This window comes from Hippopotamus amphibius, chromosome 1, assembly GCF_030028045.1.
Source record: "Hippopotamus amphibius kiboko isolate mHipAmp2 chromosome 1, mHipAmp2.hap2, whole genome shotgun sequence".
Taxonomy (NCBI): Eukaryota; Metazoa; Chordata; class Mammalia; order Artiodactyla; family Hippopotamidae; genus Hippopotamus; species Hippopotamus amphibius.
Window position 1 is genome coordinate 146,875,509 of NC_080186.1, and position 72,089 is coordinate 146,947,597.

The window sequence follows — 72,089 nt, forward strand, 5'->3', positions numbered from 1 at the left end:
TCTTTTTTCCAGTTATGTTTTTTTTTAATTTTTTTTTATTTTCGGTTTTTAATTTTGTTTTTTTTTAACTCCAGGGTCCTTAGCCAAAGGCAAGGCTTATGTTCTCTTAGCTTTCAAGAATAATAGAGATTAGGCACAGCCTATATAGTACGTAATAATATGGATGAACTCTTGGAAAATTTTAACAAGGAAAGGTACTTTTATTCGCAGAAATTACAATTCTTATAAACACATTTTTTACAGGATATTTAATTTTCTACTGACAATAACCATACAAATTTAAAATGTGTTTATAAGACTAGTGCTTGGGTTTAGATGAAGATGAAGTCTTAAACAGATTTTAAATCAAGTCTCCTGGGCATCCAGGTGCAGAACAAAGACACAGGGAGCCCACTTACCTGGTGTTAGGAACTGGCCACGTTAGACTGAGAGACTATACAGAGTAAACCCACATCTTGGTGGCCCTATCTTATGGTTTTGTTTTGCTTCCAGCAAAACAGTGACATCAATTTTCTGCTACATCACTTAAATGCATTTCATCGTCAAAATTCTCATGCCCTATTTTTGTTTTTTAGTACAAAAAAAATTTTCTTTCCCAGTCTTTATAACATCCAGATTATGCAGTAAAACTGAAACATTTCTGTTGAGGCTACACTTGAATCTACCTTGAATTCATCACATCTCCCCCAGCACCAAACTTCTTGATCTTATTCCCTTTTTCTATTTATTAAACCAATATATTTCCCCATTAATGAAACTACACAATTTTCCCTGCCAGCACCCATTGTCTATATGTCCAGTATTATCAATTCAGCTCCCAAGAAGTCTCATATAAAACTTTAACAACAACAAAAACCCTAAATATTTGAAGAACCTTAGATACCATCCAAATAAATCTTTTTTCTACCATCTTACGTTGAGTCTGCAGTCTTCTGGCCTTGAAGATAGGTATATCCTTAGCTGTTCTAAACCTTCTTGACAAACACAGTCATTCGAAAAACAAATTCCAAAGAAATCTAACTGGATTTGAATTCTTATCAGATTGCATTCCTGCTCAAAAATTTTCAACACGTACCTCACTGAATAAAGATTTAAAGCCACTCTACTTAGCATGGCATTCAAGCTCTCTGGGATCCAACCCTAGATTTCCCTTCTATCCTCATTTTCCACTGCTTCTATTCCTGCCCTCCCCCCGTCACCCCACCCAGCCCCGCCTCATTGCAGGAAATTACTTAGGCAGTTGGACTGGTTCCTGCTCTGAAAATCAAAATTTTAAAAATCACTTGAACAAAAAGCCCAGGTAAATATCTCAGGTTAATTATTCTCTAACAAGAGTTTCCATTTTATATAGGGTTTCATCCATTAACTAAGGAGCATCTTGGGAGAACCCATGACCTGTGCAGCTTTATGACAACCATATGCATAAAGATAACTGATAGTTTGAGAACATTTCAGCACTCCTTTGGGAAAAAGAGTCAAGTCTGAGGTCCATTAGCAGCTAAAAAGGAGAAAGTAAAAGATAAAAAGACTGAAGTGGGAAACCATTCATAGATTGGTTTAAATGGCATGCATGGATATTTTATTTGCTACTGGCAATAACCAGAAGACTAACTTCTGTTTATTGCCTATGTACTCTTTCTAGGCACTACACTTCTAAGCCCCGTGAACTGGCATTGTTGTTTCTTTGTTTTACAAATGGAGAAATTCAGGCTTTAAGAGGGCAAACCACTGTATCAATGCTTCACAGCAGCTAAGTGGCAGAGCTGGGACTTGAACCTGAATTCTGTTGCCTCCAAAGCCTGTGAGACTTAAAATCATTAGTTTTTTACCTTGCACTTGTCACAGAGCCACTGGCAAACCACACGCATGAAGACAGCCGAATCCAGGTGGTGCTCCAATCTCACAGAGTCTGATGTCTGTTGCAAGCGTGGATTTCTAAAGCACTTTTTCTGACAAAAGTTTAAAATAACTTCGCTCAAGATTTCCCAAAATTCTCTCCCACACCTCTCAAGTCCTTAGTTCTGAGGAAGCATCCTTGCAGTGGACCAGAAAGCCTCTTCTCACAGTGTAAGTTTCCTTTAGCAGAGGAAGAAGCTAAATAAATGTGCCTTCCCTTTCCTGGTTTCTCTCTTCTCGCCTCTCTCTCTCTCTCCTGGGAAACTACCTTAATTTAATTAATCTGTGTTCCTCTAGTCCAGGCTTGGTTTTGCTTGTTAAGCCTAATCACTTTCAGCTGGGCCAGTAATCAGTGGCCTCTCCCTGAAAACAACTTTATTGATTTTAAAAGTAATACACATACTTGTAGAAATTTGGAAACTATGGGGCAGTACAAAGAAGAAAATAAAAATCACCTTATTATAACCACTGTTACATTTTGTAGAATATACTTCTAATTGTTTTTTCTATGCAAGGGTGATGGATATTTATAAAATAACTTTTCTCATGGAAAATTTCAAAAATATACAAAAGTAGGCAGACTAGTGTAAAGACTCCAATGCACCCCATCACTCTTTACAATTAATAATTCATGGCTAAACTTATTTCACTCATACTCCTACCCAGTTTCCCCCTTCCTCCAGGTTATTTTGCAGCCACGCCAAAGCTGCAGGAACTTAGTTCTCCAACCAGCGACTGAACCCAGGCCCGGGCAGTGAATGCATCGAGTCCTAACCACTGGACCGCCAGGGAATTCCCCATCGCAGCATTTCAACTGGAATAAGTCCATTACGTATTTTTAAAAGATAAATGAGCTTTTCATTAGTCACAATCTAATACCATTATTTCACCTACAAGTTTAATAATAGTTCATTCATATCATTAAATGTCCATATGTAATGTTCATTTCCACTTTCTCACGAATTTTTTCTTGGTTAATTGTTTGAATCAGGATAAAAGGAAGGTTCACACATCGCTACAGGTAGGCTCGTCTCTTAAATCCTAGCTCCTTGGGCTACCTAGGTGGCGCAGTGGTTAAGAATCTGCCTGCCAATGCAGAGGTCACGGGTTCGATCCCTGCTCCAGGAAGATCCCACATGCCACGGAGCAACTAAGCCCGTGTGCCAAAAATAAAATAAAAAAAAATCTTAGCTCCTCAAAGTATAGTCAAGGCAGCCTGGGCTTGTCAGAAATGCAGAACCTCAGCCTTCCCTCACCCAACCCAGACCACCTGAGGCAGAATCCACATTGTAAGGAGAGGATTAAAGATTGAAGCTCAACGGCTTTAAGTCTCTTTCAATCTGTAGTTTTCCTCCCTCTCTCTCTCTCTGTGCAGCTTTTTTCTTCATAACTCTTTCTAGAAGAAACTACGTTGTTTGTCTCCTCAAGCTTCTCATGGTGTGGCGAATACTACTTTTATCCTCATGGTAATGTTTACCATGCTCCTATGTCTCCTGTATTTAATATAAATGGAGAATTCTATCACAATCAGGTTCATTTGGGGGCAGGAATTCCATCATAGGTAGAGGTGTCATCCTCTGTTTCAAACCTACTCCGTTATAGGCTAGTTTCCTCCCTCACTTGATAAAGCTGCTTTGACCAACCTCTTAAACATCACATGCCGTGGATACTACAACAACAACACTCTTAAAGCCACTTTCAAAGAAAGCCCAACTGATTGTTAAAATGAGTACTGGATGGGGAACAGAGCCTGACCCCAGCTCTGTCACTCATTCTGATGATTCTAGTCCACAGTGTCATTTATAGAAGTAAAGTGTTAGATTAGGTGATTTCTGTGTTTTCTTCCATGTTTAAAGAAGAATTTAATTCTAATGAATTTTCTATGCTTTAGTGTTCTCTAAGGTCTTATGAATCAGAGCTGTTATTTTACTTCGTTATTCTCTCCTTATTCCACTATGCATCTAATACCATACTTTACTTATGGCGAGTTTTATTATCTGCATGCTGAATTAATTTTTCAGACTCCCTCCTGACTACTGAACTGGAATGTACGGCTCTGAGTCTAAAAAAGATTCCTGCCCAATTGAAGTCCTACAAAAATTTACTAATTGCTTCTTATTTACAAGGCATCGTGCCTGTTCAAATCTGATTATTAGATAAATTTGGTTTGTTAGAGGAATAAACTTCCTATAAAATATATAGTCTAAACATTGTCCCCTGAAACATCCTTTCTTTACCATCTAACAATAGTGAAGGTACGAGAGAGATGTATTCCTTTAAAACGGGGCCACTGTGACTGGCTGATCACAGGTATCACTCCATATTCAACTACAGGAAGCAATTTCTCTTTAATATAATTTCTAATTACATCCCTGCTCTCAATGGGATGCCTGCAGCGTTAACTGGAAGGGGAGACAGAATAAAATCCAGAGCTTTTGATAAACACATTTCCAGTTTTCTCTGACGTCATTTGGAAGAGACCCAGTTTAGAAGTGCACCACGTAGAGGTCAAAGACACAAGTCTCACTTTAATGAGGAGCCATGGTTATCACACATCTCTGCAGGGTCTATCAGACACTACCTTACTTTGTCTTCTAAAAGAAAGAAAGGCAGAAAAAAAGAACTAGCCTAGGGGCTGAATCTGTCTTTGGGGGGAAAACAGATAAATGGAAGCTGGCACTGCTATAGGCAAAGCATTGGAGAAAGGTTTTTCTCACATATCACCGGAAGGCAAACATCTTGTAACTCCTCTGAGCACAGACCTCTTGTTTTAAACTATTCTTGACTCCTTCTCACATGCAACAGGGGAAGGGGGAGAGTGGTGAAAATAGCTTCGTTTTGAATTGCACTTATGAACTCAGTGTGTGAAAAGAAAACAAATAAATAACAAGCATGTTGCCCAAAGTTCTCTAAGTTTGAACTCCATTTGAGGCAAGAGGATCTGGCCCAGCTGCACATTTCGATGATATTTTAAGAAAGAGAAAGGTCTAGTGTCCCTCTTTGTGTATTTATAACATAATATAGAATTGTATACACTGCAAATCAGAATAATTTGAGAGTTAATTTTTGCTTGAGAAACAAAAATACTATTTGGAAATCAGAAAAGTGAGAAGGAATCATGAATATAGTCAAACTATATGAAAAAGAAAGGCCTTTGCAAATTCATGAATGTCATGGTCAAATAAATACAAAGGTTTGCCAACAGATGTGTGAGATATTCTACTACAGAAAATTCTGGTTTACCTAGAGTCCAAACATTCAGATGTTTGGAGTTACACTTGACCTTTGTGAGAAAGAGTTAATAGGATAATCAGGTGATGACCCAGAACATTTCAAAGCCTCCAGAACTTCTAAAAGCTCTAGATTTATATTTCCAATTTCTTTCATGACATCTTCCCCCAGATACATCAAAGGCATCTGGAATTTAGCATGGTCCAACTGAAGACCCGATTTCCCCTCGCAAACGGGACAGTTTTCACTCTTCCCTCATCTCTGTAAATGGCCCCAATATTTACCAAGAAACTGAAGTCAGAAACCCAGGAGTCAGACCAGCTTCATGGGCATGTGACCAGCGCAATCACCAGAGCCACACGCTCAAAAGAGTCCTGCACTTAAAGTTTAAAGTTCTATGGTTGTCGCCTTGAATTTCTTAATTTGATCTTCTAATTTGCATTTTATACGTGAAATCTGATGAAACATTGGCGTACCCCCAAGGGTTGGAGCTTCGGCCCACGTGTGGAGCTGCTTCCCACCACCCCCCTGCCTCCCAGGACAGGTTGTCAGTCTCCTGTTTCTTGGCCCCTGGCATTCTGAGTCTCCCCCGATCTCCTCCTTCCTGTTACTACCCAGCCGCCCTCTGCCCGTGATGGTGACCAGATCATGTTGATGGACGGCAGGGACACTGCATTTTGCAATGCGGACCTGCAAGCAGGTACATGGAGAGTCAAGGTTGAGCACACTCAGCCCGTGGTGTCTCAACAGGTCATGGCAGTGGCCATCACTGCCCTGGGCTGGCAGCGCCATAATGCACTTGAGAGCTACTTGGCAGGGGAAGCCTCTTGCCCACTTCCCATCCAGGTACCAAATGCATCCTGGCACAGAGGCTACAATACCTTGGGGGTTGCCTGTTGGCCATGATCAAGGCGACAGGCCTGGGGAAAGGGAACTGACTTCCCAGTCCCCAGTGGGGGGCACAACACATCGGTCCCATCATTGGCAAGACAGAAAACCCAGCAATTGGTTGACTGTGCCCGTACTGAGCAATGAGGCGGAAATCAGTCCTGCCTGTGAAGGTCTAGACTTTGTCTTACAAGTACCGCCGTGCCCAAGGAAGAGTGACTTTAAATAGCAAAAAAAAACAATCATGACAGATGGAGAGAGAGAGAGACGATGGATGAAAGGAAACCATTTTACATTTTAGAATTTTTAATGACATTTTTTTCTGCTCTTGGAACAAGGAACCTCGTATTTTCATTTTGGGATGGGCCCCACACATTACACGCTCAGCCCTAAGAGGAGTCATCATTTGGACGTCCGTATTTTCTTTCTACAAGCCCTGTTGCTTCCATCACCAACATAGACTCCGTGTTCACATTTCTCCCACTGCACGTCTCGCCCCTCCACTACGTCATTAAACCTTTCAATAAGGCCTGGCTCCTACGGTCTCCTGAAAACACCCAGAGTGATCTTTCAAAAACTTAAAGTCACTTTAAAGACTCAAAGGCTTCCCATCATACTTAGTATGAGATTTGAAGTCCTACTCATGACCTGCAATATCCTACGTAATTCAGTTGCTGCCAACTCTCCCCTCTCCTCCATAATATTCCACTCTGCTTCCTTCCCACCACCTGAACGCATCAGTTTCCACTCCCTGCCCCCTCCCACCCAGGCCCCCTTCCTCCTCTCACAGCATCTCACATCCCATTCCTTCTGCTCAGAACAACAAGCCTCCCCTACCCCTGCCCAGCACACGGTGCAGGCACTAAGGTGTGCAGGCAGGGCTGGCTGCTTCCATCCTACAGGCCCATCTCGCACAGAACCTCCAAGATATCCAACCTAAGTCTTCCTCCTACACTCTGCTATTTCCTTCATGCCACGTATGCCGACTAAAGCATTTGTTTGTCTATTATTTAACTCTTTTCTGTCTGCCTCCTCCTCTAAGCTGAAAGCTTCACGAGGACAAGTATGTCTGTTTTCTCAACCAGTCTCTATCAGGAGCCTACCAGAGGACCTGAGAATAGCACTCAACAATTAACTATTAAATTAATAAACACTCATTACAATTATCATATTTGGCACACTATATTTCACATCAATTTGGAGTGTTTGGAAGTTAGAAACCTGGGTACAAAGCTGACAGCTCCTGTCTCTCCCTATACAGTCAAATATAAGTCTGCATATTAATTTTTACTTCTCAACCCCATCATTGGACTGTTGACTATCAGTATTTATGAGTCATGTTCTCATGGAAGAAGGGAAACACAGTATCACTTTGGAAACAGTAAGCTAAGTTTGGAGATGAATCAGAAATTATCTAGAGGGATAAACTCAAAACTTCCCTGGACAAGTTTTCTCTCTCCTTCCCTCCCTCCTTCCTTCCTTACTTCTTTTCATCTTTCCTTGTTTTCAATAACAGCCCAGAACAATCATCCCTCAAATGTCATTATAAAGTTTAAGAAGGCAAATAAAATTGCTCTTTAAATGTTCACTATTTCAGCTATTATTTTAGTTTCTGGTAAAGGTTTATGTGGTAGGCTGAATAATGGTCCTCCAGAGATGTCCACATGTCAATCCCTGGGACTGTGAATATTTCACCTCACATGGCAGAAGAGACCTGGCCAGGTGATTAAGTGAAGGATCTTGGGACAGGGAGATTAGCCTGGATTACCCAGTTTGGACCAGTGTAATCACACAGATCCTTATAAGGGGGCGGGGAGGCAAGAGGGCCAGTAACAGTGATATTGGAAAATGCTACTTTGCTGGTTTTGAAGATGGAGGATGGGGATGTAAGCCAAGGAATGTAGGCAGCCCCCCTGAAGCTGGAAAAGGCAAGGAAATGATTCTCCCCTAGAATCTCCAGAAGTGCAGCCCTGCTAATACCTTGATTTTAGGACTTCTGCCTTCCACTACTGTAGGATAGTAAATTTACTACTATAGGATAGTAAATCTGTACTGTTTTAAGCCACCAAATTTGTGGTACTTTGTTGCAGCAGCCATAGGAAACTAATGTATATGATTAAGGACAGTTATATAGTTACATAGTTACACTTTTATATATAGTGTAGAGCAAACACATAGGTGAAAAAAAGCCATAAAATATGATTTACCCCGCTATTTCCTAAACTTGCATAGGGACCAAAGTCATGGGGGGAATTTGTTGTAAATATGATACCCTGTGGTCCTTCCTTAGACATCCTGATTTAAGAACACTCGTCCAGTACAGAAAATGAAGCCCAATAAAGTGAGATGATGTTCCTAAGGCTGCAGAGATAGGAAGCAGCTGGTCAAGAGCAAAACTCTGACCCCCAACCCACAGTATCAAGATTACTATTCCACAATGAGCTTTTATGTGATCGTGAAAGGGCCTTATAAACAATTTGTAGGGATTAGAGCATAATTTTGGTTTTTTTTAAAGATTAAGATGTTTCAACAACTCAGATCACACATAAAAGTGGGAGGGGGGCTATGCTAGATTAAAGAGTCTTCAGGACCTCTTATGGCCTGAATATTTGTGCCCCCTCCCCAAAATTCATATACTGAAACCCTAACCCCAGGGGGACTATATTTGGAGACGGGACCTATAAAGACGTAATCAAGGTTTAATGACGTTAAAAATTCAGGGTTAGTGTCCTCAGAAGAAGAGACACCAGCAAGCGTGTGCCTGGGCTCCCTCTCTCTCTCTGTGCATGTGCACATGGAATGGCCACGTGCGCACAAGGAGAAAGTGGCCATCCACAAGCCACGAAGAAAGCTCTCAACAGACACTGACCCTGTTGGACCTTGATCTGGGACTTCCAGCTTCCAGAACCGTAAGAAAATAAATTCCTGCTGGTTAAGCCACCCAGTCTCTGGTATTTTGTCATGCCAGCCTGAACTAAGACAGGACCATAACAACCAGATGCATGTGTGATCCTGAACAGGATACTGATTTAGGCAGACCAGCCTTAAAGGGAATATTTAATTCAACTGGGGAAATCTGAATGAGGCCCAGGTATGAGATGAGATGAAAAGTTATTGAAATGGAAAAGTAAAGCTTATGAACTAAAAATATACAGATTACAAAATAATATGTATAGTATATATCTCATATATACACACACACACATATATATACCTGGAAAGACACACATTAAAGCGTTACAGCTTGGAGCTCTCAGTGGTAGGAATGTGATTCACTTTTAAGTTTACTTGTCTGTATTCACTAATTTTGTACTGTATATGTAGGACTTTCATACAAAATGAAATATCATTTAAAAAATGGATGCCAAATCCTTCTTTAGGCAAAAAAATCCTGCGAATTTATGGAATGTTTCTGATCTTCATGTCTTACACCGAACCATTTCCAGTGTCCCATCTTTCTCCCAGTGAACCAACCACAATTATGATCAAACAGCCGTCAGTAAGGAGAGCTGCTAATAGATACCCTGCCTCATAAAAAAGAAAAAGCAACAAGCATCATTTGTGTACTGGGCCCGAGCTTCCATTCATTTATAGCTGAGGCAATTCATGATTCAATCTAATTCAAACAAGACTTGCTGGGTGAATTAATCCATTCTCCCCAGGAAAGTACTCCTCGAAACATTAAAAGGGTATATAACACCATCTTCTGTTCTGACATAAAAGTATTTAGGAAACCATCAGACATGGCAGCAGAGGGACGTAAGTGAAATATAAAGTTTTAGTTTCATTTCATTCAACAGCATTTATTGAGTATCTAATGTGCTCAAAGCTCTAGACTGAAACACTCCACTCCCTCTTACCTGAAATGTTTTATTCTTTCTTCCTCAGTATCCCTTCTTAAAGACCGAATCCTGATTTCTCCAAAAAGTCTTATCTGACTTCTCCAGGCCACAGCAAATATCCTCCTTGTCTGAAAATTCAGGATGCATAATGTCTCTTTGAGCGCATATAAACTTTCAGCCCTCAGTTATTTAAATATATGCTTAACTCCTCTCCCCAATAGACTGTAGGGCCCTATGGAGTAGAGTCCTTTTTAAAAATCATCAGTATTTTCCACAGCATCTTATACTTCATAGACACTGAATAAATATTTGTTGATTAACTGACAGATCTGGGATTTGCCATTCTCTTGGTCTAAAACTGCAGTACAAAACTGCTAGAGTACAGTTAATATTTGTTGAAACGGATGCCAATTCTTGGTCTCCAAACCTGGTACTGATCCCTTTTTAAAGAGTCTTGGATTTTACAGTTTTCTAACTGGCTCTACAAAGGGTAGGGCTGGTATGTTAATTTACAATACAAAGAAGAAACCTCTGGCTTCCAGTCTGTGCCAGACGGGTTGAAAACCTGAATGAGAACTGAAGGTTTCCACAGTCATGCACCAGGTGACAAGAAAGGAGCTTTTTCAAAGGAATAAAACTGCTCTTTCTCTGCTAAGAGAGTATCTCAAGAAGCAAGAAACAGCCAGGCTGAAATTTCTGTCTTTGCCCCCGTTTTTCCAGTGCTGAGCCAGGAAAATGAGATACTGAAGAGGTGAAATGTTGCCAAACCCCTGAGAAATGAGGCATTTGCTGCTGGGGATGCAAGAGGCTTGGTGACATTTAATTGAGGAATTGCCCAATTTTCCATCTGGTTGAGAAAAAAATCAAGGTGAAACAGTTGGGCCCCGATGTGTGTGACTGAGTTAGAGGCAGGGGGCATCCAATTTCATTTTCTTAAGGCAGTGGATCTTAGCAAGGAGATGGCTCTGTTCCACGGTCTGAGGACACAATTAGAAACATGGGAAACGTCATGTCTTAACTTGGGTTCTTCCAGAAAGACACTTAGAGTATGTTAACTTTTGACCTATTCTACTATGTGATCAGCAAAAACTGATCACAGTTAAGACATGGGCCGTGGAGTGATACAGATTTCTGTTAAATTCCTGGCTCTGCCATTCATTAGCTGGGTGGCCTTGGACAAGTATTTCTCTTTGTTCCTTAACTTTTTCATCTGTGAAATAGACACTATCATATACATACATATACACACACACATCACAATGATTGGCTACAACAAGTAATTTTCAGGGCATCTGACACACACTTCTTTAAAAATGGAGTTTCTATTGTTAGTCTACACTATCACAAAGGATACTTAAATCCTTATAAATTCAAAATTCTGAGTCTACTGAACTTCCAGCCTTGGAGGAAACGGTCTATCGGAGATAGTTCAACAGAAGACCAGAGTATATTAGAATCACTGGAATGGTTGCATCCAAGGCTCTCAGTGTTACCTCGCTTCCATTTCCCAAGCCTCTAGACTGGTCACTATGCTATTCCTCACTTTGATCAAGCACTTTATAGCTTTGCCTTGTCACCTATTTATTGCTTATTCCTAGCATGTCCTTGGCTGCCATCCTCTATATAGCCAAGTCCCATTACTTTTCAAGGCTTAGTCCAAGTCACTGCCTTTGTGGAGCTGTAATCCACAGTCACAAGCTACCATTTCTTCCTGGGACCTCCCAACACAGTACTTTTGATGTTACTTCCCTTTCATGTTTATTTCATTCTCTCTTGCATTTGATTACCTATTTAACAGGCAAACTTTACATCCCAGAAGCAAATGCCTCATTTCTCAAGGATATATCTTTTTACAGAGAGTACACCCTCTGCAAATGTGTATATTTCACAAATAGAAAGTGTAAAAAGGGTCTAGCGCTTTTTACATAATTGGTGCTCAATAAATAGTTGAATAAATAAATAGATGAAGAGCTTCCAGCCTATTTTTGAATCAATGAAAGAATTGTCTATTCTGTAGGAGGAACATCCATTCTGCCTCCTCCTAATTTCCACGATCCTTCTTCTGGTATTTCTACTTTTCCCCATAAAACAGCAGCATCTGCTCTTTTGGAAGTACTGGTAAGAACGCTTCTGCCTGTCCTCCCACCCTGCCTCACTCATTCCTGCCCAAATGAGGAGGATGGAAAATTCTCACCATTAAGGTAAGAAAGGGGCCCAAGTGTCAGGCAATCAACCCATCCCAGAGGTTCAGCATGCCACCACATGGGAAAGGCAGCCCGATTCAGAGGCACTATTGGTCTAGGCCATCACTGCTAACCCAGCTTGCCCATGAGCCCTGTGTGTACTTTTTACCTGGTTCACAACTTACGGAGGATAATGGGCATGACCTGCCTCTATATAGACATCTGATAATACTTTTACAAGTCCTGACATTGAGCTAATGCTGGGAAGGATACCAGGAAGAAATAATATTTCAAAACATGGCATTTCTAAAGAAAACAGAACATTCTGCAGTTTATACATCAGAGGGATGAGAGAAAACTCCCAAGAAGCTGTAACCCTTCTTTGAATTGAAATTCTAAATATGATGTTTTATTAACAGGCTACTATAAAATCAAAATGGGCCTCCAGCCACTGCATTCCTAAATTAGAGGCTTACACCTCATTGGAACAAGCTCCACCAGGATAGCACTAGATTCAGTAGAGGATGGTAAAAGCCCTAAAATAATTTGATGTAAGGCTTAATAGTAGGTGCCCCACCATAAAAGATTAAAAATGTCATCTAAATGGAAATAAAGGCATGCATCTTCCTACACTCATGGGAGGTTCACAAACAGCTAGATGAGAGATCCTGACCACAACACCACACATCTTTGAATTCATTTACTGCAATAGCAAATGCAGAAGAGTGTAAAGCGGTGGCTTTTCAGTCACCAATTTTAATTCAACAAGGATCTAATGAGTTTCCACTTGGTATGCAGTATGCTAGTAGAGCAGGACCTCCCAGGCATCAAAACATGTCATCTAGTTTGTCGTGTACTCCATACTGGTATTTTTGTTTGAATTCCTCTCCTAGATAATTACAATCACGGACAGATCCAGATTTTATGGCGCCTGAAGTTATACAATTTGGGAGTATGCTCTTTATGGAAAAGAACACAAAATTACAAACACAAAGTCAAATGGACCTTCTTGGAAGGGGTTCTTGCAAGCCAGGGGACTGAGGCTTAAGATGCATTAGCTTTTTAGTAAATCCTCCCCTGGTTATAGCACTTAGTCCTTGTCCCAGTAAAATCTTCTAGTTAATGGTAGGGTCAATATTTGCCAAAAAGACTGTGCAAGTGATGAAACACAAATGATGGTGAAGATGATGATGGCTATGAAAATGAGGAAGATGATGAGCGTGATGATGAGAGTGGTGATCAAGAAGAAGCAGGATGAGAAGGAAGAAGAGAAGAAGATTGACACACAGAGCACACCTCCATATCGCTTCATGCGCTTGCCACTGGCCAGTGGAACTCCTCATCAGAGGCCTAGATGACCGCGCTCTCCTAACTCGACTGTCTTGTAGCTCTCTGCCACTCTCTTCCACACATAACCCCTTGTCTGGAGCCTGCTGCTCCTACAAATGGCTGACATTCACTGTAACTTATCTTCACTGGGCACCATTCAGAAGACTCTGAAGGGACTGTACATCAATCTCTTTCATTTCTAGAGTAGTTTAGAGGATTTTTTTCTTTTATACAGGAGTCATGTCAAGAGCCAACTGAAGCTTTTCTGCAACTATATCTCCTGTGATATGCTACTTCTCTTTCTTTCATGATTGTGAAACAGAAAAGGAAGACAACTTTCTCTACGGGAAAAGGAGGTTCAGTGGATACCCTACAAGGTGTAAAGGCTGAAAGGAGAAAACATATGATCATTTCAGTCTAGTTAAGTTAGATTTCCATATGTTGCTTTTCCTTCACTGCTCAGTTGGTTTTCAGAGAACTGCTTTCAGTAGTTTTCATCTCATGATTTACTTATTCAATAGGTAGTCTAAATGTGTGCCATGTGCCTGTACTCTGTTAGACCCCGGGGATCTAGCCATGAACTTGTAAGAAACGGCACATGCTTAAACATCATCATGCAAAAAGAAACCCTGCCCCAAGAAACACACCACTCATCTTCTCAGTGTGGGTATACTGCATCTACTTTTGGTACTAGGATGCTGAGAGATGGGCATGCAAGGATAAAAAATAACAAATAGCATTTGAGAGGCTCTTTTAAAATGGGCATTAAAGTTTGGCAGTTACAAATGTATATATTAATAGTGCATTGTAGAGGGGAAAGAAATGAACATGCATGGCTAAATGTGCTGGTTGTTTCACTATAAAGGCACAGGGTACTACCAGGGCAAGAGGAAAGAAAAAAATAGATGGACTAATTAGTCCTTAGGGGTAGGTGGTGGGGTAGACTGTAATGGGAGGTTACCTATGACCTAAAGATGGAATCCCAGTACTGGGTGTGTATGGGGACAAGAATGCCACTCTCCAGGCAGATAAACAGTTCCTGTGGCAGGAAAGTGCTTGATGCATTTGGGGAAAGAAAAGGATGACTAAACTAGAGAGAAGGTGAGCCTGGGGAGGTAGTCAGAGGCCAAGTCTTGTAGAATTTTATAGCCCATACTAAGGATTTAGCCTTTTACCTAATATATGCCATTTTGCATATTTGTGAAAACTGATTAAAAAAAAAGACTAAAACAGCTTCTATATATAGTATGGTGGATGGAAAGAGCTCTTTTTGGGATTTTTCCAAGCCTTTGTAAAACCCAGAGAGAAGATCTCCTAGGGTGGGAAGTGTTTCTTACCTCCATGTTCTCCAAGCCTAACAAAGTAACAAAGTAAGACTCTGGGTGGGCGTGTTGCCTCTGTTAACTTCAGTTTCCTTATCTGTAAGGTGAAACCTTTGCCGTATGGTTTTTGTGGGTGTGTGGCCCCAATTTTTTAACTTTTTTTTTAACTTTTTATTTTGAAATAATTTTAGATGTGCAGAAAAGTTGTAAATATTGAAACAATACAGAATTCCTGTATATGCCTCACCCTGCCTCCCCTAATATCAACATCTTACAGAAGCATGGTATATTTATGAAAATTGAGAAATCAATATGGGTATAATATTTTTCATTACACTGCAGACTTTTATTAGACTTCATTGGTTTTTCCCTTAACACCTCTTTTCTGTACCAGGACTCAATTCAGGCCACCTCATTGCATTTAGTTGTCTCCTTAGTCTTCCCCAATCTATAACAGTTTCTCCATCTTCCTTTGTCTTTCATGACCTTGACACCTTTGAAAAGCAGTGGCTAGTTATTTTGTAGAATGTCTCTCCCCATGTTTTCCCATGGATAAACTGAGAATGTGGATTTTAGGATAGAATACTCTCCCCTTGGCCATATGATTTTGAGTTCTGCACCAGCTCTGGAGTTTATAGAAAGTTATTTTCCCCTGGTCCCTATCCTCTTCTTCATTCTACCAGGTCCAGCATAATCTGCACGTCAGACCTAAAAGAAGCTTAAGATAGTCACAGGAAGTCCTGTGTCCTATCTAGTGTTCTTTTTAGGACCCTCATTAATCTTTAACCCTCCTTAAACATTATTTATTCTCTTCATTTCTTGTATTTTTCCCTTTTCTCTGTACCCTGAAGCCACTACAGATGCAGTATGTCTACAGTGACAAGATAAGTATTATGTTCTGTAGAAGAGTTTTCTTTTTAACATGATTATTTTTGGTCTCGAATACCCCCAGGAAATCTCTTTCAAAGTAGCCTAGTCTATCTCCATTGTCAGGGAATTAGCACCTGCAAGACCTGTGTCTGCAAATTTTCTAGACCTCACTGCTCTTTAAAAAGACAATGACTCATTCCCAATTATCTTTTCTCTTGAAGCCAAAACTGTCTCCCTGGATTTAAATCACAGCCATCAATGTGCTACCTAATCTTTGGATGGAATCTGTAAAGTTGGAACGCAATAGAAGCAAGATTTCTTTGTGCCTTAAGATAAGTCTCAGTAGTCAGTTTGTATAGGTAACTTTGATTTCAGATAAATTTGATGGGCAGAATTGCCTGCTTTCAGAGTTAGGAAATTAGGATCTGAGAACTGTGAAAGTGTCATCAGGTGGACTCAAAGAGTTGGAGAAATGCTGGGTGTTGGGAGAAAAATTGAAGAGAAAATTATTGCAGTTGTACTGCTTTAAAAGTTCCATCACACTTGCTTTCACTTTCTTGAAAACATGGTGCCCACCCACATGGCCCTGCCTCAGGGCCTTTGCACATGCTGCTCCTTCTACCCACATAACTCTCCTCCCCATCTTCTTTTTAGCCTTCCTCAGGAAAGCCTTCATCCACCTTCCAGACTAGATCAGGTCCTCCTTCATAGCTTTCACAATTCCATGTGCTTTTCCTTCATAGGCCTTGAACAAAATTTTATAATTACACATGTGTGTTGTAATTTAATAACCATAATGTCAGCTAACAATTTCTGGGCACTCTCTCTACATGCCAAGCACTGTACCTCTCATTCAGTCTTCGAGACAGAACTCCGATGAGCCTGAGCTACAACTAGATCAATGTCTGGCACTCCAGTAAACTGCAAGTGACAGGAGGACAGGTTCAATGTTTGTTTTGCTCTATCCTGAATCAATGATATCTGGCAAAGAGCCTGGCAGGAAAAATATGCTTGGTATATATTTATTAAGCACATGCCTACAGCACGATGTAGCAGGAAAAAAATCTGTGCTTCATAGTCAAACACATCCAGGTTTAAATCTCAGTTCTGTGACTGGCTAGCTCTATAAAGCTGGACAAAGTACTTAGTTTGTCTAAGTCTTAAGAGTCCTCATCCATCTGAGATAATGGAACCTTACTACAAAAGCCTTCAAGGGAATTAAATGAGATAACATAGCTGAAAGCACATAATCACGCTCTGTATGAATTAGATGACTTTGCTATTCCTTTAAAAAATATTTCTTAGTGTTCTAATAGTTCTTCATACAATTACCCATGCTATCCTGTCAGCATCTTAGATACCATTTTGGACACTTCACGCACCAAATGCTATGCTGCAAGATAATTACTATGGGTTCCTTCTCTGATGTTACTTCAAGAATGAAGATGGGTTTATTCATGTTCAGGGTAACACATGTCCAGTGGAAACTGACAGAAAATCATCATTTTACAACCTATTTTATTGGTTTCTAGAGAGGCAAATTGCATTACTATTCCACTCTTGCAGAACCACCCAAAATAGTCACCCCATTCTACTTTTCTGGTTTATAAAGTCATCAGCTTTAACCACTTTATTAAAGTTTTGGCAGCAGGTAGAAATTGTAGTGATAGATAGTAGAATTGAATCCCAAATTAAAAGATGCAGAAGACAAAAGAGACTCATGGTATTAGCATTTCAAAGTAGGAAAACAAACAGAAAGACTCACAAAGAAAAGTAAGAAAAACACCTTGGATGATATTCCTTTGAAATACCTCAATTCCCAAAATAACAGAATGGTTATCTAGTGGTATCCATTATGTGCTCCTAATTACCTTAAGAAATTTACACTGGAAACATGCAGAAGACAGTCATGAAAAATAAAAATTGCCAATAAACGTGTGAGACTAAAGAGTGCTCACAGAAAGAAAATAACAAAACTTGCTTACATTTATTAAGCATTTACAATATGCTAGGCTCTGAACCAGACATTTTCACTAATTTCATTTTCATTGCACCCTATGACATATTTATTCAACAAACACTTATCAAGTGCTTACAATGCATCAGCCACTATGCGTAGAACAAGACAGACAAGATACCTGCCTGCACAAAGCACACATCTAGGAGGGAAGACATATATTAAAAAGTTTCTTAATGTTTACTGCATAACTTAGGGTGACCAACTCATCGCAGTTTGCCTGGGACTTTCGGTTTCAAGACTGAAAGGTCTGTATCCTTGGAATACCCCCTCCGTTCTGGTCATAGGGGACTCCTTGCAAAAGGACAAGAGACATAATTAAATATATCAACAGCAAGCACTATTACAAAGAAGTGCAGGGTTATATGAACTAAGAATGATTAGCCCTCTTTGACAGATGAAGAAACTGAGCTTTACAAAAGTTAATATGCCCAGGTTGGTGTGTGGTAAAGTAGAGATCTGAAGCCCAGTTGTTCTGACTCCCAATTACATGGCCTGATCCCATGTCTGAGTCAATGAAATATCTTCTGACACTTTAAACCTGAGAGTACAAATCTAGACTTGCAGTAATTGATGAAATGCTTCCAAAAGGTCTGGTGGAAGAATAGTCATTGAAACAAGGAAAGAAAGATTTCCAAGCAAATCCGTTGGGTCTGAATCCCGAATGCAACTCTATCCCTATGGGAAATGCCTGCATACCCTCTGCCATCCCCACCTTTCAGCTGTGGGTGGCTCAGGAACAAACAAAGGAAAGCATTTTTCAGCTTGACTGCAGTCTTTTGTGGGAAACAAATTGTGTTTCTTCAAGTGTAAGGAGTAAGGTAGGAGAGGGGAACTGTCAAAAATTGTCAGGGCATACCTAAATACTTCTGAGAAGTGGAGGAAAATGCTCCTGCAGGGGGTTTCAGCAGACTGCACCAGCTTGTTTCGGTTAGAAAGATGCAGTTTTCCCTTGGTATAAACTCAGTGAGGGAAGGACTGTGTCTTGCATTGAGCAGTTCTATTTGGCTGGCATCCATGACAGGAAACACAAAACCAAGTGGTCTAGAAAATTGGCAATGTGGGGCAGTGAAAAGAGACTGGGTTACAAATTCCCCCATCATGTTAGCGCCAATGATGGACTGTTTTGGTCACTGCTGTACACAGAACAATGTCTTGCACAATGTAGGCACTCACTAATATTTACTGGTGAGTAAATGATGGATGGATGGATGGATGGATGGATGGATGGATGGATGGATGAAGGGATGGATGAAGGGATAAATGAGTGGATGGATAAGGAGATAACAGTCCTAGTTTCTCATTTGTGAGTGTAGGACAGCTACTTTAGCTCCCTGGGCCCTGGCTTTCTCATCTATTAACTGCATAACTTTTATCCCTTCCTACAAAGTTCAGAGCTCTCCACTCCAAAGTTTATACTTCAGGTTAAGAATCCATCCATAGATAAGATAATTCTCAGTATCAGGATATATTTCTAGATGCCCAACAAGAGAAGAATAGTTCAGTATATTATAGCATACTCATAAAATAGGAAAATAAATTACCACTGACATTGATATTATAGGAGTATATTTATTGACAAAGAAATTGATCATGGTACTGTTAATTTTTTAAAGAGTTATAAAACAGAATAAGCAGTATAGTGTAATCCATATGTGTATAAATGTGCAGGCTTACAGAGAAATCTGAAAAGATATATACTAACACATTAGCAGTGCCTATCACTGGGTAGTGGATTTATGGGTGAGTTTATTTTTTACAATTATTTGCATCACCTAATTTTCCTCTATGATTATGTTGTTATCATATAATATAAATAGATATAATAACCTAGTATCTATTAAGCTCCTAGATCTTAACTGGTGAGGTGCTGTAATGTAGGAGTTAGGACACGAGCTCTAAAATCAGACAGTCTGGTTTAGATCCTCTTTAAGCCCCTTAGTTACTGTGACCTCAGGTAAGTTACTCAACCTCTCTTAGCTTCACTTTCCTATTATATAAAACAAACAGTAACACTAAACTCACTGATTGGCGCTAAAGTTTAAAATTGGTAATTTATGCAAAGTGCCTGGCATACATTATACATTTGATAAATGTTAGTTATTATTATAGCAAATACCAAGAGATTTTTTTGGTAAATGACATAGTCATTATCCTCAGCGAGTTTTTAATTTGGTGAGAATAAGATTAACACACAAGAAACAAAAAGAAAGCATTACAATAACTTCCCAGAGCAAAAGAAGTGGAATAACTATTGTCTTTCTCTCCCTGAATCTTTACATGTGATGAGATGCTAAGACCAACCTCCTGGAAACCTCCTGCCTCATCTTCATGTTCACTGCCACTGCTCCAGCTCTTGTTCATCTTTTGTCTGTTCATTGCATTAAGCTCCATAGAGTCTCTTGGCTTAATGGCTCTTCAAATTCCCATCTCTCTATGCCAGAGACCCTCAAAGGGGAGTTCCCAGATTAGTAGCACTAGTATCACCTGAGAACTTGTTAGGAATACAAATTCTTCAGCTCCACCAGAGAGCTACTGAATCAGAAACTGTAAGGATGGAGTCCAGTAACTCGTGTTGTAGAGCCTTTGCTCTATATGATACTGTCAGTCAGTTTTCCCAAAGGACACATATTTATGTCACTCTTTATTCTCCAATTCTCTCTGCCTATTGCATAAATGGTAATAGATTTTCTTATCCTGCTGCTGAAGGTCTTCCCTCTATGATTTTGCCCCAGTATACTCCAAGCTCATCTTCAGCTACTTTTAACACTCACAAAATTTTCTAGACAACTAAAGCATCTAATTCTCCCTGGACACAATCCATGTTATAATTCTATTCAGATGTGCCTATACCTTTACTCACGCTAATTTCTGAAAGTGTAATATAATATCTTCTTCCTTCCCATCTTAGATGTCTAAACTGTGCTAAACTTTAAGACCCAGTGCCTATCCATGAAACTTCCCTCAATATATAGAGATGACTGCTTTCTCCTCAGAACAGCCAAAGCATTAAACTGGCCCAATCTTTCCTCATTTCCTCTCTTGGAATCATCTTTGTTTCCTAGAGCTACCACAACAAACTACCACAAACTGGGTAGCTTAAAACAGTAGAACTCTATTCTCTCACAGTTCTTGAGACTAGAAGTCTGAAATTAAGGTGTTATCAGGGCCATGCCTTTTCTCTCAGTGTCTGGTGTTTCTGGCAATTAGAGTTCCTTGTGCATAGACTCACCACTCTAATCTCTGCCTCGGTGTCAAATGGCATTTCCCCTGGGCTTCTGTGTCCCTCCTATAAAGGACACCAGTCATACTGGGTTAGGACTGACCTCATCTTAACTTGATTACATCTGCAAAGACCTTATTTATAAATAAGGTCATGTTCTCTGATACTGCCAGTTAGGATTTCAACATTCCCCCCAACATATAGGGGAACACAATTCAACCAATAGTAATGGGCATATATGACATAGCATCCCTAACTCACAGCAGGCTCCTTGAGACCGGTACTCTAGCTCGTTCCTATTTTCCCTTCCCTACGCATCCTCCCCAACCCTTCCACCTGATCTCACCACAGGACCTAGTTCTGAAAAAGAACTCCTTTAGCATATTATAGCTGAATGGATGCAAAACTAAAGAAGGCAACTAGCGTTAGTTACATTAACTAGTACCTAAACACTAAATTATGTGATGTGGTCTATTCAGTTGTGGGGAACTGGAAAGTCGGGCAGGTGGATCTATGAGGATGGAGTGCTTAATAAAGGCTTCCTGGAATCAGAGGGGCTTCTTAACGAATGGATAGGATTTGGGGAAAGAGAAAAAAGAGAGTATAACTTTCCAAGTAGGGAAACCGTATGAACAAAAGATTGTGGAAAAAGAAATATTTTTTTTTCTGTGTCAGCAGAGCCAGAGCCCCAGCAAGCAGATCTGGAATGAAAGGTGGACGGACACCCGACAGAAATAGGAAACAATTCATTGCTTGTTCTTCTTGTTAGTTCAGTGATCACTGTTTGATTTCTCCTGTATTTCTCCTGCTTGTTTATTATCCCCTAGCTGGCTTCTAAATTCCATTTCTGAGAGAAGATAATTGAGTTGGCAGCCACATGTGTGCGTGGAACCCTGGACTTCATTCTCCTGACACTAATCATCTTTCTGTGCTAGAGGGCAAGCTAGAGAGTGAGGATAGAGACCAGATATGGTTAAGTTACTGTAGCATCGCCAATGCCTGCTCAATAACTGTATCTTGAATGAATGACAAGGTAACTATAAGAATGTCTACATGTAGATACATGCATGTATACATGCATGTTGTTCCTACATGTGTATGTGTATTTACGTGTATTTACTTATGAGTGGTTATCCCACTCCGTTAACTATAGCTTCCTAATCACTGGAAAATAACCATTCAATTGTTGCCTTGGGTTCCTAGGCAGTGTTAATTGCTTATTTGACTCCATCTTTTGTCGCTCAGTCCCCAAACTTGTTTGTATTATTAATCCATTAGACAGGACCTGCATGTATTTCTGTTTTATAATCAGTTGAATATGGCTTTGTTTGATCAACATTAAATATACCAAATGATACTCATGCAGAATCTGCTTGTATTCAAATTCAAAGCAGATGATGAAGTTGAAAATGGTGACCTTATCTTAAATTGTGGTGTAAAAAGATCAGAAAAGCCTAAAAGCCAAATAGGAAATGTATGATTTTTTCAGTTTGCCCCTGAATTCCCTCGAGCATACACACTTAGAGTGCATTAAACAAGCAGTATATGCAGTTTGTGATTTTTTGCTGCGTCCTATGCCCTCCTAATGGGTAGCGTTAACACTGACAATCTTTCTCTGAGAGGCAACAGTAGGTTTGGGACAGCATCATGCTTTAGTCTCTTCCTTGGGAAGGAAGATTATTAAATTTTTATTTTGTGATTTAGATGAAATATTAAATCTCTTTAAAAGGAAAAAAATATTCTCCCTAATCTTCTCAGATCTCATAATATGTGGTATGCACATTTTAATGACTCATCTAGTACCATGGCCTTCATCATGCAGAGAAGCTTAAGAAAATCAAAAATAATATTTTGATTGATGGACTCACTATCATAATCATAGCAAGCATTTGTGGAAGAATTCCCATACACTAGGCAGAGTTTTCCACACTCGTTAAGGCAGAGCATTAAGTTCTTTAATTTAATCATCATGATAATGCTACGTGCTAAAAATTATCATTACTATTGTTTTACACAGGAAGAAACTGAGATATGACAGGATAAATAACTTGCCCACGGTCACAAAGGTAGAAATTCAAAGAGTCAGGTTTTAATTCAGGTCTGTCTGACTCTAGAATATATGTGCTATCTGCTAAATTATATTATACTCATTTTTTAACAGAAAAAGTTAAGCCATAAGAAAATCAACTGATTTTAGGGAAAAAAAACTTAAATCAATGTGCAGGGGTTGTTTCTGGGCTGAGTGCATATTCTACCCCATCATGGCCATCAACAATCATTTAATCTAGAAATTATATGATTCAGAGGATACTGAAGTAAAAATACTTGTCTTTGTGGCCAAGTTTATTTACTGCTAGCTAGCTAGCTAAATAGTCAGCTGTACAATATTTTTTTAACCTGAATCTTGAATCTTGACATCAGTATTACACACACAAAGGAAGTAGCACAGTCTTAGCCCTTATTTGTTCATTCGTTCACTTATTCATTTTTAAAATATATACTCAGCACATATCTATCATGTATGAGGTTTCATGGAGAACATGTAACATTTAAAAATCTGATCCCTCCTACCTAAGGGAGAGACTGAAATAATTATCATCCTGATATCCGCTATTCAATTGTCATCATATTCTAGTAAAATCAGAATCAGTATCAGACACATAAAAGTTGTGGGACAGGAGCCATACTCCTATTGGCAGCATTCTATGTCATTTGCCCCCAGGTGGACAGGTCCTCAGAGAATCTCTCCATTCATTCAAATCTCATTCTTAAAGCCTTTCTCTGTACTAAGGTATTACAGCTGAAATATCTTAAATTACCTCCCTTTCTAGAAAACTTGGTATCCAACTTGGATTCAAATACTTAAAACAGATAATGTACCAGAAGGAGAGTTTGAAAAATCACATGGGGATGAATAAGGATTGCTTTCAATGGAAAGGGCCAAGATGTTTTCTGATATTTTTAAAATTACATTGCATTTGCTGACCCTGTTTGAAATACCAAAGGAATGTCACCAAAATGCCCTTCTTCATTTGAGAGACAAAATGGGCTGGTTGAGAGTAGATAAAAACAGGTATTCAGGAATTGTGAATTAAGCTAAGGGTCTGCAAACTATGGCCCATGGGCCAAATCCAGCCTGCCACTTGTTATAAATAAAGTTTTACTGGAACACAGCCACACCAACTCATTTACATATTATCTATGTTCAAGGGCTAGTTCTGGGCTGAGTGCAGATTCAATCCCATCTTCAATACTCCCATCATGGCCATCAACAGTCACCTAACCCAGAAATTATATAAGATTCAGAAAAAAATTGAAATAAAAATATTTGTGCTTGTGTAAGACATACAGATGGCCAGTAGGCACATGAAAAGATGCCCAACATCACTAAGTACTGGAGAAATGCAAATCAAAATTACAATGAGGCACAACCTCTCATCGGTCAGAATGGCCATCATAAAAAGTCTACAAATAACAAATGCTGGAGACGGTGTGGAGAAAAGGGAGCCCTCCTACACTGTTGGTGGGAATGTAAGTTGGTGCAGCCACTATGAAAAACAGTATGGAGGTTCCTCAGAAAACTAAAAATAGAATTACCATATGATCCAGCAATCCCACTCCTGGGAATTTCCCTGGACAAAACTACAGTTCAAACAGATACATGCACCCCTATGTTCATAGCAGTGCTATTCACAATAGCCAAAACATGGAAACAACCTAAATGTCCACTGGTAGATGAAAGGATAAAGAAGATGTGGTACATATACACAATGGAGTACTACTCAGCCATAAAAAAGAATGAAATAATACCATTTGCAGCAACATGGATGCAACTACAGATTATCAAACTAAGTGAAGTAAGTCAGAAAGAGAAAGACAAATACCATATGATATCACTTATACATCGAATCTAAAATATGGCACAAATGAGCCTATCTATAAAACAGAAACAGACTCATAGACATAGAGAACAGACTTGTGGTTGCCAAGGGAGATGGGGGAGGGAGAGGGATAGACTGGGAGTTTGGGGTTGGTACATGCAAACTATTATTGATACATTTATTGGGTTGGCTAAAACATTTGTTCGGGTTTTCCTGTAAGATATGGAAAACCCAGAAGAACTTTTGGCCAACCCAACAAAAACAACAGGGTCCTAACGTACAGTACAGGGAACTGTATTCAGTGTCCTGTGATAAACCATAATGGAAAAGAATATAAAAAAAGAATGTCTATATGTGTATAACGAGTCACTGCTGTACAGCAGAGGTTGGCACAACATTGTAAATCAACTAAACTTCAATAAAAAATTGAAGAAAAAAATACTTGTCTTAGTGGTTAGCCACAAATAACTGATTTTAAAAGTTTATTATCAAATAAATATTTATGCATATACATTTTCATGTTAGTCAGCAGTCCAACTATTTCTACATGATAGCAGCAGAGCTCTGTCATAGCAGAAACCATATGCCAGGCAAAGCCTAAACTATTTACCATCTGGCCTTAAAAAAAAAAAGTTTGCCAACTCTCGCTCTAAACCATCTGTCAGATTCTTCCCAAATAGCCATACTCCACTCTGTCTGGACTCTTGCAACCGCCCCTTTGGAATAGGTTACCTCAGGAACTCTAATAGAACCCATGTACTAGGAAAAACAAGGTAATCATATTCTTAGAATCAGTTAGATTTGTGCTTGATACCACCAGGAGGCTGATGATTGAACTCAACTAATTCCCTTTAGGTCTTGCTAAGGACAAAGTTCTTCAGTAACTTAGGCTCAAATAACTCTTTCCTAGAAAAATGATAGTTTGTAAATTGGAAGTGTATAGACCCACATGGTGATATGTATACACTAGGGATCTGCCCCCTGCCACGTCTGAGATTGCTCACTCCTTGTGAGCCCAGACTAAATAGCGCACCCTTGTCTCCATCAGACTCCTTATTTTAGGATTTCACACACTCCTTTCATCCAGAACATGGGTCTCAAGTTGTTTCGATACACTTGTGTGATTATTACATTAATATTTGTTCTTGAATAAAATATAACCTATATGAGAATTGTCGTTGTGTCAGTTTCTCATTCCCTAATATATTCCTAGAGCTTACTACAGCGTGGAGCACAGGGGAGAGCCTCAACAAGCATATTTGACCGATATTTATCATCTATCTAGCAACAAGTATTTATTGCTGCTTACCATGCACAATACTAGGTTGCATATTTCTTTTACCCTCCTCAGAGCTCAGAGATGGGGCTCACATTTATCAGAAATTCAATGACTCTTCTTTGATAAACTGAAAGTCCAATCAAGTTTGATCTAACAACAGCCAACTAGAGCTACCACTTCTGCTACCCACTTCATAGACAGTGATGTTACCCAGCAGATCAAAGAAACTTGGTGACAGTTGTTATTTCACATGAGTGATAATATTTTCATCTCCTAACCTTCTAAAATAAAGGGCCAGTAGACTGTTAAAACAGCATGAACCAAAGTACCACTAGAGCAATTCTTTCCTTGTCACCTGGTAACCACTTCTGCTATATTCCAACAGTTTGCTTTGCCTTTTCTGAATGTGCTCTTTGCAGACACTGAAATTCGGCTAGGAATGGTAGTGGCAAGCTGCACACTTTTAGCAATTTCCATGATAATAAAGGGTTTACCAATAAGACCAACATGAGGGAGGTGAAGAAAATGATGTTAGTAGAAGCAGTGAGAAAGGAAATGTAGAAATTATCTATCTCAGTGTTTATCAAAACATATTCCATGGAACAGTTGTGCTGTAAGTTGCTCCATGAAGAAAGAGATCTATGAGCAAGTGAACTTGGGGAAAACTGCAAAGAATGGGCCCATCTTGAAGATGGGCAAAGAGTGTTAACATGTTCAAAGCTTCAAAAAATTTCCTACAGTTATAAAAATGTGACATAATTTGACTCAAGCTGTAGAGATTTCTAGTGTTTATTCACATCTGGGGTTTTTCCTACCTTTCCTAAGCAAAGGAGGAGTATCAGCCCCTTGCCACCAGGCAGCACTCTGTGGTTATTCCCAATCCATGAAATGTGAGTGTGTGTGACTGGTGTCACTTTCGAGTTGGCAAAGAAAGGCTTCTGTGTGAACTTCCAGCTCTCTTATTTCCTGCAAGGAAATCATGAGCGCCGTGCTATTCCAAAGGCAGAGCCATCACTCAGCCACAGGTCACTAAGCCACCACAGTGAAGCCCAGGAAAGTCCCCCAGGTACCACAGGACTTTGAATAAGCAAGAAAAAATTCTTTTCCAAATAAGCTACTGATACTTGAGAATTCATCTGTTAGCAGAGCATAGCCTATCCCAAATTACCAAGCATCTCTTAAATTGATTCTTTGTTCTCACACACACAAAAATAATATCACAATAAAATAATATTACAGAGAAATACTTTGGGAATCACTATGATAACTGAAATAGACTTTTGGGTTTTTTTTCCCCCAGGAACCATGGCTGTAGCATTCTGAGCAAATATAGTCCAACATGCATGAGGGAGAATTCAGAGAGGCAATTCAGAAGTGGAAAAGAGGTGCTTAGACCAGACAAGTGGGTTGGAAATATAAAAACCAGAGTTCTGCCTCCCCTACAAACTTTCTCAGTGTTGCAGACCCAATGTTCTTTCTTTCAACAATCCATTCAGCAAGTATTCATTGTATACATTCTGAGGGCACAGCATGACATGAGGCACAATTTGTGATTGACATGTTACCTATGTCTTCCTTGATTATTCATGCTGGTGGGCTATTTTCTCCACCAAAGATGCATTGCTTGTCTGTCTCTTGGCATTTACCTCAAACTGCCCTGTCTTCTTGATAGCCATCCATTCACTTTTATAGAGATAAGGCTGGAAATCTTATTGCTTCCCATACCTCCCAATACTGGGGCTGCCACTTCTGGAACCCCAGAAAGCCTGGCTGTGGCCACAACTGCTTAAATCAGTACCACTGTGGGAGTCAATGGTAGCAGCAGCAAACCACAGGGGAACTAGATCCATGTGGTGACCTGTCCTAAGCACCTTTTCTACAGGGATGTTCGACACTGTATTCCAACCAGAAACCCAGGTAGACCTGCTGTCTTGCGAAGCCTAAAAGTCAGAAAGAGAGCCAGGCAAGTGATAGCCACAGAAGAAGCAACTGCAATTCAAGTGGAAGCTGAGATGAAGACAGGAGACACATGTATGGCAAAGCCTCTTGAAGTGTTAAGCTTGTTTGATTGCCTAAGATATACTGAGCCAATGATGGTCATTCTGGTCATTCTGAATGAGGGTCCAAATCTCCATGGCTCCCTGCTGTGGCATCACTGAGACAGTTGCCTAAATGTTCTCACACATCCTCTGGGTAACGCGAGCCCATCCCAATGCCTTGGCACCTAAAGGAGCCTTGCCAGAATTTATGAACTCATATTCCAAAGTGCTTGAGAACAGTGACTGGGTGCTAGTCCTCTTACTAAGTCCTCCATAGTGCTAACCACATAGTAGATGCAAAACATTAATTTTGGAAATGTTTACTGAGATACCTACTCAATCTCAGCTGCAGACAGCTTTTAATGAGCTAGAAGTGTGTCTGGACTTTGGAGACCATATTCTTATAAAATGAGAATAATAAAATAATAATACTATAAAGTAAATAAAATAAATCATTAATTTTATATACATATAAAATAAATAAAATAATAATAAAAGTAAAACATTTAACTCTAATATTTGGTTGATTGTGTGAGAGGAATATTAAGCACAGCTCTTGGCAACACTGCGACACTGCTTTAATGTGGAAACCAAGACATAAAACAACTAAAGAACCATGTGCGGCACGTGGAGTCAAAATCTTCCTTCCTTAATGACTACCATTTAGTATGCCACGCACACTAGTGGGTGCTTACATACGCTTTCTAATTAAATCTTTCTAAGAGTCCCAGGTCAGAGATGTCATCATTCCTAATTCACAGGTGAGGAAATGGAAGCTCAAGAGAGTTTAAATAATTTGCCCAAAGTACACAAGTCACAGAGTCATAATTCAAATTCTGTTTTTCCCTAGCTCTTTCTAATTCTAAGTTTGTGCTCTTTCCACTGTACTACACTTAGGGGAGAAAGATGAGCTTTTTAGCCAGGGAACAAAGAAGTGACAGCTGGGGTAGAAAAGCACACTGCTGTACCATATTTTCACTGTGCAATTCATAGTATTTTGACAGTAAAAGATTATTTTCCAAAGTGAGTTTCTCATATAGTAGGGGAAAAAAATTACTATCTGATTCTACCTCTATCTTTTTATTTTGGCATTACCAAAAAAGGAAGAAAGAAAAAAAAAGGAAAGGCAAGACTGCACTAAGTATTATGTTCTAAAACAATTAAAAATATTAACTGCAAGGTAACTTTGTCACACTTATTTCTTTCAAAAGAAATAGGTCCAGGAGAAGAAACATGGCAGCAAAATAGAAGGACGTGGAATGCATCCCTCTCCACAGATGCATGAGAAATACACCAAAAGACGCAATAATTCCCACAGAGAAACAGCTGAACACCAGCAAACGACCTTGGACACCAGAAGGGACTGCAAAGATCCCAACATACCTGGGTAGGACAGAGGGGGAAAAAAAAAGGAGAAAGAGGAGAAGCAAGGAAAGGGAAAGGTCCCACACCCTGGGGCGGGGGGATCTGAAACAGAGGGGAGGCTGTCGAATTCAGGGAAACGTCCCATATCTGATAGGGAAACCCCTTCTCCAACGGGGAATTTCCCTGGGTCAGAAGGGAGGCATTTGGAACTATCCAAAGAGGGTGAAGCGGCTGATCTGTGGTAGATGGGAAAGAGTGAGAAACACACGGAGGGTCAACACCACGGCTCAGCATGTCCAGACTGAGATGATGGTTCACAGCTGAACAGGGGGTCTGGGAGCTAGAACACGGGAACCAGAAAACTGGTTCAGGGTGAGAAACAGTGCTGGCAGTGGGGAGATGGAATGAGAGGACAGGAGGGAAGAAACCCACAGTGGAGAGTGCCTACCGTGGCAAGCTGTGCAGCCATAGTGGCAGCTGGATACTGCTGCTTCACAAGCAGGGGGAGGAGCCACGGGTGTAGCCTCTCTCTCTCTGTTTCTCTCTCTCTCTCTTTCTATCTCTCTCTCTCTCTCTCTCTCTGGGCACCTGCGACGGACAAAGGAAGGACCCCTGTGGGCCTAGCTAACGCACTCAGGGATAACAAAGGGCCCTGGGATGGGGCTGGCCTAGAGTGCCTGCAGCTGAGAGCTAAAAGCCCAAAGAGTGGCCCAGCTCTGGAGACATTCTATTTACACCTGAGCCACCGACATTCCTCTGCAACAGGCACCACCATGGCCGACTGAGCCGTCGTGACCCAGGCAAAGCGCAGTGGCAGAGTCATAGCAGAGGAGAGGAGCCACAGCTGGAGTCACTCTCTCAGCCTGAGCCACCCAAGCCGCCGTGACCCAGGCAGGGCGCCACTGCTCACTCACCTCCAGAGGAAGGAGCCACTATTGCACCCTCTCTCTCCCAACATACCAGCGCTTAGAGATGAACAATAAAGGAAGCTCTGCTGGTCACAGAACAATACAAAAAGCCCAAGGTGGGTAGAAGGACACTTACAGCTGAGACCCCAAGGAAACAGAAATATTAGTATTAATTCTATTGATCTGGTCCATTCTGGGGTCAGTCTAGTAGTTTTTTCTTGTTTTTTGTTGTTGTTTTTGTTAATTACAATCTTAGTCCTAAGGGATCTACATGTTTTATAAGATTTTTATTCTACTTTTCATTCTATTTTTATTTTTAGCCTTTTTATATATTTCTATTTCTAGCTAAGTTTTTTGTAGTGCTGACTGTATCTCTCCTACCTTCTTTTCATCTCTATCTTTTATACATTTCTATTGCTTTCTTTTTCTTTTCATATTTCCAGTCACACTATGCTCTTCTGTTGCCCTGTCTTCTATCTTTTTTAGTTTATTTTATCTTAATATACTTATAAGTAATATTATCAGTCTGCTCTGTTTCCTTGCTTTATTCTCCACATGACACACTGCTTTGGTTTTTATTATTAGGTTTTGTCTTTATCTTAGTTCTAAGTATAATTGTCTGATTTCATTCTGAGAATCTTCAGTCTGTCTGGTGGTACTCTTGCTCTTTATTATATTTGATTCTAGCTTTCAAAATCTCCCTGGATTTGTGCTTGTGTGTCTGTGTTGTGTTTCTTTTTTTATTATTATTATTATTGGTTTTGAAATTCTGTTCATTTCCTCTTTGATTGTCTGATAGCAAACTGGGGTTCTTCTCTCACATCTTTCTAGTGCCTTATGTTCTATTCAATTCAGTACTTGTGTGTCTTATACATGTATGTGCTTCCTTGACTTAGTATTTGTTTCACTCAACACTCTACCATTACTCTGGGGCTTGGACAGTCTTTTTTAAACCCCTTTACTGCTGGGACAAGCAACCTCTGAAGTCTGGACTACTCCATCCGAAGTCAAGTAGGAGGCTCTGGGGAGGGAGCACTGAATCCAGGATGCTAGGCTACTAGGGAGTCCGCAGACACAGGGAAGATTAACTGCAGAGAACTCTCACAGAGCCCTGTATCAGAGTCTAAGACTCGGCTTCGCTCAACTGTCTGCAACTGCCAGTGCTGGATATCTCACACCAAACTACAAACAAGACAGGAACACAAACCCACTCATGAGCACACAGACTACCTAAAGCCATATTAAGCTTAGACACCCTAAAACACACCTCCTGACACGGCCCTGCTCATCAGAGAGAAAAGACACAGAGCCACACACTGGAAAGCAGACTCCAAACCCCCCACCAGGAAGCCTACTCAAGACACTGGACAAACCCTACCACAGGGGGCAGGGGACAGATACAAGAGGAATTACCACTAGGCAGCATAGAGAAAGGAGACAGCAAATCCTATAAACTAGACAGAATGAGAAAACAAAGAAACACCATGCAGGCAAAGGAGCAGGAAAAAAATCCACAAGATCAAAAAAATGAAGTGGAAATAGGAAAATTGCCTGAAAAAGAATTCAGAGCAATGATAGTAAAGATGATCCAAAATCTTGATAACAAAACACAGAAAATACAAGAAACAGTTAATAAGGACTCAGAAGAACTAAAGAGCAAACAAACAGTAATGGACAACAAAATAACCGAAATTAAAAATACTCTAGATGGTATAAACAGCAGAATAACTGAGGCAAAAGAACGAATAAGTGAATTGGAAGATAGAATGGGGGAAATAACTGCCACAGAGCAGGAAACATATAAAAGAATAAAAAGAGTGGAAGACAGTCTCAGAGACCTGGGTGACAACATTAAGCACACCAACACTGGAATCATAGGCATCCCAGAAGAAGAAGAAAAAAAGAAAGGGTCTGAGAAAATATTAGAAGAGGTTATAGTGGAAAACATCCCCAACATGGGGAAGGAAATAATTAATCAAGTCCAAGAAGCGCAGAGAGTCCCATACAGAATAAACCCAAGGAGAAATACACCAAGGCACATATTAATCAAACTAATGAAAATTAAGCACAAAGAAAAAATATTAAAAGCAGCCAGAGAAAAGCAACAAATAACATATAACCCAAAATCTATAAGGATAAGAGCTGATCTTTATGCAGAAACTCTGCAAGCCAGAAGAGAATGGCAGGATATAGTGAAAGTCCTGAAAGAGAAAAACCCACAGCCAAGATTACTCTACCTAGCAAGAATCTCATTCAGATTTGATGGAGAAATCAAAAGCTTTCCAGACAAGCAAAAGTTAAGAGAATTCAGCACCACCAAACCAGCCTTACAACAAGTGCTAAAGGAACTTTTCTAAGTAGGACACACAACAGAAGGAAAAGACCTACAAAAACAAATCCAAAACAATTAAGAAAATGGTAATCAGCACACACATGTCAATAATCACCTTAAATGTAAATGGATTAAATGCTCCAACCAAAAGACCCAGACTGGCTGAATGGATACAAAAACAAGACCCTTACATATGCTGCCTACAAGAAACCCACTTCAGACCAAGAGACACATTTAGATTGAAAGTAAAGGGATGGAAAAAGATATTCCATGCAAATGGAAGTCAAAAGAAAGCTGGAGTAGCAATACCCATATCAGACAAATTAGACTTGAAAGTAAAGACTATTACAAGAGACAAGGAAGGACACTACATAATGATCAAGGGATCCATTCAAGAAGAACATATCACAATGGTAAATATCTATGCCCCCAATATAGGAGCACCTCAATACATAAGGCAAATGCTAACAGCTATAAAAGGGGACATCGACAGTAACACAATAATAGTGGGAGACTTGAACACCCCACTTACATCAATGGACAGATCATCCAAACAGAAAATAAATAAGGACACACAAGCTTTCAATGACACATTAGACCATCTCGACTTCATTGATATTTATAGGACATTCCATCCAAAATCAACAGAATACACTTTCTTCTCAAGTGCACATGGAACATTTTCCAGTGAAGATAACATTTTGGGTCACAAATCAAGCCTTGGTAAATTCAAGAAAACTGAAATCATATCAAGCATCTTCTCTGACCACAATGCCATGAGACTAGATATCAATTACAGGAAAAAAAACTGTGAAAAATACAAACACATGGAGGCTAAACAATACGCTATTAAACAACCAAGAAATCACTGAAGAAATCAAAGAGGAAACCAAAAAATACCTAGAAACAAATGACAATGAAAACATAACAACCCAAAACCTATGGGATGCAGCAAAAGCAATTCTAAGAGGGAAGTTTATAGCAATACAGTCCTACCTCAAGAAACAAGAAAAATATCGAACAACCTAACCTTACACCTAAAGCAATTAGAGAAAGAGGAACAAAGAAACCCCAAAGCCAGAAGAAGGAAAGAAATCATAAAGGTTAGATCACAAATAAATGAAAAAGAAATGAAGGAAACAAGAGCAAAGACCAATGAAACTAAAAGCTGGTTCTTTGAGAAGATAAACAAAGTTGATAAACCATTAGCCACTTATCAGGAAAAAAAGGGAGAAGATGCAAATCAACAGAATTAGAATTGAAAAAGGAGAAGTAACAACAGACACCACAGAAATACAAAAGATCATGACAGACTACTACAAGCAACTATATGCCAATAAATTGGGTAACCTGGAAGAAATGGATAAATTCTTAGAAAAATACAATCTTCCGAGACTGAACCAGGAAGAAATAGAAAATATCAACAGACCAATCACAAGTATGGAAATTAAGACTGTGATTAAAAATCTCCCAACACACAAAAGTCCAGGACCAGATGGCTTCACAGGCAAATTCTATCAAACATTTAGAGAAGAGCTAACACCTATCCTTCTCAACCTCTTCCAAAATATAGCAGGAGGAGGAACACTCCCAAACTCATTCTACGAGGCCACCATCACCCTGATACCAAAACCAGGCAAAGATGTCACAAAAAAAGAAAATTACAGGCCGATATCACTGATGAATACAGACGCAAAAATCCTCAACAAAATACTAGCTAACAGAATCCAACAGCACATTAAAAAGATCATACACCATGATCAAGTGGGATTTATCCCTGGGATGCAAAGATTCTTCAACATACGCAAATCAATCAATGTGATACATAATATTAACAGATTGAAGGGTAAAAAAACATATGATCATCTCAATAGATGCAGAAAAAGCTTTTGACAAAATTCAACATCCATTTATGATAAAAACTCTCCACAAAATGGGCATAGAAGGAAATTACCTCAACTTAATAAAAGCCACATATGAGAAACCAAAAGCCAACATTGTTTCAAATGGTGAAAAACTGAAAGCATTCCCTCTAAGAACAGGAACAATACAAGATTGCCCACTCTCACTATTATTATTCAACATAGTTTCGGAAGTTTTAGCCACAGCAATCAAAGAAGAAAAAGAAAGAAAAGGAATCAAAGTTGGAAAAGAAGAAGTAAAATTGTCCCTCTTTGCAGATGACATGATATTATACATAGAAAACCCTAAAGATTCTACCAGAAAACTGCTAGCACTAGTCGATGAATTTAGTAAAGAAGCAGGATACAAAATGAATGTGCAGAAATCTCTCGCATTCCTATACACTAACATTGGAAGATCAGAAAGAGCAATTCAAGAAACTCTCCCATTGACCACTGCAACAAAAAGGATAAAATACCTAGGAATAAACCTGCCTAAGGGGGCAAAAGATCTGTATGCAGAAAACTACGAGACACTGATGAAAGAAATCAAAGATGATACAAACAGATGGAGAGACATACCATGTTCTTGGATTGGAAGAATCAACATCATGAAAATGATTATACCACCCAAAACAATTTACAGATTCAATGCAATCCCTATCAATTTTCCAACAGCATTTTTTACAGAACTAGAACAAGAAATCTTACTATTTGTATGGAAATGCAAAAGACCCCGAAGAGCCAAAGCAATCTTGAGAAGGAAAGATGGAGTTGGTGGAATCAGGCTTCCTGACTTCAAACTATACTACAAGGCTACAGTGATCAAGACAGTATGGTACTAGCACAAAAATAGAAAGGAAGATCAATGGCATAGAATAGAGAACTCAGAGGTAAACCCAAGCACATATGGGCACCTTATCTTTGACAAAGGAGGCACGAATATACAATGGAAAAATGACAGCCTCGTCAATAAGTGGTGCTGGGAAAATTGGACAGCAGCATGTAAAAAAATGAAATTAAAATGCTTCCTAACACCACACAGAAAAATAAACTCCAAATGGATTAAAGACCTACATGTAAGGCCAGACACTATAAAACTCTGAGAGGAAAACATAGGCAGAACACTCTATGACATACATCAAAGCAAGATCCTTTTGGACCCACCTCCTAGAATCATGGAAATAAAATCAAGAATAAACAAATGGGACCTAATGAAACTTAAAAGCTTTTGCACAGAGAAAGAAACTATAAACAAGACAAGAAGACAACCCTCAGAATGGGAGAAAATACTTGCCAACGAATCAACGGGCAAAGGATTAATCTCCAAAATATACAAGCAGCTCATGAAGCTTAATACCAAAAAAGCAAATAACCCAATCCACAAATGGGCACAAGACCTAAGTAGACATTTCTCCAAAGAAGACATACAGATGGCCAACAGACACATAAAAAGATGCTCAACATCCCTAATCATTAGAGAAATGTAAGTCAAAGCCACAATGAGGTATCACCTCACACTGGTCAGAATGGCCATCATCAATCTAGAAACAATAAATGTTGGAGAGGGTGTGGAGAAAAGGGAACTCTCCTGGAGGTTCCTTAAATTACTAAAAATGGAACTACCATATGACCGAGAAATCCCACTACTGGGCATATACCCAGAGACAACCATAATCCAAGAAGAAACATGTACCATACTGTTCATTGCAGCACTATTTACAATAGCCAGGACATGGAAGCAACCTAAATGCCCATCAACAGATGAATGGATAAAGAAGATATGGCATATATATACAATGGAATATTAGTCAGCTATAAAAAGAAATGGAGCTATATGTAATGAGGTGGATAAACCGAGAGTCTATCACACAGTGAAGTAAGCCAGAAAGAGAAAAACAAATATTGTACCCTGACTCATATATACGGAATCTAAAAAAAAAAAAAAAAAAAAATGGTACTGATGAACCCAGTGACAGGGCATGAGTAAGGATGCAGATGTAGAGAGTGGACTGGAGGACACAGGATTGGGGGGGGCGGGGGGCAAAGGGGAAGGTGGGATGAAGTGAGAGAGTAGCATAGACATATATATACTACCAACTGTAAAACAGATAGCTAGTGGGAGGTTTCTGTGTAACAAAGGGAGATCAACTCGATGATGGGTGATGCCTTAGAGGGCCAGGAAAAGGAGGGTAGGAGGGAGTCTCGGGAGGGAGGGGATATGGGGATATATGTATAAATACAGCTGATTCACTCTGGTGTACCTCAAAAGCTGGTACAAGAGCGTAAAGCAATTATATTCCAATAAAGAGCTTAAAAAAAAAAAAGAAATAGGTCCAAATGTTTACCACACACACACACAAAAAAACTCCCTACCCTACCTCCTTGTCCTGAAAACCAATTTCTATCCATTACTGGGAAAGTATAACAAATCTATATAAACCCATTTATTCTATAATTGAAGCTGTAAAATGTGTCATGTTTACATACTGTGATAATGTTGCAAAAAATTAAACATTGAGAAATTCTGAAGTTATTATTCCATTAAAGGAGAAAACAGGTATTATCTTAGTTTAGAGGTCACAGTTGGCCACTGACAAGAATCCTGTGGCATGATACTTAAATGTTTTAAGAATAACAATTAATAACCAGGATATAATTTCATGTTTCTGCTGTCTTAAAGGTGAGCTTAATTTGGGACTTAAAGTCTCTGAAGTATTTTTAGAAGCTGCTGAAATCACCACACAACAACAAAGATAAAGCATCTTCAGCATATACTCAGCACTAAACTTCAGCAATTATTTAGCAATAAAAAGGGAAAGAAGTACTGATACATGCTACAACCTGGCTGAATCTTGAAAACATTATGCTTTGTGAAAGAAGCCAGACACAAAGATCACATCTTACATGATTCCATTTACATGAAATGTCCAAAATAGGCGAAGCCATAGAGACAGAAAATATATTCGCGGCTTTGAGGGGATGGAGGGAGTGAGCAGGTGGAAATGAGGAATGACAGGTGATGGATTTCCTGGGTTTCCTTTTGGGGTGATGAAAATATTCTGCAATTGATTGAGATGATAGTTGCACAACTCTGTGAGTACATTGAAAAACCACAGAATTGAACATTTAAATGGGTGAATTGTGTGGTATGTGAACTATATGTCAGTAAGGCTATTATAATTAAAAAGCATCACCCACAGTGCTGAATGGCAGCCTCTCCTTGAAGCACTTTTCTCATCCTTGGTGCTGAGATCACATGCCTTCCTCCAGCTCCTGGGGATCTCATCCATGCCAAGCCATTCCTGCCATTCCCACCCTTCTACCTCTGCTGCTACCTCTAACCCTCCACCCAGTGCCCACACCTGGGTCAACTCTCGCCCTGGAACATCAGATTGCTGCTCTCATGTGACCATAGGAAGCCTTCCCTGACTGTCCAGAATCATCCCTGCAGAGCACTCACGATCAGTTTGTGCACCCACACATTTATTTAGGCTTTTATTATTGTTCAAGGTGTTTCTACTCTTGCTGGTTCTTCCAGAGGGTAGCACAACACCTGGCATATAATACATACTCAGTAAATATTTAAGAAATGAATGAATTCTTAGTTAAACTTTTTTTTTACATCATAAAAGGCCTTTATCTACCCTGTTTGTTTTCCTATCAAAGAAATGTAGTTAGAAATTCTCTTAAAAACTTACAAATAAACTGTTTATTCGGGGATGTACTAATGGATCTATAGGTATTAACCAAACACAAAACATACCTTTTTTTCCCAGTGATTTCTTCCACAAGATAGATGTCCCCAAGCAAAATAACTAACAGAATTGCTAAGATAATTTGTGGCTGAAAGAAGAAACGTCTTTTCTTTATGTTACCAATGTTTGTTTTATTTTCTGTGAAAGTTTGCCCTTTACATTGTTCTAGGCATAATCGCTTAGCAAATATCTCCAGAGGGCCAGCTAGATGCAGTGGAGAGCACAGCAGTTAGGACTGAGTTCAAATGCAGCCTCAAAAACTTAGTTCAAATGTAACTGCCTTCTTTTGAAAGCTACTTGACCTCTTTAAGCTTCAATTTCCTCATCAATAAGATGAAAATAATACCCAATTCCATGGGGTTGTTCTGAGGACTAAATGAGATACATCTAGCATACAAGATCGATAAACAACAAGGTCCTACTGTACAGCACAGGAAACTATATTCAATATCCTGGGATAAGTCATAATCAAAAGGAATATAAAAAAAAATCTATGTATAACTGAGTCACTTTGCTGTACAGCAGAAATTAAACACAACATTGTAAATCAACTGTATGTCAATAAATTTAAAAAGTAAAACATGAGATACATCTATAAAGCAGTTAGCATAGAGCCTGAGGAATACACACTAATGAGGATAAGGACAATGACTCCTCTTACTATCAAGAAGCCTGCAGGCCTCTGGGGTAGGCGATGAAGAGACACCATTAAAATAATTATAATATAACTCAAGATAAAAACAATCTCATTGCCAGGATAAATTCTACTAATCATCTTTGCAAAAGTTCTCGAATATAAATATTTAAGAGTGTTTTCTGTAACAAACAGCATAGTTTATAATAGATTTATAAAAAGCAACAACTGAAAACAACTAAAATATCCATTTAGACAGGATCAGTTAATTAAATTATGGTGTGCCCATATGATGTGATAGAGTGTGCTTGTTAAAAATACGAAGCAAGCTGTTTAAAAGACTGAGGAATGGTGCAGCCCAGTTCTTAGCTCCCTCAATTTTTTCTAACGCTTCTAGTTTCATCTTTAATTAAGGAGAAAGAAGCAATGGCATTCCTCGTTTATTCTTCAATACCATTCAATGAAGACATTTACACTAAAAAATGAAGGGAAGGTATACATGCTCAGTATTTAAAGATACTGCAGACATTATTAAATGAAAAAAGTAAAGAATAAAATAACAGGTACAACATAAACCCTCTTGTGCTTATGAAAATATATAAAAATAGGCACATAGATGCCTTAGAGGGCCAGGACAGGGAGGGTGGGAGGGAGTCGCGGGAGGGAGGGGATATGGGGCTATACATATAAATACAGCTGATTCACTTTGGTGTACCTCAAAAGCTGGTACACGAGTGTAAAGCAATTATATTCCAATAGAGCTTAAAAAAAAAAAAAAACAGGCACGTATAGTAGGTCACATCTAGTTGGAAGAATCAAGAACTGTTTTACAGTGGATTTGGGTAAATGGAGATGGAAAATTTGAGAAGGGAATTCCAGGCTGAGGAAAGTGTGGGCACGAGGACTGGGGAGGTAGACATGCACAGGGAGAGAGAGGTCAGAGTATGCAGATTCCAGAGGCAAGGAGTCAGGGAAAGTGCACAGGTAACAAGATTTCAGCTTTGAAACAGAGTTAGGCTGATTGTGCAGGACTTTCAAAGGCAGATCTGGGCATCTGGACTTTGTCTAGTAGGCACTGAAGTTATGGAAAGCTTGTAAAGAGGGAATACTCTGTTCAGAGTTGCACATTAGGGATGCTGATGTGGAGGGGTATGTAGAGAGGAGTGGAGGCAACAAAGAATGAAGTAATGCATTTAGGATGCAACTACAAGTCGCCCGGTTTCTCCCTCTGCATTTTACAACTGCCATGTTGATAAAGCTTCAGTTTTACTTTCTAGTATAATACATGTGCTGCTTTCATGTGAAATAAGCCACATGAACAGAGTCAGTGATTCCTTTCCAAAATCCCCGATAGATGCTCCACACAACCTAAAATTACCAATCTCCATTCAATAATCAACTTCTCGGCAGATATCATTTTTCAAAGAAATGTTATTTTGCCTGTTAAATGAAAGGAAGTGAGATCATTAAAACAGTTCTCTAAGTAATGCATTTTAAATGAAAGGCTCTTTTGAGCCTTTCGGGAAAAAATATCAAAAGTTAAACTGAAACATCCAGGGAAAGCTCAAATTAATATGTTAATTCTGTCAACATTCAAGGTTCTGAGTCCAGACCTAGAAGTAACAGAGCAGATGGTGATTTACTGCTCCCTAGCTATAATTTTAACTACGTTTGTTGAAATCACAAAAGAAATGTCACGACTTAAGTTTTCATCACTATTTCAATGTGAAATATGAAAGTGTTATAACTTCTGTTTTGTTTTGGATATCAGTTTATTATACTAGGAGCCACCAAGTGATTTTCATTAAATGTGTCAAATGAGGTTGAGCTAGGAAATAAGTGATGGATTTAATATGCAGCAATTTTGTCTTTACAGTGACAAATGTAATGTCTTTCTGTGGACATTATGTATTTCCTGGTCTGACAGATTTTTTTTTTTTTTCATAAAAAAGACAATGAACCTTTCGAATTATAGACAAATGAAATTATATGGTTAAAACTCGATGAAACTCTAAGAAAAATTATACAGCATCAACTGCTGAGATTTCAGTTTCTATTTATCTGTTACCACTTAAGAAATTACCATCAGTGCTCTGGTGAGAAAAAACATAAATGTCTGTATATGAATGCTGAACTGGGTCCATAAAAAGGGAATCTGACAAAATTACACATACTCCACCCATCTGTGGGTTAAAGAGTTTTAAAATCTTTATTTCCCAGAATTTAGCTTTGTGCTCTACACTGCTAGGTGAATGGGAGATATTCATTGGATGGATGGATAGATGGATGATGCAGAGACGGATAATGCACTGAGGAATGAGTACTATTCCACTCTATGGTCTTCATCCCATTAAGAAGAATTTACCAATACACATGTACATAAACATATAATATAAAAATATGACATGTTTAAAAAATAAACAGTATCTGTTAAACTCATAAGATATTTGTATCTAACATCTATCTATACATCTATTTATCTATCTTTAAAGACACATATTAAAATGTCTCAGATATAGTTATTTCTACATTTACCTTAAAAACATTGAGTTAGAGATCATCTTTTAAAAATACATAAAAGCTAATTATGGGCTATAATGTAAGTGGTATAGGTATAAAATTTATTTTTCATTTTAATGATGGAGTAATATAGGCATTCCCAGGAAAATCACGAAGAAGATGAAACTTTCCACTGTCACAACCAGCATCTTTTAAATTTCAAGATGCATCTTAAGATAGGAAATTATGATTCTTTTTTGTTTTGCTTTGTTTTCTTCAGTACAATAAATGCTATATATAATTACATTATGGCTAATGCAATAAATCAAAAAAAGAAATGGCACAAAAATAAGAAAAACAAGATGGATGCATTCAGTTTTTGACATGTTACTCAAATAGAGAGAATGTGACAAGTTAGATATTTCCTGATAACTTATAAAACTCAATTTTTCTTATATATCAGAAATAACAAGAAAAATTGATGGGGAAATATTCTTATAATAATAATAATTAAAAGTACAAAATATTCAGCAAGGTCCTCAAAAGAAATAGGTAGAAGCATTATGGAAAAAATTAGAAAACATGAGTAAGTATAAAAAAATGAAACTACACAAATTCTGGAAGAAAACGTGGATGATTTCCTCTGTAAACTAGGTGTAGAGAACAGCTTCCTATTTACGAGTCAAAATTCAGTTGCAGTAAAAAAAAGATACTGGTGCATTTGAGTACATAAAAATAATAAAAATTTTAATGTGTCAATTATATCTCAATAAAGCTGGAAAACAGTTTTTGCATGGAAAACAACACTAAAAGCAAAGTCAAAACACAAATAAAAAATTAAGAGAAGATATTTGCAGTAATATCCCTATTATCAGTTTTTAACATTTAAAATTTTTTAACATTGGGGAAATAAAAACACAAAACGTTATAGAAAAGAAGGCAAAAGATATTTTATAAAAAGTTTTCAGAATGGTTTTTAAATGTACAAAAAGGTGTTCATTTTCATGTTTAGTAAGAGAAATGCAAATTTCTCAACCATAGAATTAGCAAGAATTCAAAGCTTGACTATATAGTTTATTGGTAAGGCCGTGGGAAAACAGTCACTCTCATCTATGATCGTGGAAACTCAAAAATACCACCCCAGTGGAGGAGAATATGCACGTGTATTATAAACTCCATATGCTTTTAGTATTTGATCCAGCAATCACATAAGTGAGAATACACCTGAACATAAACCTCCCATAATACAAAAATATATATAAATGCACGGTCATACATTACAGTGTTTCGTGCAGTTGCAAAATACTGGCAATTATCTTAGGTGTCTAAATGCAGGCCATTAGTTGAAAACACTGTGGTACACACACAAATGAGGCACCCAGTATCCATAGGGAAGACTAATGGAGATCTGTATGAACTGCATGGAGAGTGACTTTCAAGATACATTTCAGTAAACAGAGCAAAATAAAACAGATTATGAATAACATGCTACCTTTGTGTAAGAAACAAAGGAAAATAAGAACACATACGTAAATCTGCTTATTCTGCATAAAGAAATACGGAAATAGTAAATCAGAAACCAATGAAGGGTTTGGGAGAGGCTATAAGTTTTATGGGATAGAGTGACCCTTCAAAACTACACCTTTTTTGATATAGTTTTGACTGAGAGTCATGTCAAGTATTCTACATATGCAAAAAATAAAACGAAATCAGCAAGGATAAGGATAAAACCTAAAACGAAATACAAACAGAAGCAAATTAACTCAATTACATTTTAAGTGAATAACAACAACACTGAAGGGACCAAAGAAAACAAATCCAGGGAACTGTTAAACACAGGACTTTGACATATGTCTTCAGTCTTAGGAAAGAAAGAACTGCAATGAAATCTTGAGCTCTTTGTGGGAGCTTTGTTTTTCATAGTGGTAAGGTTCTGAAACTATTTTGTGTGTATTGTTGAAGTGAGCAAAGAAGCAAATGTGCTGATGCTGGGATCAGGGTCTCAGTGTGAAGGAAGGGAGATTAATATAAGCGAAATACAGACATGTAAGTTCTCTGTTTCAAAAATCAGGTTATGGTACTAGAAGACATCAGTGAATTGTCAAAGTTAAGCAAGAAACCTTTCGGACTGAATTGGTTTTGAAATATATGTATCTCCTTACTCTGTTTGCTAGACAGGCTTACAAGCAATATTGCCTTAGTAGTTATGAGCCACTCAGAACCCAGGTTCTGACTACTAAATATCATTCCCCAATAAGAGAACCAGGGCTCTCTGAAGAAATGTCTGTCTCCAGAGCTGGAACATCTTTTGTCAGAAAGTAAGAAAATACATACTCAAAGGATGATGGACACATCAAAAGGACACAAGAATCACTTTCAGCTGGTTTCTACTGCCCAAGCCTGGGACAAATGTAGCATCAAAATAATTAAGATAACTAAGGTATTTTAATCTATTGAATAAATAAGAATCCACAGATCCATACTGAAAATAAAGGGATAAATTAATAAATAAGAGAAAAATCAGGGCTCTTCCTTATCTTAGAATACCAACGGATAAACATGGAGGGAGGAGGGGAATTAGAAATTCACCATGTTGCAACCAAGTGAAGGTGGGTTCAGACCAGAATCACCAAAAATAAGGACCTCCTCAAAGACTTTGCCTTAGCTGCAAGAGAAAAAGTACTGACTATCCTGGGAAGAAATTGGATGGCACCCTGACTGATGCCACAACTATCATTATCCATGAAAAGCAGGTAGACATCAGGTGCCCCTAGGTGTGATATCCTGCGAAGGACACCACATTACTTACATGAAGTTCCAGCTGGAAATGCATAACCTGAATCTTTCTTACGAGGCATTGTCTTCAAACCCAAAATGCAGAACACTACAGAAAATAACTGGCCTGCATTTGTCACAAACGTCATTATTATGAAAGCCAAGAAAGGTTGAAGGGCTATTCTAGACTAAAGGAGACTAAGTAGGATAAATATAATGATTTTATACTAGATCCTCTACCGGAGGAAAAATAAAAGCTATAAAGGATATTATTGAGATAATATTGGACAAATAGGAACAAAATTGAAATACGGAATGTAGAGGAGACAAAAATATTGTATAGGGCTTCCCTGGTGCCACAGTGGCTAAGAATCTGCCTGCCAATGCAGGGGACACAGGTTTGAACCCTGGGCTGGGAAGATCCCACATGCCATGGAGCAACTAAGCCCATGAGCCACAACTACTGAGCCTGCACTCCAGAGCCCTTGAGTCACAACTATTGAAGCCCGTGCACCTAGAGCCCATACTCCACAACAAGAGAAGCCACCGCAACACAACAAAGAGTAGCCCCCGCTCTCTGCTACTAGAGAAAGCCCACATGCAGCAATGAAGACCTAATGCAGCCAATTAATTAGTTAATTAATAGAAAATTGTATAACTATAAATTTTCCTGAAATTGATCATTTATCCAATATATGCTATATAAGACTGTATAAGAAAATATCCTTGTTCTTAGAAATTAAATACTGAAATATTAAGGGGTGTGATGTATACAATCCACTCGTGAAAAATAATAATAAAAATAAATCATAACTTCATTTTCTCAAAATAAATAATGGTACACACACAGGGAGGATAAAGCCAATACAGTAAATGCTAAAGAAAACTGAATCTGGGTAAAGGGTATACAGGAGCTGTTCTTGCAACTTTCTGTAGATTTAAAATTATTTCAAATAAAATTAAGAAAAGAAAGATTCTATATAGCATTTGAAGAAATAAACAGTAAGACAAGGAAACTTTGAAAGAACAGACTAAGAAGGATAGTCATACTCTACCAGATATTAAAGCTAATAATATAGTTTTTAAAAATTACAAAGATGTACCACACTTCAAGGATCAACGAAGGGATCAAAGAAAGAAAACTAAAGCTCCCCCCACCCCTCGCCAAAAGACACTATCACTACACATGTCAAAGCTGAAATTTCTGTCTCTTGGCAAAGAATTCATATCTTCAATAAGTAATGCTAGAACAATTTTATAACAATTTGAGAAAAAATTAAGCTAGATCCTTATAAAATAACCAGAACATTTCAGGTACAAATAAGTGAGCATAAACAAAAATACACACACTCATGCAATGAAAGAAAAATACTGAAGAATAAATACCTAACTTAAGAATTAGGAATGTCTATTAAAGAGTACAGGGACATCCCTCGTGGTCCAGTGGTTAAGACTGCACACTTCCAATGCAGGGCACATGGGTTAGATTCCTCATCAGGGAACTAAGATCCCGCATGCCCCACATCATGGCCAAAAAAAAAAAAAAAAGAATAGAGACAAATGATAAAACTATTAAGGAAAATGTTAATTATTCTGACAAAGAAATGAAAGATTGCTGTATGTATAAATGGAACCGTAAATAAAATTAAGGGCAGATAAAAAATTTTAAAAATATTCATATCAGTTATGGCAGATAAAAGTTTAACCAATAATGATATACTCACTGGTCAAATGGCATGGACTCTATGTTGAGAGCCAGTGGTAGAGCAAAATGCCTGCTCTATAAGCCAAGAATAAATTATTAGAAGACAGCACAGAGACTTTGGGATCTCTAGCAAATAAGAGCCAACAAGGGCCCATCCAGCCACAAAGCTTCATGGAATTTTTACCAAGCCAAGGGAGCCCAGGATACAAGTTACACTAATCAAAGACTCCAACACCAAGCCCAGGTAAGTGGTAGGACTGCATCAGAACAAACTGCTAAGTGAGGAATTCTGCCTTGGAGATCAAGGGGCCAAAGGACTCCTACTTGTCCCAACCTGCATTCAGTCACCCAAGTCATTGCTACTCTAAGTGTGGTCCATGGGCCTGCAGCATCACCTAGGAGCTTGTGAGAAATGTAACATCTCAGGCCCGCTCCATACCTACTGACTTATTTAATGCATTTTAGCAGGAGCCCAGGTGATTCACAAGCATCTTAAAATTTGAGACGAACTGAATGAAGCCACACCCTCAACTCCTATATCCAGGTACTATCTCAGAAAGAGAAATGGGGGAGAGGGTGTTTGAGATACAGAATACCTTGACCAGGGATCAGAGCCCTTACTGTTTAGCTGGGGAAAATTATTGACTAAATGTCTGATCTAATTTAAAGCTTGGACCATAATTCAAAGAATCTATTTGTGCCCATGCATCTGTGTGTTCTTGCAGGACTGATCTGACAGCAAGGAAGGTACAGAGCATGGTGGGCACAAGCAGGTCAGGGGGCGAGCAGGACCACAGGAGGTGAGCAAGACTCTGAATATCACTGATCTTGTGCTCAAATCACTGAATCCACTGCGCATGCGGGCGTGAGGGCTAGATTTTCCTCTCTAACTCCTGCAGGGCCAAAATGGCATGGCATTGGAGGAAACTATTAATTTTCCCTTCTCATCCTGAAGGACATTTACAAAAAGACACCAGTGGAAATCAAATGGGGACTTTCTCACTTGATCAAGATCTAGGTTCAAATTCTTGCTCCACTAATTTTTTTTTATTGAGGTATAGTTGATGTATACTATTATATAAGTTTCAGGTGTACAACAGTGACTCATAATTTTTAAAGGGTATACTCTATTTATAGTTGTTACAAAATATTGCCTATATTCCCTGTGCTGTACAATGTATCATTGTAGCTTATTTATTTTATACATAGTAGTCTGTACCTCTTAACCCTCTACCCATAAATCTCCCCTCCCCCCAACCTCTCCCCACTGGTGGAGTTTTCTGCATCTGTGAGTCCATGTTGTGTGTTCATCAGCAGATGAATGGATAAAGAAGATGTGGTTTATATATGCAAAGGAATACTACTCAGCCATAAAAAAGAATGAAATCCTGCCATTTGCAAAAACACAATGGGACTTGGAGGGTACTATACTTAGTGGAGGAAGTCAGAGAAAGACAAATACTGTATGATGTCACTTATATGTGGAATCTAAAGAATAAAACAAACCAGTGAGTATTGCTCCACTATTTATAAGTTGTGACTGAACCATAAGTCACTTAGACTCTCTAAACCACAGTTTCCTGATCTATGGTGTGTGAATAATACACATCCCCAATCCATAACCCACAATTCGGAATCAAAAGATCTGAAAAATGAAAGCTTTTCAGAACTTCTTTGGTAGCAAACCTGACCTGACATGAACTTACTGGTGGCAAAATGTGACCTGAACCAACATAGGACCATGGATACTCTTTATTTATTCCATTTAGGATGATGATGTATCCATTCCACATGTTTTTCTGATATCAGAAAAGCACATGAGGACTTCCCTGATGGTCCAGTGGTCAGGACTCTGTGCTTCCACTGCAGGGGGCAGGGGTTTGATCCCTAGGTGGGGAACTAAGATCCTACATGCTGTGCTGGCACAGACAAATAAAATACAACAAAATAAAATCCAATGTCTAACTGTTAAAAAAAAAAAAAGCACATGATTTGATGACAGGTTCTGCCCAAGATCCCAGCAGAATATGTACATTGTATTACCTTTCTAAAATTAAAAAAAAAAAATTCTAAATTCTAAGACACATCTGGCTTGTAGGGTTTAGATAAGGGATTGAAGGTTGCAAATCATTACAAGGATTTATGACATGTCTAGAACAGAGTGGATGCCTAAAATAAATTAATTTCATGTTCTCCCCTCTCTTTCTTCATCCCTAAATCCCTCACTTAAAAAGAAAGCCACCATGATAAAGATGCATAAAAAATGCATATTTTTAATCATTAAGCTTTTAATGTCTTTCTCTAAGATATGCGGGCTAATCACGATTTTGTTTGGTAAAGAAATGAAACAGCATAATAAAGCTATGTGAATGAGCTATAAACATAAAACAAGCCGTAACAATATACATCACTGAGAGCATTTTCTGGGAAAGGCAGTCATGAGCAGTATGTAGTTAACAACACAAGGTTTGGTATCAAGCAGCTTCCGGTTCAAGTCCAGGCTTTGCTTCTGACCATCTGCACGACAGCCTGTTAGTTATTTAGCTAAGCAAGTTAATTTCACTGAGCTTCAGTTTTCAAAACTATAAAATAGGCATTTAAAGTGTCCCTCCACCCCAAGTTTGTGCCAAAGATTAAATGAGATTAGGTATGTAGAGCACTTAGCACAAGGCTTGTCATATTACTATGCAGTAACAGTAACAACTTAATAATTGAGGCTGTTATTCTTACAGATTAAAATTACAGCCAACTAGATACTATAATCACCTAGATTCATTAGACATCAACTGTATGAAAAATCATTTCAGTTCCTCATCTGATTATGCACTGGGTAAAAATATATTTATAAAGTTACTTTATACATTAATTGGGTTTTAGCACTAACAAACAGGTTGCAAGATCTGCCTAACATGTTTTGACATCCTAACAGCTATGGGGCATAGTCTCACACTAAATTATAATTTTGTAAATATTTTGTCTGCCAAAAGCCACAGAATAATTACTGTATGAGACTTCCAACTGCTTAATCTTCAACGGAAGATTAAGATACTGTGTAATACACAGAGACTCTAATTGCTACTTTGTGTAGATCTTCTACAACAACCCCAAAGTTATGGTAAGTACCATTTATTCACTCTATCTTGGGAAAAATTAAGAAACTAATGACGTACATTTGATTTTACACATTAGCACGTTTTAATTAAATCTCTCAGAGTCTATAATAATATATGTGGCTCTAATTAACTAACTCATCAAGCTTTTAAGTGGACCAAAGAATAAAATATTTGAACTTAAGCAAAGCAAGATCATTAAAGAAGAAAATGTGCCAAAATTTGCTTGAGTCCATAAGGAAAACTGCCCTTTTTGTCCATGTTGATTCTTGGCTTTCTAATACAGATTCCCATTTAGAGAAACCTGAGGATGTGCATTTCAAAGGTAATAGATTAACATATAGACAGCTGTTAGCCTACCAACAGACTATCATTTAAAGGTTCAAAAAGATGTCAGAGCCTTAGGTCAGAGGACAAACTGACATAGACAGTTCAAGAAAGCCATAAAAGCCTGCCAAGGAGAAGCTGGCAATTCTTAATGATCTACAACAAAGATAAGAGTTTGAATAAGCAAGTGGACTTCGCAGCATTTGGGCCAGCTATAACCTACCTGTTTGCTTAATCCTTTAATCAAACAGTTACTGTGTATCTAATGTGTGCTGAACACTGTACTAGCAATGAATATCCAGGAGGTCTAGGAGCAGAGAATATGGGTACCATGCACAGGAGCCAAAGACATAGGGGTAACATCCTCAAAGATCAGGAGCGCGGAAGCCAAGGGCTAAACTCACAGTTGTCAGAAGTGCACTCCGGTAGCATGGAAATTAACTGAGTCACATGGCCAAGATCCTGCATAGATGCAGGTATGTATAATGGCAAAGAACAAGCTAAATTAGCTTCTGTAGCTGTGGGCATTGGAGAGTTGAAAGGCAGGGCAATTTGACCGAGGCATTATAATTTGTGAACTTGGTTGTTTGGAACCCACAGGGTCATTTTACCTGTGAAAAAGTCCACAAATGTATATTCCATGGGAAATCTCATGTAATAATCTAGTGATGGTGTTAAAGAACTTTCCCTGCATTTTTAAGTGTTTCATAGAGAGGGAGGTGTGTGTGACATGAGAGGATATATCGTCCCATACCTGCTGGAGTGACCTGGTAGTGGAATTAGAAACACTTCTCCCTTCATTCCATGCACAAAGAGTCAATGTCCATGAAAAGTTTCAGGCTGATCTCACACCCGTCCTCCATTCCAACTTACTTATTAACCTCAGATACCTCTAAAGATGGTCCAGGTGTAACTTCTAAAGTATTAAAACCATGACTCCCATATAAATATACAGCAAACATACACTGAAGTTTTTACTTAGTTCATTCATGAGCGAAGAAGCAAGATGGCTGTTATGGGTTGAACTGTGTCCCCTAAGATGATATGCTGAAATCCAAGCCCCCAGTACCTCCAGTGTAACCTTACTGAGAAATAGGATCTTTGCAGACGTAATGAGCTCAAGTGAGGTTGCAGTGGCATAAGGTGGACTTTTAATCCACTATGACTGGTATTCTTATAAGAAAACATTATGAAGGTTCTGAGAGAATACCGAGTGAAACAGAAGCAAAGACTGGAGTGATGTAGCTGCAAACCAAGAAACACCAAGAGTTGTCAGGCAACCGCCGGAAGCTAGGAAGAGGCAAGGATGGATTTCCCTATAGGTTTCAGGGGGATCATGGCCTTCCAACACCTTTATTTTGGACTGTGAGAATGTGAGTTTGGACTCCGGAACCATAAGACAATAAAGTTCTGTCGTGTTAACCTCCCCAAAATGTGACAATTGGTTAGGGTAGCTCTAGGAGTAATATCCTGGGTAAAGCTGGCCTAAAGAGCATTTGAGAAACTGGTTATTCATCGCCATTTGGGGGGGGAAAAAAGGAATCTTGGAATAACATTGTCAAAGAAACAAAACTGGTTTATGTTCTAGAGGGCAGTAAAATCATTACCTTGGTGGAGGGAAACTCTCCCTCCTGGATGAAGTTCTACAACTTACCATGTAATTTCCAGAAGCCTGAGCCTTTAATCAATGGCATGTGGCAAGCCAAACAAGTCATGCTCCCTTAGATAATTAGAAAACCCACTGGTGAGCCCATTCAAAAATGCTTCAATATGATATCCAAAGGACTTACTCCTCCCTCCCAGTCTTTTTACCTAATTCCCAAGATTGGTACCATTTTTTCTTCGCAAGTCCCTTATTCACATGTGTGTCCCCCCTTGAATCTGGGGGTTTACTAGCATGCTAGCCAGGCTGCCACTCACCTACTTGCTGACTGCTTGCAGAGGAAGCTTGTCACCCTCTCCACCACCTCCAGAGCTCTATTCTTGTCTCAATCCTGATAATGATCAAGCTCCTCCCCTTTTAATATAATTAGCTCTTTAACAATTCTAACCCACTTCTCAGGTGGACAGGAGGCTTAGTGAGATGCAGCTTATTTCAGTAGGAAACAAACAACAAGACCTCATGGCAGAATCTGGAAGGAAGTACAGCCTATTTTAAGGTGAGAACGTAACTGCTTTTTCTTTGATGCACCAAGAAGGTGAAATGAAATACTCTCTCTCATCTACCAGGAGGGTTTGAAGATTAAGCCCACCCTGCCTTTCAAGAAAGGAGACAGAGATCCTACCTTGCTAAGGATTTGGACTCACGGTTAAATGGGCCAGCAAGGTCTGTTGTGAAAGAAAAGGGAACCTGGGTGGGGGGGGGGGGTCTGTTCAACATATTTACCACATAGTGTGGCAAGAAAACTTAGCAAGCAGAATGGAAGCTGGTGCTGCAAAACAGAAGGAGGGTTCTGGGGGTCTTCTGCCATGCCCAGGGTCAACGCTGGGGGATGGGGGGGAGCGGGAACTGAGGGATCCTGGGAAAGAGATCAGGGCAGGCAGCAGAAGGGGCACTTGGAAGGGGGTTCTTAGAGGCCACTGATTAACCACCACGAAACTATTTTAGAAGATTCTAAAAGTGTACAGTTGCATCAGTGCGCACCTGCTAAGCATCAGTCCTGAAAAATTATAAAGGCTGAGCAGAAAGAGAAGAGGAAATAGCTTGGTAAAATGAAGAAGGGTTAGGATGGACTTTCTAGATATCCCAGGACAACTAAGAATCCAAGAGAAAGCTATGAGGGCCCTTGGCTTTTGGGGGCTGGGTGTCAGAACTCCCCTGAACACATGTATTTCTAGTGCTTGGACAGCGCAAGTTTGAGAATCCCTCAGCTGGAAGAACGATCAATGACACCCTAGTACAGTCGATTTCCACTTTAAAGCTCAAAATAAAATAGAATCCATTCGTTTATCTTTTATTTTTCCCCACTAAGCAATGCAGCCCAAATAGAAGGATGAAAATTTAGGAATATATTTTTATATTTTATCTTGGGGTGGTGGAATTTAGGGAGAATGATTTCTCCTTTCGAGTGTCAAGTGAACAGAACCGAATTTTTCTGGCTTTCAGCTATGGTAAATGATTAGATACATAGCAAAGCTCAGTAAAGTGGTAGAGTTTTCATTTCCTGGGAGGAAGAGAGGTTTAAATCCACCAGACAATTCATTTGTAACAAGCTTACAAGTGCTTGCAAGAATGCAATAACTATCCACCCTGCCTGAACAAGTCAGTGAATGAAAGAAAGGCTTTTGACCTCAAATGAAAAAAAAATTAAAGGGATTTGTCATTTTGACTTCGGTTCTGAACTCAAAATCAATGCCAAGATAGAAAATGCCATGATGCATATAATTGCTGTCAGTAACCTTGTTTAGAAAATGGGGTGAAATATTAGAAGTCGCTGGAGGAATTCAGGTCCTACACACAATCAATAGGGATGCTTCATTCCAACAACAACAACAACAACAAAGACATGATAATAATAGTCGCAGCTCCCACTGATTGAATGTTTATTCTACCAGAGATGGTGCTAAGGGCTAAATCTGCTTTCTCTCAATTGATCTGAAGCCACCTGAAGTACTTACTCTTCCCTGATTTTACAGATGAAGAAGGTGCAGATGACGACAGGTTATGTAACTTGCCATTATAATAATGGAGAAGCTGGAGTTCAAACTCTGGCCCATCTGACAAGAGAGCCCAGGATCTTAAATGCTGATTATGCCAGCCTATTACTTAACAGCGCAAAAACATCTGTGAGGCGCCACCTAACGATGCACCCTGGACTGTGAGTCCAAGAGAACGAGTAAGCCTGAGAAGCTGCCCCTGGCATTAAAAATCAGACAAACAAAAACCCAAAATTGAAGACTGCTCTTGAAAGATACCTAATTTTCATTTTAGTGTGATTTGATTTCCCTCCCTGAGATCTTTCTTAATTCTGTTAGAATACCCTCAGTGAAATACAGACTTGGCCCAAAGTGTCCTAATGCAAGCTGGAAAGTAAGATCAATCAGAAGTCCATTAGGAGAGGGATGAAGGGGAAGTGGTTGAATGCAGCCAGTGCCAACAGACTTATCGGGATGCTTCTCAAGGGTTTCCGATGTCTTCAGTGTCAGGTGCTTCCTGAAACGCTGTAACTCTAGAGTCAATTTCCCATTACCCACCTGTGATTTCCCCACTCTGCAGATTTACCGTGAAGCCTTTAAAGTTTTATGCCCAAAGTGGCTCCTATCCTCAACGTTGCTGACTCCAGGCCCCGTTCCCCTCCTGCCAGTTAGGGCTCACCATGCAATGAAAGGCAATTGGACCAGGCAATGTAGTTCCCCCAACTCCCTCCTCCCTCCTCTACTGGAAAGCAATGGCTTTTCTTTCATCTGTATTTAGGTCTGTGCCATGACTGCTCTCCCAGCCCTGTGTGCTCACAGAACCAGAGGCAGGAAGGGGCACGATCTGGGAAATGAGGATTAATTCAATTTTGCTGCAGCCAAGAAATATGTATTTATTTCTTTTAAGAGGTGGGCTCCAACAAGGATTTACTGTGGAATTATGCCCAATATCTTGTAATAACCTATAACAGAATATAATCTGCAAAAAAAAAAAAAAAAACCCTGAATCACTATGCTGTATACCTGAAACTAAAACAATATTATAAATCAACTATACTTCAATTTAAATAAATAAATAAAAATAAAGGAGGTGAGCTCATTCCCCCAGCTTTAAGAACATTTGTACTGCATCCTCATGGTTTAAAATTCTTTGAAAAAGTCACATGACAGAAAGGTATCAAATAAGGTCAAGCATCAAACTTTGCTTTACCTAAGTGTGATTCTTTTCTTTCCTAATCAAGAGAAAGCTTGGAAGGGGTTCAAAGAGCTCAAGCTTTCTAGGGAAGTTGATCTGGGTTTGAGCTGAGGTTCTACCACTAACTGGCTGGGTGATCTTGGGAAAATTACTACTGCCTTCTGTCCCTTTCCTAGTCCAAGACAAGGACAATATTCGTACTCATATCTTCTGGTTGTGATTATGCAATGAGATAACACATGAAAAGCATCTCATATAACACTAGGAACACTGTGGTTGTTCAGTAAATTGGAGGGAATCATCACTATCATTAATAGTAGCAGCATCAGTACTGTTAGGGAAAGGAGCAAGTAACAAATGTTGGATATATTCTGAATAAGAGTTACCCCCCAAATGCAAATATTAAAGAATTACACATATTGGTATATTTTTAAATAAGCATTGCCTCTAGCTATGAATATCAAATAGCATCGTACCCTGAAATAAGGACTAGCATAACTAATTAAGATGCTTTCCATTTATTTATTCTTTGAAGATCCTAATTCAAGAGAATTGCTTAATCGTCTTTCTTAATCTATTTAAGCATGCAAAACATAAATGGACTTCCCTGAGACCCTAATAATATGAAGTATAAGATAAAGCCACTTGCTTTCAAATTAAAACAAAATCTATGTTTCTATCTTTGTTCCCAATATAGCGACTAATGGAGCCCTAAGGCTTTGATCTTCCACTTGAAAAATATCAAAACATCTTTAATATGTAAATCAAGGCAAGAGCTTGTGGGGTCATCTGCAGCAGATTTTTTTCCCCTCTTATAACAGTAATTGGAAAATCTATGGGGGCCCTGAGGATCATTATTTTAAAAATAACTCTACCGCTAACAAAAATCCACTAGCTTATCCTTAGTCACATCTGGAAATGAAATTTAGATATTAAATAGTATTGATTTACATTCAAAAGCTGCCTTGACCACCTCTATATCAATCCTCCTGACTTGGAATGAGGATGGTTGGAAATCATTAAGTCATTTATCTTGTCAAAAATCTCGGCAGTGTGCCCAGATGTATCAAATACTGGATGAAGCTACTTTTAGTTCCCATTTCCACTGGGTAACCGACTGACTTCCTGTAAACCCTTCAGTCCATCTCAGCCCAAGTCAGACAGCTCTGAGGAGGAGGGAGAGGAATTTGAAAATTCACATCATTAAACGGATGTGTTCAAGACAGGGCATAGGGGTGGGGGAGTGTGAATTAAATTTCCTTACAAGTGATGTAATGACCTCTAAAGTCCTTGTTCACCCTCCCAGGGTTTTTCAACACATACCTCTTTCTTTCTTCATTCAAGAAATATGTATCTAGCATTAATCTTATGCCAGCACACTGATAGGTGCTGGGATTACAGCGATGAACCAATACACAAGGAAGGCCTTAGAGAGCTTAGAGGCTATTGCGGAAGGCAGAAAGTAAACTAATTGTACAAATTAATACATAACTGTAAGTTATGACACCTACCATAGAGGAAAATAATAATAGCATGCTCTGAGATGGAGTAATAGGGAAATTGATTAGATGGGGTGGGACTCTAGAGGAGAAATGACATTTAAGCTAAGTTATGGGGTAAGTGGGATTTAGCCAGAAAGGAGTAACAGTCCAGACAGAGGGAAGCTGTATGGCAGGAAACTGGAAGTCAGGAGCGGTAAGTGATGAGCGATTAGCAGGTAGCATGAGTGATTCCTGAGGGAAGATGCTATCCCATGATGGGCGCATTTTGGTGTAGACTCTTCTGCAAAACTTCCTTGATCACGGCAAAGATTGTGGAGTTGATTCTAAGTAAAATGGGAATAATTTTAAGCAGGGAGGTGATGTGAATAAAATAAACAGATAAAAATCTATTAGAGTTGTCTAGAATAGTAGATGTACTAGAGTGTTTCATTTAATTCCCCACCCCCACCCCACCCCTCCCCGGGGAAATTTCTAGAGTGCAGTTTTTCCTCTTGCTGAATGGTTTAAGGCAATTTTTGATCAAAAGTGGTTCCTTCTCCCAGATCTCCTGCCACAGAATCAGCCAAGGTAGTTATGAAAAATGCAGAAGTCCTCTGCAGACCTCTTGAATCAGAATCTTTTGGTATGGAGTCTAAAAATCTGCTCTTTAAAGGCATACTCTGAACAATTTCAGAATACTCTTTTTTTTTTTTTTTTTTTTGGCTGCGCTGCACAGCGTGTGGGATCTTAGTTCCCTGACCAGGGATATAACCCGTGCCTCCTGCATTGGAAGTGTGGAGTCTTAACCATGGACTGCCAGGGAAGTCCCCAGCATACTCTAAATTTGCGTGAACCCAGAGGTACCGGACCCAGCAGTTACACCATGGGTTGGACAGAGAAGATTCACTGTAAAGCGGAACGTATTCAGGGCAGGCTGGTATCACAAGGATGAGGTAACAGAAGCCAGGGGGGCATAAGCAGACAAAGACTCCAGGTGGGACCTGACTGAGAGGTGCAGCTCTCCTCTAGGAGCATGGAAGGAGCGTGCCCACAGGATATTTCATCCTCAAAACACAGCACCTAGGCTACCCATCTGTATTAGTTTGCTGGGGCTGCCATAACCAAGTGCCACCAGACTGGGTGGCTTAAACAGTAGAAATTTATCTTCTCACAGTTCTGGAGGCTAAACATCCAAGATCAAGATGTCAACAGGGTTGGTTTCTTCTGTGGTCTTGTTCCTTGGTTTATAAATAGTCATCTTCTCTCTGTGTCTTCACATGGTCTTTCCTCTGTGCCTGTCTGTGTCCTAATCTCTTCTTATAAGAGCACCACTCTTACTGGATAAGGAGTCACCCTAATCACCTCATTTTAACTATAATAAGTGACTTCTTTTAAGTCCTGTCTCCAAAGGCAACCATATTCTGAGGGACAGGGTTTAGAACTTCCAAATATGAATTTGGGAGGGACACAACTTAGCCCATAAAAACCATCTGACTCTTCTTTCTCTGCATTTCAAGTTCAGATGCCATACATGAGGAGAATCTTTCTGCACCCCTTTCAATCCTGGGTCTCACTGTCAGTCAAGCCAATTGTATCTTCTGACCTAACTTGAGCTTCTCAGAAGTACCTGTTTTTAGAGGATCTGACAGGCTGCCTGCGGGTGCTTTTCTGATAGTTCCTTCATCCTTACTGGTTCTTCTGGGTCAGTCACTGAGGGTGAGGCTCTGCCTGAGTCCTGGTACACTACATTTATTTTTAAATTTTAATTCAAATCAATCAGTCACCCCTGCTACTTCTTTATTCACAATCATCTAGTCCTCATCTTAATACATTTCACTTAAAAATGTAATTACTGGGCTTCCCTAGTGGAGCAGTGATTAAGAATCCACCTGCCAATGCAGGAGACACGAGTCCGATCCCTGCTCCAGGAAGATCCCACACACCGCAGAGCAACTAAGCCCGTGTGCCACAACTATTGAGCCCACGTGCTGCAACTACTGAAGCCCATGCGCCTAGAGCCCATGCTCCACAACAAGAGAAGCCACGGCAATGAGGAGCCTGTGCACCACAACGAAGAGTAGCCCCCACTCACTGCAACTAAAGAAAGCCCGTGCACAGCAAAAAAAGACCCAACACGACCAATAAAATAAATAAATAAATAAAATGTAATTACTGGCCAAGATAATACATGTATCTAATAGAAAAATAATATTCAGCTCAAGCAAGTTAGATGTTCAGTAATACCTCTTACAGAATATAAGTATTTGGAAACTGGATTGTTAATTAACAAGAATACTGTTTAAGTGGAAAACATTCAAAATCGTGATTCAAAATCGAGAATATGAGGTAGAAAGCTGTTATTCACACCCAAAGTTATTCCCAATATGAGAGCAAAATATGGTTATATCATTTTTCAATGAATCAATAGAATATAAAACACTTTTTGCTAACTAAAAACAAAATTTAATGAATCACTGACAAGGTTCTGAAATTCAGCCAGTTTCCGATAAAACAAATTGGTGTCTATTTTTTGACTTGAAAAGGAGTGACAAAAATCTTCCCACCCATTTCAATCGCACTTTGTTTTGAAGACTTTTTTCTAATCTTAAAATAATTTGTTTACACAGCTGTTTCAGCGCTAAATGGAGAATGTGGAATAATGCAGTGGCCCTTCCTAACTGCCACATGTAACCATTTGAACATAAGCTCCCAGAGCATGTCACTGGCATACAAAAAGAAAAAAAAAAAGCTGATGAGAAGGAAGATATGTCAAATACCAAGTACGTAGTAGACCCTGCAGTTTGCCCAACAAAGCCCTTTCCTATTATATGATTACTCCATGGCATCTAAATGATACGCATCACATCACATAGGTTCCAGTGAAAGACAACAAGCTCCAAAAGCCTGCACAGTAATTAGCACTGTTCAGATTCTTAGGCCTCATCCTCTGATCCAGTGATCTTTAACATGTGGTCTCTAGACCAGCAGCATCACTGACTGGGAACTTATTAGAAACGCAGATTCTCAGGCTCCATCCCAGATCTTCTGAAATGGAAACACTAGGGGTGGGGAGGGCAGCCATCTATGTTTTAATAAGTCCTCCAGTCAATTTGGATTCCTGCTCAAGTTTGAGAACCACTGGTCTAGTCCAAAGTCAGAGCCCTAAGCTTCCTCTGGGTGCATTCTGCATTGAGTGTGGGGATGGGGCGGGGGCAAGGAGAGTAGGGGGTGATGTCAGGGAAGAGGGAAGGCAGAGGGTGGACCCAGGGAGCAAAACCAATCAGGCCAAATCTTAGGCTCTGGTACTGACATCAATATGAGTACCTTTCTTTTATCTGTTTCATGAATTAGGGCTTCATCAAAAAAATCATTTTCTTTTTTTTTTTTAATTAAAAAATCCACTATTACAGGCAGTCCTTCTCTTTAGAACAGGGAAAGATGTCCCTTGAGCTTTAAAAACCCTCTGCTCAGCCCTTTTCTGACCACACCTATCCCCAGAAGGACATGGGAACGTGCCCACCTGGGGTCCAGGAACTTCCAGACTCTGCTCTGCCTTTGGGGTACTGGAATTGCCAGCCCATATATGCCCCCATCTGCTTCCCAGGCCTGTGCTGCTGGCCTCTTGCCCAGGGCCACCTCAAGGGTAGACTATGCCTTCTGTGTACATTCTAGGCCCAAGAGGTCATATATTATATCTTACTTTTCCAACTTGCTGTAGGTTTTGATGTTTTAACATCTTAAAAACAGCAACAGCAACAAACAACAACAATAAAAAACAACATTCTGGCAGGAGAGAAGCCTGTGCCTTCTGGGGCTAGATGAACTCTAAGAGACAGCAAAGGATCCAGCCAGGTGTAAGCCTTTGACATGCAAACCCACCAATCCTGAGTTTATACCCCAACCACCACCTTATCTAACTCTTGAACGCTATGCCCTAAATCATCCCAGGGCTAGGTACCAGGTGATTAGAGACCACTCCTATAGCTTAGACACCTTGGAAATATTCAAACCAGCCAATCCTACATGTTTACCCTGTCCTGTCTTGCTTTTCCAGTGGAAACCCCAGTAAAGGCCATGGTCTATACTTATTGCTCCTGCCTTCTGACTCTCCATTACCACAGTGTTGTCCCCTGCGACCCTAAGTGGCATGTGGTGACTCTCTCTCCAGGACATGAAAGTATAATTAACTTATTCCTTCCATAGCACACATAGCCCCTCACAGTTTGATAGGCACCCAAGTTGTAAAGAGCAGCCTGTAACTCAGAGCTGAAGCAACAAGTACCTCCATGTTCTGGCTCCAAGAATCCTAAATTCAGACCCGGCCCTTAAATTCATTATGAAGGTGTATTTGTCAAGGTAGGGAGGTAGAAGCTACTTTAAGTAATAGTTTGTTCACTTGCTTTATAACTTTGATCGTTATACGCCTAGTAGGTGGGCGTCCATTTCTACTCTTGTTTCAGCTACCACAAAGGTTAGGGGAGAGCCTGGTTAGAGGGTAGGAAAAGTCACTGTGTTCAGGTGGGTTACCTGTAGTACTATTGTATTGTATTGTGTTGTGTTGCATTGTATTTTTTATGAAGTACTGGGAAGTTCTCCCATCTACCTTCAGGAAGGGTGAATATCTAGAAGAAATGGGAACATTTCTGCATTCAGTCTGTACCAATGTACCTTTAAGGAAGAATAAAAACATTTTTCTGTTGCCAAGGATTTGAAGTCAAGCTCCAATAAGGCATTGTGCTTTTCAGAGGACCTGTGGAACTCTATCACTGGGGTAGGGACTTTGTCTTATTCATCAGTATACCCTTAGTGCTCAGCCAAGAGCCTGGCACAGAATAAGATCTTTTTTGTTGTTCTTGTTCCTGAACCATCATCATCATCATTATTAAACCACTATTGAAATGTGACTGGCATGTAAAAAGCTGTACATATACAACTCAGTGAGTTTGAGGATAAGTATATACCCTATACCCATGAGACCATCACTGCTATCAAGGCCATAAACATATCCATCTCTTCCCAGCGTTTCCTGTCACCCCCTCATGTAATTTTTATGTTTGTGTGTGTGGTAAGAACACAACATAAGAGCTACTGTCTTAGCAAATGTTAAATATACAATATAGTATTGTTAGCTATATGCTGTATAGTGGATCTCATTTATTTTACATAGCTAAAACTTTGCATCTTTTGACAATCATTTCTACCAATTTTCCCCCTTCTTCCAGGCCCTGGAAGCTACCATTGTACTCTCTGATTCTATGATGTGACTATTTTATATTCCATATATAAGTGAGATCATACACTATTTGTCTTACTGTGTCTGGCTTCAGGTATCTTTGCATAATGCTCTCCAGGTAACTCATGTTGTTACAAATGGCAGAATTTCCTTCTTTTTTAAGGTTGAATAATATCCCATGTTGTGTATATACCACATTTTCTTTATCCATTCATCCAGCAATGGGCACTTATGTTGTTTCCATATCTTGGCTATACTGAATAATCCTGCAATGAACATGGGCGTGCAGAGATCTCTTCAAGATCCAGATTTCAATTCCTTTGGATAAATACTCAGAAGTGAAATTTCTGGGTCATATGCTAGTTCTAATTTTAATTTTTTGAGGACCCTCCATACTGTTTTCCATAGTAGCTGCACCAATTTACATTCCCACAAACAGTGCAGAGGGTTTTCCATTTTCTCTACACCCTTGTCAATACTTCTTAACTCTAGGATGTTAGGATGACTTAACTAGTTATCCTAACAGGTGTGAGGTGATAGCTTATGGTGGTTTTGATTTGCATTTTCCTGATGATTAGTGATGTCCTTGATAAATGTTTGTTAAATAAGAGAAAAACAAATCAATGAAGAACCATTTCAAAAGGATAAAATTATATTATATCCACCTTAACAAGCACGTATTGACCCTCTGCTGTGAGTTGGGCAGGGCACCCCAAGGTGGAGAGGACAACAAATCCATTCTTGAGGCATGTACTGTTTAGCAGAAGAGACAAACACATGAACCAATGATTTCCACGGGAGCTGGTAAAGGCAGAGCTGTTTATCTCATTTGTCCAAGGCAACTGTTTATCAGAGTCTTTGTCTTTAAAATTTACTGAAAACCCAGAGGTAACATTTCCAAAGGGATTAAATGGGCAGGGTCCTAAATGTTGGCAAACTTGTCCTAGACACTAAGGTTTCTCTTTATCCAGCAGCAGCCTGGGCTCAGTGCTCATTCTGAGTGTGGGACGGGAGTAGCAGGGGGGCGTTAGTTACAGGTGAAAGTATCCTAAACTTACAGACACCAGTTCTACATACAAGACTTATTTGGTTCTCTTAGTAATTTCAGAAGTGTGTGATCCCACAGCTGCAAATAAGACATCATCACTGCTTGAACGTTCACTTCAGAGGAGATCATCAAAGAAAAATACTAAGAACGTCTGCATTTTGTCCATTTTACAGCCACCCTCCACTGTGTGCCCTGTCATAAGAGGACCCCAGCAGGTAAGTCGTCAACAGTGTAAGCCAGTGTTTTTACTAAGCTTCCTGCAAAATCCCAGGACTCAGCAAGCTTTATAAAGTAGAAAGACATTTTGCATATGTTGGTTTGTACATTACAGGCATTTTCCCATATGAAACCCTGCAAGGTGCAGGGTTACCCAAATGGCCAGACCTACAATTCAAAGTTGACAAGAAAGATCTACACCACAGAGGAAAATGTGCCACCAACAGATGATGAAATGAGTGGATAATCTTTTATAGTGATGTCACCAATGAAAATTCTTCACGTTTTTCTGATTACAATGTAAGCCAACAGAAGAAGCCAGTGAGCAGAGGGAAATGGCGCTCGTCCGCAATTTTCTCAGAAAACACCCACACGGAATTTTAAATATGCTTTGAATTGAACTAAAAATTGCCTTTTCCCAAGTTATTTTCTTGCCTGACAATAAAAGATAGTTTTAAAATTATTTTTAAAGTCAGACGATGTGTAGGTAACATGACCAGATTTGTCACAGCACATCACATAGCTCATTCGCTGACTTTGAAATTCCACCCTTGGCCAATGCTAAGTTATTTCTTTTTAAGATAGAGGAAATAATTTTTATGAAGTTTGATGATTATGTTAAACTGCAATAACTTCATCACTTTGTAAGATTATTATGCTACACAGATCTTCATATTTATGAGAAACATCGGCATCTTCAATGCCCGAGGCAAGGCTGTCATCCTAACACACAAGACAATCCAGTCTTACCTAGATAGAGGCAGCCCCTGATACACGCACACTCAGTGCATACAAGTTCTCTTCTAAACTTCATATCCTAAGACTGAGCATTTTAAAATAATCTATACAGTGCATGGACGAAGGGAAAGTTCAAATTCAATGTAAGACTGTGCAACTATTAACCTAAAAAGGGGCTCCCTGTAATGTAACTTTAAAAGTCAACAAGTTGGTAGTTTTGAAGGGCACCCCTCCACAGTGTATTTGGAGGGCCTTAGGGTAGGTATGCATCCTTATGTCCTAATTTGAAATTATATTGGTAGCATTCTCCCCATGGGGAAATGCCTTCTGAGATTCAAACAAGTGACATATCTTTTGGAATACAATGTATTTGGAGGTTAAAGACAAGCTCTAGTAGTGTTAAGACTTCCTCATGAAGTACAGACAACTGCCTTTCAGGCAGAAAGTAAATTCTCTGGTCAAGACCCAAATGTTCACTTAAAACGGAGAGAGGAACACATTCCCTTGTGTTCTACTTTTTGTCCTTATCGTTGAAGCGGACTCCATGTTGAACAGTGTTATCCATGATGAAAAATTCACTTCCAAGATCATAATTCTAACTTCTGTATTTCCAAACAGGCTTATGATAAAAAAAAAATTGAGGAACATCGAAGTACTTATGCAGGTCTCCCAAGCTTAACAATCAAATGCAGAATATTCCTAACTCTCAGGGTTTGACAGGCCAATAGCCTGATTTTCTCACTATACTGGGAGTCAGTATAGCATAGTGACAGAGAACAGGGGCTCCAGTTCCACACCTTATTAGCTGGGTCACCTTGAGCTTTCTTTCTGTGAAATGGGATTAGTAGCAGTATTCACTTCCTTAGGTCAGAGCAAAAATTAAATTAGTTACTACCTGCTAGAGTATCACATAAGCCAATGCTCAATAATGGCTCAACAATGATTCCTACATTCAGTAGGACCACTTTCCCACATACTCAACCTCTTCACACAACATCTCAATAAGAAAAATAGACTTGAGATGTGACAAATTGTAACTTCTTCCAAAAGCATGGATATAATAACTTGCTATTAAAAATACAGAAATACAACATGAAGGCATATATGTGTGTGTGTATTCAAAGGCTGCCAAGAGATAAATTTTATACATACAAAAATTATATATACCATTATATATTATATAGCACAAATAAATTTTATATATACACAAAATTTCTTTCAGCAGCTTTTGATTTTCAAATGCCTAATAAATAAAACTAAAACAAACCCCACTCACCCATTAAACAAACATATATACAGAAGACAGGACAGTGCTGGCTTTGAACCCATTTCATCACTGAATGATGACACAGAGGGCCAGAGCATGGCTTGCTGCTGCACAAATAAAGCTAGTGAAGAAATCAGCCGGCCCCACACCCCTGTCAGGCTGCTACAAGGTGCTCCTGACTTGTCTTGTGGAGCAGAGGGGGCATTCCCAAGCTCCTCCTCTATGGAGGCAGCATTCTCATTTTTCTGATTGCTGCCAGATGGCTTTTAGGTAACAGGGATGGACGGCAGCTACAGATCCCAACTCTTACCAATGTATTTATCATTAAGAACTCTGGCAGAGGACCAGGGTCAGTGTAGCTTTTCAGGATCACAGGCTGCAGTGCAGAGGATAAAGGCTGGGCTACAGGGTTAGAGGGCTTGAGTTCAAATCCAGGCTCTAACTCCCAAGGGCTATGCGGCCTTTGATAAATGACTCTCTACACCCAAAGATCTCCCACATGGCTATGAGTGAAAATGGTACCCATAGGTATGTCACAAGGGTTCAACCTGAATCTAGTCGAGTGCTCAGCACAGCTCCCGGCACCAAGTCAGTGTCCATATGAGTTCCTCTGTCTCACCTACACTGCTGCAGTCTTGTTCTCCCTATTGTACCAAGATTCCCAGGACAAGCTTCATTAGCATAATTATAAGACAACTGTAGAACTGGTCACAAATTGTTTCTAAATTCACAGTTCATTTAAAGATAAGAAGACAGGAAAGGCAATTATTGATTGTGTCTTACAAATAAGAAAAACCAGGTGTTTGGTTTTCTGAAACCCCAAAGCTAGAAAGAAAGAAGGCTAGAACTTGATTCCAGGTAATGTAACCAGAACTTTTTCACTCAGAGTAACTTTTACTTAATAAAATCTATAACACTGCACCTTCACCAATTATGACCTTGCTTCCTGCCATTGGTGGTGACAGTGATGTCTCATTTTTCTTCAAAGTTCAAGTTCTAGAAGAGGTAAACTGTAGATGCATCACCAACCAGCACTGTAAGAACAGAGTGCACTTGCATATGTTAATTGTTACACTAACGCTTTACCTGTGAAACCGCATTTAATCTTCACAACACCAAAATGAGATGGATGCTAACAGACGCATTTTCTAGATAAGAACACTGAGGCTTGGGGAAGTTAATGAGTTCCCCGATGTCACACAGCCAGAAAAAGCCAGAATTTAAATCCAAATCTTTCTGGACTCCAGAGTTTTTAACCAAAAGGAACTCAGTCAGGCATGTCTTTAGTGTGTGGTGATCTTTCCTGTTTTCCTCCCTCTGAGATGGTCTCCATTATCTCTCAGGAAAGGTGTATGAAATGAAAACCTTGGGGCAGACTATATTTTCCAAAGAGGATCACTACTGAAGAGGAAAATTAGAAACTTGCACTCATCTAAAAATAACTCCATGCTTGTTATGCTTCTGTGAAATATGCTTGCTACGCAGAGAAAAACAAACAAAAAAACAGGATGACCTAGCAATCCAATGTAACCATAGATGCCTTGCTAAAAATGGAATGTTCTGCACCTGCTCTTGTAAGTTTCTGTTTGGAAACTTCCAGTGCTCTGTAAACCAAGTAACCAATCCATCCATTCTAACTGTAAACATGTGCACTGACCTCTATAAAAGTAAAGCTCACCCTGAGCTTGGGGCCCAGAACTTTGGAGCCTTAGCTCATCTGGGGCTGCTGGCTTAATAAACCTGAGTTCTCCAACCCTCCAAGTGTGGTGCTTGGTTTCTCAACAGACCGATTTCTGCAACACTATAATATATTTCATTCCACATGCTCCTTTTTAAAATATGAGCTTGATGAAGGAGGTGGTTGGGGTATGGGCTGTAGATTGGTTGGTTTGCATAGGAAAGGGCAAGTGTCCACTATCTCTAAGAATTAGCTAACCCTTGGATCACCATCTCTCCAGCATCAGGAAGGCTCCCGATGTCAATCATCAGAAATACAGAAAATAAAAGAGCATATTCCACAGATGATTCCAGCCCCAGCCATCAATTCAATTCCAGACTTAAGGTCTTTCCAGCTGAGGCTCTAGACATTTTATGGCAGAGAAAATTCTATCCTTGCTGTGCCCTGTCTGAATACATGACCAACAGAACCATGAACATAGTGAGCTGGCTGTTGTATGCCACTACACTTCAGCATAGTTTGTTATGCAGCAGTAGATAACCAATACAGAGTTTTGGCTTGAATGATGATAATTTCCATCAGCTCTAGTTCATGTTGCCTTGTGGAAGGGGGAATTCTTGAGTATGCTATTTCTCTTGGCATTACATTTTCACCAATTAGTGCTCATGAATGATATGAAAATGTGTTTAGGTTATTTTTCCCTCTGCCTGCGGGAAGAGTTCTCACAGATTAGTGATGCTAATTTTTCAATGTTCTCATGAAATTTTCCCTTATTAAAAAGAGAAGAGACAAGCTGCAATTTCTAAATCTGCACCACCTGAGGCAGCCCTAGTGAAAAACATGTATCCTGACCTTCCTTAGCAAAAAGAAGAGTTGCAGTCATTTGTATAACTTGTACCAAACCAGAAGGATAAACTCTCCAGAATGTGCACAGAACAGTAAGAAAGGAACAAACAAGGTTTCAAGAGGTCTATTTCTAACTGATTCAGTTTGCTTTACATAGTAACAGAACTCTGGTCTTAATTTGAAAGTAGCATCCAACCCAGTAGAGCAAAAAAAAAAAAAATATGTATTTTGTGGAAACATGATGAAAATTAAAATTCAAATGCACACCCCAATTTGAAAAAAAGAATATAAGAGTTTTGAAGATTCAACCCCAAGAGAGGTGGAAAAGTGACATGACAATCTTCAAATGAGGAAAGGCAGAAAAGTAAGTTAGGCAGACAGTTGAATTTTTCTCCTCCCACCTTATCAAAAAGCATGCCTCTGGAGAGTTCAGAATACAGTCCCCTTTTGAGAGGGTAATTTTATATGATAGGGAAAAATACTCCTTGCAGATGTGACTTTAAGTAAAAATAGTCAAGGGTTATTAAGGCTCCCATCAGAGGTAATGACAAATGTATGATAATGTGCAACTTCCATTTTATCCCAATAACATTAGTTTATATTTAATAATTTTGATCATAAAATGTAGACGTTGTTTTGGGTTCAGAACAAAAAAGGATGAGTCAAAGATGACTGCAAAGTGTTTCTGATTCTATTCATACTTAAAATAGTCACTCAAGAAATTTTTACTGAAACCTGCTATGCATATGGCACCATGGTAGGACGTTCATTTCAGACAACACAGGCACACTTCCAAGAGTATACAACATTCTCTTGAACTAAGGGAATTAATTCACCCAGAAATAATCCATTGATTTGTTTCTTCACAACAATGAAAGAAGATTCTGCTGTGTGCCCAAACTATTTAGGTCCAGACATTCTCAAATTGTGACTGATGATCTGAACTAACAGGAGATCTTACTGAAAGGGACCTATGCAAAGATGGTGGTTTCCCTCAGTACATGAGACAAGCTGCAGTTTTCAAAAAAATCTTCCTCAATATCAAGAGGAAACCATAATAATAATAATAACAGCAGCAGCAGCAGCAACACTACTAGTAAAAAATAGTAGCATTCAAAAGCCTAGATTAAAAATAGAACTTTCCAGCACAGTGATTATACCTAATAACATTGCATCATGCACATGAATGCTGCTAAGACAGTATATTTTTGTGTGTGTGGAATCAATGAACACTGTTGAAAACTGTTGCCAAAATCTGTTTGCGAAAGTGCTTTGTGTGACTGATGTACCTTTCCTCCAGATTTCAAGTCATTCTCCCTACTAAATGCCACTATCTTGATTGTAAAGATTCTGGGCGCAGAGTTTCGTGTCTGCCAGGTACACTCCGTTAACCAAGCACTGAAAGGCAAAAGTCAGTTGGAAAATTAGCAGATACCTTTCTTTGAACACATGAGCCTGTTTTTATAGGGCAATTAGTGGGGAAGATGTTCACACAATTGGATGGGATGCGATCAGGTTATTGTGCTTCAATTCTGGCTTTCAACCAGCTTTGTACTGCTCTCTGTGAGGTTCTGTGCACATGTGGAGGCTTCACACAGTGCTTCTGGGTGTTTTGACCTAGATTTGTCGGTTTCTGTTGTTTACATCACAGCTTGGAAATGAACAGTCATAATGGGATCTGTGACCTTTTAAAACCTAAATATTTTGGACTGTGCCACTAACCAGGATGTGAGACCCTGTAGTCAATTATCTGATTACTTAATCAGATTTTTTAAATATGTATTTAAAACTTGCAATGAAGAGTAGAACTGCTCAAAGTATTAGGGATGCAGAATAGAATGTAAAGGAAATATGTGAACAGCACTCACAAAAATACTGTCCTCTTTAAGATGAGAGACCATTTCCTATGGGGAAGGATGGCTCAATACACTTTTTAACTGAGATATAATTGACATATAATATTGTATTTGTTTCAGGTGTAGGACAATGATTTGATCTACGTATATACTGTAAAGTGATCACCACAGTAAGTTTAGTTAACATCCATCACCACGCATACTTACAAATTTTTTCCTTGTGATGAGAACTTTTAAAGATGTACTCTCCGAGCAACTTTTAAATTTTCATTATCTGTAACTACAGTCACCACACTGTACATTACATCCCCAGAAATTATCTTATAACTGGAAGTTTGTACCTTTTGACCAGCTTCACCCATTTTGCCCAGCCCTTCCACTGCACCACCTGCCTCTGGCAACCACCACTCTGTTCTCTGCATGTATCAGTTGTGTGTGTGTGTGTGTGTGTGTGTGTGTGTGTTTTAAGGTTCCACATGTGAGATCATACAGTATTTGTCTTTCTCTGTCTGACTTACTTCACTTAACATAATGCCCTCAAGGTCCATCCATGTTATCTCCAATGGCAGGATTTCTTTCTCTTTTATGGCTAATTATATTCCTGTGTGTGTGTGTGTGTGTGTGTGTGTGTGTGTGTGTGTGTGTGTGTCTATTATAAATACTGCAATTACCATGGGGCTGCAGATATCTTTTCAAGACAGTGATTTCACTTCCGTCAGTTAAATATCCAGAAGTGGATGCTGGATCAGATGGTAGTTCTATTTCTAATTTTTTGTGGAACCTCCATGCTGTTTTCCACAGTGGCTGCACTAGTTTACATTCCCACCAACAGTGACACTAACCAAGATGTGAGACCCTTTTCTCCACACTCTTGCTAACATTTGTCATATTTTTTGGTCTTTTTGATAATAGCCACACTAACAAGTGTGAGGTGATATCTCATTGTCAACACATCTTTAAATCACAAGGCAATGTTCCTGTGGTGAAGGTCGTGGCTGAGGGGAAAAGGCTTCTGGGTCTTACTGGGGACCCTCTTCACCCTCAGAGTAAGGAGAGTCACTCTTTAAGAGGCACTTTTAGAAATAAAGGATTATATTTGATTATTTTTAAAAGACTTGAGTTCTTAAATTGCAGTTTTAAAAGCACAAACATTAATTTCAACACATCTGATATCTATTTTATTGTTAGAGCTTCATACTGATCCTTCAGAAGAGAGAATGGCTGTGGTCAGTACACACACATGGATATTAATTCAACTTCAAGATCTTTGTCCCCGATAATAATGCTAGCCTTATGAAAGCAAGGAAGGAAGTATCAATATTTCATTAAAGCTTTAGGAGGGAAAAGGAGTGATGACAATTATAGTTAATGATACTCTTATTTATACACTTCAATGCTGCTAAGAGAGTAGATCTTAAATGTTCTCAATACGAGAAAAAAAGGTTAATTACGTGACAGGATGGAGGTTTTGGCTAGTGCTACAGTGGTGATCATTTTGCAATACAGAAATGGATCAAATCAATATGCTGACACCTTAAACTTACTCAATGTGATATGTCAATCATATCTCAATAAAGCTGGAAAATAAAAATAAAAAAATAGAACTTTTATCACATACCTAAAAGGCCTTTGAGGACTGCAAATCCATATTCATTTTTCACCCTCCCTAACATCCTTATCTAGCTTTACTCGGCCCCCATGCCCAGTTTGTCCCTGCCTGCCTTTTAGCCTTATCCCACTCCTCGTATGGTAGGATGGACCTCCTCTGACTTCCTCTGAAGCACTGAGCTCTTTCAAGTCTTAAGGGTTTGCTCATACTGGAACCTCTTCCCTCACCCATGATTCAGTCAACTACTCCTTTTCCTTTAGGTCTCAGCTTGATCCAGAGCCTCTCTGACCCCAAAGATTAGGTCCTTCTCTCACTGCGCTATGTTGTCACAGGGCCCTGCATTTCCTTTTCATCTGTCTCTTATCATGATGAGAATCGAATAGAGAATTATTTGTGGGATTCTTCGGGTTTTTTTTTTTTTAAGGATTTTTTTTTTTTTTTTTTGATGTGGACCATTTTTAAAGTCTTTATTGAATTTGTTTCAATATTGCTTCTGTTTTATGTTTTTTTGGTTTTTTGGCCAGGAGGCATGTGGGATCTTAGCTCCCTGACCAGGGATCAAACCCCCATCCCCTGCATTGGAAGGCGAAGTCTCAACCACTGGACTGCCAGGGAAGTCCCATGGGATTCTTCATATGCGGTGTGTCTCCTCCAACGAAATCTGGACTGCAGACTGGCAGACAACACAGCTTACAACCTATGTATCACAGAACCTAAAGCAGCACCTCGCCTCCTAGTGGATGCTCCATACATATCTGTTGAATGGATGGATAAGAAACATCAAAGATTTCTCCTCTTGTACCAGATCAACTTTCACTTATTTCCCACACTCATTTCAAATGCTGCCTTCTCTAGAAAGCTTTTCTTTATTTTTAATTGAAGTATAGTTGATTTAGAGTTTTGTGTTAGTTTCTGGTATATGGAAAATTTATTCAATTGCATACATATGTACACGTGTGTGTGTGTAAACACATACGTATATATTTGTTCTTTTTCATATTCTTTCCCATTATGGTTGATTATAGAATATTGAATATAGTTCCCTGTGCTATACAGTAGGACCTTGTTGTTTATCCATTTTAGATATAGTAGTTTGTACCTGCTAATCCCAAACTCCTAATTTACCCCTTCCCTAACCCCCTTTTCCCCTTTGGTAATCCTAAATTTGTTTGCTATGTCTCTGAGTCTGTGTTTTGAAAATAAGTTCATTTGCATTATATTTTAGATTCCACATATATGTGATATCATATGAATTTTTTTACCTTTCTCTGTCAGACTTATTCACTTAGTATGATAATCTCTAGGTCCATCCATGTGGCTGCAAATGGCATTATTTCATTCTTTTTTTATGGCTGAGTAGTATTCCACTGTGTGTATATATACCACATCTTCTTTATCCATTACTCTGTTGAACACTGAGGTTGGTTCCACGTCTTGGCTACTGTGAATAGTGCTGCTATGAACACTGGGGTGCGTGTAATACATCTTTTTGAAATAGTTTTCATCTTTTCTGGATACATGCCCAGGAGTGGGATTGCTGAATTATATGGGAACTCTAGTTTTAGTGCTTTAAGGAACCTCCATATTGTTCTCCATAATGGCTATATCAATTTACATTCCCGCAGACAATGTAGGAGGGTTTCCTTTCCTCCACACCCTCTCCAGTGTTTATTATTTGCAGACTTTTGAATGATGGCCATGCCAAACAGTGTGAGGCGATACCTCATTACAGTTTTGATTTGCATTTCTCTACTAATTAGCAAAGCTGAACATCTTTTCATGTGCCTATTGGCCATCTGTATGTATTCTTTGGAGAAATGTCTATTTAGGTCTCCTGCCCATTTTCTGACTGGGTTATATGGTTTTTTGTTATTCAGTTGTATGAGCTGTTTGTATATTTTGGAAATTAAGCCCTTGTTGGTGGCATTGTTTGCAAATGTTTTCTCCCATTCTGTGGGTTGTCTTTCTGTTT